This window comes from Moschus berezovskii, chromosome 6, assembly GCF_049115385.1.
Source record: "Moschus berezovskii isolate FMDL1 chromosome 6, NW_MosBer_1.0, whole genome shotgun sequence".
Classification (NCBI taxonomy): domain Eukaryota; kingdom Metazoa; phylum Chordata; class Mammalia; order Artiodactyla; family Moschidae; genus Moschus; species Moschus berezovskii.
The window spans coordinates 21,600,637-21,672,725 of NC_142465.1; the positions used below are offsets into that span (position 1 = coordinate 21,600,637).

General features: G+C 38.6%; 1 pseudogene; it reads left to right on the top strand.

Annotated features, from left to right (window-relative positions):
• Positions 1 to 21,062: 21,062 nt before the first annotated feature.
• Positions 21,063 to 29,844, top strand: LOC129537189 (TAF5-like RNA polymerase II p300/CBP-associated factor-associated factor 65 kDa subunit 5L pseudogene; annotated as a pseudogene).
• The last annotated feature ends 42,245 nt before the right edge of the window (positions 29,845 to 72,089 follow it).

Sequence of the window (72,089 nt, forward strand, 5' to 3'; positions counted from 1 at the left end):
TTCTTAGGTAGAAAGCTCACAGAGGCTCACGGCCCACACCCCAGGCTCAAGAACAGTACCTCTTTTTTGTTGTTGTTTATACTTGCAATATCCTGGAATTGGTTTTTGGTTAGACCAGACTGACTTGGGTCATGTGATTTGCCTTTTCAATCATATTGCTTTGAGGAATTTAAAATTTGTTTGGTTATGCTTAGATCTCAAGGTAGAGCCAATTGCATCCAATTTCACTCAAAACACATAGATTGATAGTGGTAACCAGCTGTGTAAGGGCATTGTGTTAATTATAAAGGAGAAACAGGCTCCAAAATAGGTTTACATACCACACCAAAAAAAAAAAACCTTTCTTAACTTCAATATAGAAGATAGGGTACCACTGTCTTGGGCAAAACTGGATGGTTGATCACCAAAAATTTAGAAAAGAAATATGTATTTAGTTGAGCAAGAACTGCTTATGGGAAGTAAATACAGATATCTAGTAGGCTATTACAAAATCAAAAACTGACAAAAGAAATATGAGTCAGAAATACACATTTAGAAGTCACAGTTATACAAGTAGCAGCTGAAGTAATACAGCTGACACCAGTCATGAAAAACTGCATAAAATAACAGTAAGAATAAAGAGGAAAAGAAGAGGAACAGTAAGAGGACTAAATATAGAAATTTTAAAGAATGTCAATATTAAAGAAAATGTAGAAGAAAATTAGTTAGCAAAAAAGAGTATGAAGATACTTTCAAAGACATTGGAAGATGCTGAGTAGAATGCCTGAGACATCACTACAGGGAATCACGCCTGCAAAAAGGAGTGATGTCGAATAGCAAGAGCTGCAGAGAGGGTGCCATCGATTTCTATATTTAGAAGAGCATAAGTGAATTTAGTAAGAGATGAATTATTTGTGTGATATTTTATTTACAGTTTAATTTATGTATACCTGTACAATAGTGGTTTGAAAAATTAGTAAGAAGAGAAGAAAATGAGAACAATAAGAATATTCCAATACTGCAAATTAGCAAGTGATGAGCTGAATTCAGTCCCTAGGAATCATTTAACCAAACTTCAAAGTGTTCTGTTTTAGCTTTGATTTGGTTTAATTAGTCAGTAACATTTAGTGTTTAGGACTTATCAGTTAAAATCCAGATTTCCAAGGTCTCTTGGAAAAGAAGAAGCTCTGACATCTGAATCTTCACTTTTGCAAGGCAGCCATCAGCCCTGGCAGGGACTGACAGGCACCAACTCTGCAATTTTCCATTGTCTTCCCAGGCTTCACATATCTCATTTCCATCAACAGCTCAGTCTCTTCAGATATCTGAGTGTGAGGCCCATATATAACATGTAGAACTCTGAAAAGGAAAAAAGTATCTATGAAGGATAATTGGGTCCAGTGAAAGTTTTGGCTTTATTTTTCTCTTTAAATATGGGATTAGCTTGGGCCTGTTAATACGCTAATAATCAAGGGGATAATTATTAAAAAAAAAAAAAAAAACTCAAAATGTGAGAGGGGATGTGATGCAGAACAATGATGGTGAAATCAACCTTGGACCAGTGGTGGGATTCCTCCAGAGAACCTAGCTGTATATACAATAAAGCTATAATTCAAGAATATGACACTGAATATAAGACTGCAAGGAGATCAAACCAGTCAATCCTAAAGGAAATCAGTCCTGAATATTCATTGAAAGGACTGATGCTGAAGCTGAAGCTCCATTACTTTGGCCACTTGATGTAAAGAGCCGACACATCAGAAAAGACCCTGATACTGAAAAAGAGTGAAGGCAGGAGAAGGGGACAACAGAGGACAAGATGGTTGGATGGCATCACTGACTCCATGGACATGAGTTTGAGCAAGCTCCAGGAGATGGTGAAGGACAGGGAAGCCTGGTGTGCTGCAGTCCATGGCGTCACAAAGAGTTGGGCATGACTGAGCAACTTAACAACAAAACTCACTTGAGATGAGTAGTCACTAAAGCTTCATTCTAACCTTAATAAGATCACAAGTTGGCAGTTAAGAAAATAAAAAGCTCCAATATTTTGTTATACCAAGAAACTAATATTTAGGTTTCTAAGCGGTCCAAAGCACAGCTCATGCTTTTGTGTTTCTGGTGAATTATTCCCAGCAGTCCTTTGGTGCTACAGTGTGCTCTCATACGAAGAACTGGAGAAAACACGTTTATATAAATCCAGAGAGTGTGTAAATCAAGCCTGCTACAGCATAAAGTGAACCATTTTTTAGCCTTTCCAAGGAGTACTTTTTTAAACATACATATCCTTCTCATGAAGTGCAAATTCATTTTTACTCTAGTTGATGTACTGGGGCTGAGTGAAACTACAAAGTATATCACCTGAATTGCAATTTCACGTGAATTAGTTTTAAAAATTTAACAGTGGCATCACTCTAAAGAGTGGGTTAGAAACTGCAATGCCATAAACTAAATCTCTGATGGGTTTAGTATATCATCTAGACCCTCCAAATAAAAGTACACAGACTAGACCATACTAGATAGTTCACTGCTGCTAGAGAGTTAAGATGAAGTATGTCAATCTAACATCAAGATCATCCACAACATGGCTTGATTTATGTAAAGGAAAAAGTGAAAATTCAAGACAATCTATTATGGTCTTATCTTCTTTGACAGGTCAAATTGTTTTCTGGCTCATTCTGCTTGGTTTGGGGTACTTGTTCTTTTTCCATAATAATGCTGGGTTAAGTATTTCATTTGCCTTAATGTCTCCATTGGATCCACATTATGGCAACACCACATCATTATAAATCCAATCATTGCTATAATTGGGGTTTAGAAGTCTAAAAGCTTTCCCAAAGAAAACAATGTCAAAATGTAGGCATGACTAAAATACTATAATTCTCCCAACTTTAGAGAAACTATCCCTTCATATACATTACAAGTATATCTGAAAATGGAAATACATTATGACCATTAATACAACAATATTAAAAATGACTATATCCAAACTGCCAGTGTTCCATAGACTTTTAACCCCTGAACTGAAAGATTTTACAACAGAAAAGAAATATATATATATATACATATGGTGAAGTGTGCAACATGAAAATGAAAAAGGAGATTTTGAATCAATTATCCCCTACTACTCATTTTCAAGTGATTCTCTTCAGTCATATTGAAATCACGCAGGTCAGCCTAATGCAGTCTTAGCTAGCAATCTGCAAGGGACTAAAAAATTTTTCCATTTCTCTTGTACATAGGCCTCTGAAGTTTACTTAAAAAGATTTAGTGAAAGTTGGGGCACAGCACACATTTGTTCTTATTCCCTTTCAAACAGATTCACAACAAAGAATGCCAAACAGTCATCTATGACACACTGGGCACAGCAGGTCAGAGGGGCTGAGAAAAAAATGTGAGATCAGATGAAGCCCCTTGCTCTGTGCCTTTTAAATTTTTCTCTTATTTTAATTTGAACAGAATTTTGCTCTCATGTTCTTTTCTCAACACAGTAACATTTCTTAATGAAGGCACTGATTCTTCTCCAAAGACGAGAGAGCAAATGAGAAAGTGACTGAAATTGAAGAAGAGTTATGATTCAGTTATACCTTCCATGGATGGAGAAGCCTGATAGGCTACCGTCCACGGGGTCGCAAAGAGTCGGACACGACTGAGCAACTTTACTACTACTACTACTACACCTTCCTAGCCTATATACGTTTCATAATCCCCCAATCTGATATCCTAACTTGTAACCTCAAATGTGTTATAACTTTCTAGCCTTCGCAGAATTGACGGTATCAATAGTACTCTATCCATTTCCATCTCATGAGAACTGACTCAAAAAGAACCCAGTACTATTTATCTAACTCCCTTTCTGTTTAAATCTTTTTTGTCTGTTTTTATTGTTGTTCAATCGATAAGCCATATCCAACACTTTACAACCTCATGAACTGCAGCATGCCAGGCTTCCTTGTTCTTCACTGTCTCCCTGAATTTGCTCAAATTCACGTCCATTGAGTTGGTGATGCCATCCAACCATCTCATCCTCTGTTGTCCCCTTCTTCTCCTGCCATCAATCTTTCCCAGCATCAGGGTCTTTCCAGATGAGTCAGTTCTTCGATTCAGGTGCCCAAAGTATTGGAGTTTCAGCTTTAGCATCAGTCCTTCCAATGAATATTCAGGACTGATTTCCTTGAGGATGGACCAGTTGGATCTCCTTGCTGCCCCAGGGACTTTCAAGAGTCCTTTTCAACACCACAGTTCTAAAGCATCAATTCTTTGTCCTCAGCCTTCTTTATGGTCCAACTGTCACATTCACACATGACTACTGGAAAAACCATAGTTTTGACTCTATGGATCTTTGCTGGGAAAGTGATGCCTCTTCTTTTTAATACACTGTCTAGGTTTGTCATAGTTTTTCTTCGAAGGAGCAAGTATCTTTTAATTTCATGGCTTCAGTCATTGTCCACAGTGATTTTGAAACCCAAGAAAATAAAGTCTGTCACTGTTTCCATTATTTCCCCACCTATTTGTAATGAAGTTATGGGACTAGATGCCATGATCTCAGTTTTTTGAATGTTGAGTTTTAAGCCAGCTTTTTCACTCTCCTCGTTTACCTTCATCAAGAGGTTTTAATGTCAATGTAATTAGCCTCCAATTAAAATAAATTTTAAAAAATTTAAAAAAAATAAAGGTCAACTAAAAAAAAAAAAAAGAAATGAGGACAAAATTAGAGACCTCTAGGATTGGGAAGCCTGGTGGGCTTCCGTCTATGGGGTCACACAGAGTCGGACACGACTGAAGTGACTTAGCAGCAGCAGCAGCAGCAGGACAATGTTAAACGCTCCAACATTAGAATCATAGGAGTCCCAGAAGAAGAAGACAAAAAGAAAGACCATGAGAGAATATTTGAGGAGATAATAGTTGAAAACTTCCCTAAAATAGGGAAAGAAATAATCACCCAAGTCCAAGAAACCCAGAGAGTCCCCAACAGGATAAACCCAAGGCGAAATACTCCAAGACACATATTAATCAAATTAACAAAGATCAAACACAAAGAACAAATATGAAAAGCAGCAAGGGAAAAGCAGCAAATAACACATAAGGGGATTCCCATAAGGATAACAGCTGATCTTTCAGCAGAAACTCTTCAGGCCAGAAGGGAGTGGCAAGACATACTTAAAGTGATGAAAGAAAATACCCTACAGCCCAGATTACTATACCCAGCAAGGATCTCATTCAAATATGAAGGAGAAATCAAAAGCTTTACAGACAAGCAAAAGCTGAGGGAATTCAGCATCACCAAACCAGCTCTCCAACAAATGCTAAAGGAGCTTCTATAGACAGGAAACAGAGAAAGAGTGTATAAACTTGAACCCAAAGCAGTAAAGAAAATGGCTACGGGTCGTACTTATCAATAATTACCTTAAACGTAAATGGGTTTAAATTTTCAAAAAGGCTAGGAAACAATTCTCATAGCCATCAATAGTTCAGTGTTGAGTTCATGAATAGTTTTTAAAGTTTGGGACAAACTGTAGTATTTGCTATTTGAAGTACTATTTGTAATTGGCATATTACAATGTAACATTGGTCTTCATTTCCAACTTAAAACGCCTAAAAATGCCTCACAGGTTTTTAGATTTGTGAATTTTAGTTGAAATGTATTTTATGATGTTACTAAACCTGCAGAAATATTGAAATATTTCAGAGAACTTATTCACTGTACATTTATTTTATTTATAAAAGTTATGAACTGTAAAAAAAATAAATAAATAAAATAAAGTCTAATGTAGGATCTCCCTGAATAAAATCAAGGTGTCAGAAAGGATCCTTCTGAAAGTGCTAAAGGTATCTGTTTCCTTGCCTTTTCTGGCATGGACAGATCTGTAATCCTTGACTCATGACTCCCTTCAAATATCTTTAAAGCCAGAAAAGTTCTTATCAACCTGACATCACTATGACTTTGCTTTTATCATTCCTACATCTTGTCTTGACTCTGACTCTTATGTCTCCCACTTAAAAAAAAAAATGTATTTATTTTTGGCTCTATCAGGTCTTAGTTGCTTCATGTGGGATCTTTCTTTGCAGTGCACCAGCTTCCCTCTAGTTGTGGCATGTGGGCTCCAGAGTGCTTGAGCTTCGGTAGTTGCCCTCCCATATGTGGGATCTCTTAGCTGCAGGGTGGAACTAAGGGATCACAGAATCTTAACTACTGACCATCAAGGAAGTCTTCCCTCTTCCATGTTTAAGGACCCTTGTTATTTCTTTGAGCCCATAAGGAAAGTTCAAGATTACCTCCCTATTCTGGTATCAGTTGATTAGCAATCTTAATCCCATCATTTACTTTGATTGCCCTTTGCCATGCAACCTAACATATTCATAAATTTTGGAGATGAGAATGCAATCATCTTTGGGGACCATTATTCTACCTACCATAGTCTCTAGAAGTTCCTCCAGCATTCCCTCCTGAAAACGCATATAAAGGCAGCCTTTATTCTTCAAACAAGTTTTCATTTCATTCTTTCAAAACTTTCCCAAGATAGTAAGTTCCTGGCAGCATGCTACTGTGAAAAAGCATTGAGGGGGTTCAAAAACCTTGAATCCAAGTTCTAGTATATCACTAATTAGATCATATATTTAATGTTTGTGAACCTCAATTTCTTTTGGTTGTAAAACAAAAATAATAAATAGTTGACAACTTGACCAGCTCACAGAATGTTGTGACCAGATGAATTTTTGCAAGGTCCTTTAAAACAACTGAAGTGGACAAATGATAGGTCAAAGAACAGTAATATAAACTTAAGAGATACATTGACCTGTGTTGAAATCCTGGCTATTTCATGTGACTTTGGGCTATTTTCTTAAATTCTCCAAATGGATTTTGCTATCTATAAAACAGAGCTAACCCTCAGGGGCTTCCCTTGTGGTTCAACTGGTAAAGAATCTGCCTGCAATGCAGGAGACCTGGGTTCGATCCCTGGGTTGGGAAGATCCCCTGGAAAAGGGAACAGCTACCCATTCCAGTATTCTGGCCTGGAAAATTCCATGGACTGTATAGTCTATGGGGTTGCAAAGAGTCAGACATGACTGAGAGACTTTCAATTCACTTCACTTCAGGGGCATTAGGAAAATTAAATAAGACAAAGCATGTAATAGTGCTTAGAACTATGTTAAAGGGCATTCTAAGCTTTGTTTTGATAATTAATAAATGATCGTACTAATTAGACTATTGAGTTTTTCAAATTTTAAGGCAAGTGAGATATACCTTATTGTTCAACTCTTAGAATATTATTCCTCCTCCTGCTTAGTCGCTCAGTCATGCAACCCGTGGACTGTAGCCCACCAGGCTCCTCTGTGCATGAGATTTTTTCCAAGAATACTCAACTGGGTTGCCATTTTCTCCTCCAGGGGATCTTTCCAACTCAGGGGGCAAAGCTGTTGTCTCCTGAGTCTCCTGCACTGCAGGTGGATTCTTTACCACTTAGCCATCAGGGAAGTCCCTAGAAGGTGGTTAACACAGTTTATTTGTAAAATATCTCAAAATTTTATTGACTGCCTTTTCAATCAGTAAAAGTACCTGAGTTTTTTAAAAATCATTTTTATAATACATTAATGTAATTGTTGTTGATACTCTATTTGTCCCAAATTTGACCATGTAAGGTCCCTAAAGACTGTTCCTATTTTAATTTAAACAACGTTTCTTTCCATGTTCTTTTCTCAGTACAAAGTATTGATTTCTAGTTTTCTGGCACATCAAAATATTCTGGGTTCACATTATCACTTTTCTACCACCAACGTAGAATCACCTATTTCTCCACAGAACCTTGGTTTCTTTTAAGGTGAAATATTATTCAGAAACCAAGATCTAGGGACTAGTTGCTACATTGTCAATGATATATCATTAATCTGGCCCAGTTCTGTGAATGGAGTTAGGAAATGCATATATAGTACACATTTTCCTTTACCTGTGGATTTCATCTCCATTTTTCACACAAAAAGAACACTAATTCTCAACAATATCAATATATTAACTTATTTGTTTTATCCTTTAGAACACACAAAATAATTTCAGAACTGTTAAAGCAATGCCTCTATTAATAGCAAATCTATTAAGGGAAACACATATTTTTAAAGTTTTGCTTCTTTGTTTTACTTCTTTTAATCCTAAGTCTACTGCTCACTAAGGGTATTCAAAGAACTATGTCCAAAAGTTCCCTAAATAACTTCTTTTACTGGGTGATGACGTTATCTGTTTGGTATACATACAGGTTTTTTTCTAATATAACTAACTATAGAATTTTTATCTTTATATCAATTTTTAAAATATATAAATCATTCATATATTTCAAAAGGCAAGTCAAAATATATAATTATATATTACACATAAAACATATAATACATGAATACATAAATATGTATTACAAATGAAGATAACTTTCATTTCTATCTACTATACTTTCTAATCAATTCCAACGTAAATGGCATATATAGTTGTTTGTTTTTTTTTTCCTTTCTGTTCTCAGTGCTTTTTTTTTTTTTGAAAATAAGCCTACACACACATACACAGGTCTTATTTTCCTTACTGTTTTACAAAAAAGGCAAAGCTGTATCTACCTTGTACTCTGTTCTTCACTTTATATCCTAAAACTCATTTCGTATCTTTTTTAAAAGCAAATAAATGCTGTATCTTTTGCTATGTATTCACTACTGTTGAATATTCATTGTGAATTTCAGTCCTCAATATTATGAAATACCCATCTTTGTTACTATTTAATTTTTACCTGATATCTACTTTTCATATTAAAATTAAAACTACTGTCTTATCATTTGTAGTCACCTAATAATTATTTTTTTGGGCTCCAAAATCACTGCAGATGCTGATTGCAGCCATGAAATTAAAAGACGCTTACTCCTTGGAAGGAAAGTTATGACCAACCTAGACAGCATATTAAAAAGCAGAGATGTTACTTTGCCAACAAAAGTCCATCTAGTCAAGGCTATGGTTTTTCCCGTGGTCACGTATGGATGTGTGAGAGTTGGACTGTGAAGAAAGCTGATCGCCAAAGAATTGATGCTTTTGAACTGTGGTGTTGGAGAAGACTCTTGAGAGTCCCTCGTACTGCAAGGAGATCCAACCAGTCCATTCTAAAGGAGATCAATCCTGGGTGTTCATTGGAAGCACTGATGCTAAAGCTGAAACTGCAATACTTTGGCCACCTCATGCGACGAATCGACTCACTGGAAATGACTCTGATGCTGGGAAAGGCTGGGGGCGGGAGGAGAAGGGGACGACAGAGAATGAAATGGCTGGATGGCATCACCGACTCTGTGGACATGAGTTTGAGTGAACTCCGGGAGTTGGTGATGGACAGGGAGGCCTGGCGTGCTGTGATTCACGGGGTCGCGGAGAGTTGGACACGACTGAGCGACTGAACTGAACTGAATAAAACTGTGATAATAAACTAATCTGAGAATATTTTTCTTTTAGAAGTGACGTAAGACCTTTTATATTATATAACTCTCTGATATTATATAACTCTATTTAGTGTGTATTATGTAATACTTCAGTTCAGTTGTTCAGTCGTGTCTGACTCTCCGCGACCCCATGAATCACAGCACGCCAGGCCTCCCTGTCCATCACCAACTCCCGGAGTTCACTCAAACTCATGTCCACAGAGTCGGTGATGCCATCCAGCCATCTCATTGTCTGTCATCCCCTTCTCCTCCTGCTCCCAATCCCTCCCAGCATCAGGGTCTTTTCCAGTGAGTCAACTCTTCGCATGAGGTGGCCAAAGTATTGGAGCTTCAGCTTTAGCATCAGTCCTTCCAATGAACACCCAGGGCTAATCTCCTTTAGAATGGGCTGGTTGGACCTCCTTGCAATCCAAGGGACTCTCAAGAGTCTTCTCCAGCACCACAGTTCAAAAGCATCAATTCTTCGGCGATCAGCTTTCTTCACAATCCAACTCTCACATCCATACATGACCACTGGAAAAACCATAGCTTTCACTAGACGGACCTTGGTTGGCAAAGTAATATCTCTGCTTTTTAATATGCTATCTAGGTTGGTCATAACTTTCCTTCCAAGGAGTAAGCATCTTTTAATTTCATGCCTGCAATCACCATCTGCACTGATTTCGGAGCCCAAAAAAATAAAGTCTGACACTGCTTCCACTGTTTCCCCATCTATTTCCCATGAAGTGATGGAACCAGATGCCATGATCTTAGCTTTCTGAATGTTGAGCTTCAAGCCAACTTTTTCACTCTCCTCTTTCACTTTCATCAAGAGGCTTTTTGGTTCCTTTTCACTTTCTGCCATAAGGGTGGTATCATCTGCATATCTGAGGTTATTGATATTTCTCCCAGAAATCTTGATTCCAGCTCGTGCTTCTTCCAGTCCAGCGTTTCTCATGATGTACTCTGCATATAAGTTAAATAAGCAGAGTGACAATATACAGCCTTGACGTACTCCTTTTCCTATTTGGAACCAGTCTGTTGTTCCATGTCCAGTTCTAACTGTTGTTTCCTGACCTGCATATAGGTTTCTCAGGAGGCAGGTCAGGTGGTCTGATATTCCCATCTCTTTCAGAATTTTCCACAGTTTATTGTGATCCACACAGTCAAAGTCTTTGGCATAGTCAATAAAGCAGAAATAGATGTTTTTCTGGAACTCTCTTGCTTTTTCAATGATCCAGTGGGCTTTCCTGCCAGCTTAGTGGTAAAGAATCTGCCTACAATGCAGGTGACATAGCTTTGATCGCTGGGTCAGGAACATGCCCTGTGACTCAGCAAAAAGTTAGGACACTGAAATATGAACTCCCCAGGCCAGCAGGTGCCCAATATGCCACTGGAGATCAGTGGAGAAATAACTTCAGAAAGAATGAAGAATGCAGTCAAAGCAAAAATAACACGCAGTTGCAGATGTGACTAGTGATAGAAGCAAGAACCGATGCCATAAAGAGCAACAGTGAATAGGAACCTGGAATGTTAGGTCCATGAATCAAGGCAAATTGGAAGTGGTCAAACAGGAGATGGCAAAAGTGAACATCGAATTTTAGGAATCAACGAAATAAAATGGACTAGAATGGGTGAATTTAACTCAGAAGACTCTTAAAACTACTACTATGGGCAAGAATCCCTTAGAAGAAAAGAAGTAGCCATCATAGCCAACAAAAGAGTCTGAAATGCAGTACTTAGATGCAATCTCAAAAATGACAGAATGAACTCTGTTCGTTTTTAAGGCAAACCATTCAATATCACTGTAATCCAAGTCTATGACCCAACCAGTAATTCTGAAGAAGCTGAAGTTGAATGATTCTATGAAGACGTGTAAGACCTTTTAGAAAAAGTACCCAAAAAAGATGTCCTTTTCATTATAGGGGACTGGAATGCTAAAGTAGGAAGTCAAGAAACACATGGAGTAACAGGCAAATTTGGACTTGGAGTATGGAATGAAGCAGGGCAAAGGCTAATAGAGTTTTGCCAAGAGAACGCACTGGTCATAGCAAACACCCTCTTCCAACAACACAAGAGAAGACTCTAAAAACGGACATGACCAGATGGTCAACACCGAAATCATATTGATTATATTCTTTGCAGCCAAAGATGGAGAAGCTCTATACAGTCAGCAAAAACAAGACCAGGAGCTGACTGTGGCTCAGATCATGAACTCCTTATTGTCAAATTCAGACTCAAATGGAAAATGTAGGGAAAACCACTATACCATTCAGGTATGACCTAAATCAAATCCCTTACGATTATACAGTGGAAGTGAGAAATAGATTTAAGGGACTAGATCTGACAGACAGAGTGCCTGATAAACTGTGGATGGAGGTTTGTGACACTGTACTGGAGACAGTGATCAAGACCATCCCAAGAAAAAGAAATGCAAAAAAGCAGAATGGTTGTCTAAGGAGGCCTTACGAATAGCTGTGAAAAGAAGAGACGTTAAAGGCAAAGAAGAACAGGAAAGATATAACCATTTGAATGCAAAGTTCCAAAGAATAGCAAGGAGAGATAAGAAAGCCTTCCTCAATGACCAATGCAAAGAAAGAGAGGAAAACAATAAAATGGGAAAGACTACAGATCTCTTCAGGAAAATTAGAGTTACCAAGGGAACATTTCATGTGAAGACTGGCTCAAAAAAGGACAGAAAAGGTATGGACCTAACAGAAGCAGATGATATTAAGATGAGGCGGCAAGAATACACAGAAGAACTTTACAAAAAATATCTTCATGACCCAGATAACCATGATGGTATGATTACTCACCTAGAGCCAGACACCCTGGAATGCGAAGTGATGTGGGTCTTAGGAAGCATCACTAAGAACAAAGCTACTGGAGGTGACAGAATTCCAGTTGAGCTATTTCAAATCCTAAAAGATGATGCTTTGAAAGTGCTGCACTCAATATGCCAGTAAATCTGCAAAATTCAGCAGTGACAACAGGACTGGAAAAGTTCAGTTTTCATTCCAATCCCAAAAAAAGGCAATGCTAAAGAATGTTCAAACTACTGCACAATTGCACTCATTTCACACACTAGTAAAATAATGCTCAAAATTCACCAGGCCAGGTATCAAACAGTATGTGAACTGTGAACTTCAAGTTGTTCAAGTTGGTTTTCATAAAGGCAGAAGAACCAGATATCAAATTGTCAACATCCACTGGATCATCGAAAAAGCAAAAGACTTCCAGAAAAACATCTATTTCTGCTTTATTGACTATGCCAAAGCCTTAGACTGTGTGGATCACAACAAACTGTGGAAAATTCTTTAAGAGATGGGAATACCAGACTATCTGACCTGCCTCTTGGGAAATCTGTATGCAGGTCAGGAAGCAACAGTTAGAACTGGACATGGAACAACAGACTGGTTCCAAATAGGAAAAGGAGTACGTCAAGGCTGTATATTGTCACTCTGCTTATTTAACTTATACGCAGCGTACATCATGAGAAACGCTGGGCTGGAGGAAGCACAAACTGGAATCAAGATTGCCAGGAGAAATATCAATAACCTCAGATATGCAGATGACACCACCCTTATGGCAGAAAGTGAAGAAGACCTAAAGAGCCTCTAGATGAAGGTGAAAGAGGAGAGTGAAAAAGTTGGCTTAAAACTTAGCATTCAGAAAACTAATTCATGGTATCTGTTCCCATCACTTCATGGAAAATAGATGGGGAAACAGTGGAAACAGTGGCAGACTTTATTTTGGGGGACTCTAAAATCACAGCAGATGGTGACTGCAGCCATCAAATTAAAAGACACTTACTGGTGTTGGAGAAGACTCTTGAGAGTTCGTTGGACTGCAAGGAGATCCAACCAGTTCATCCTAAAGGAAATCAGTTCTGAATGTTCATTTGAAGGATTGATGCTGAAACTGAGACTCCAATACTTTGGTCACCTGATGTGAAAAGCTGACTCATTTGAAAAGACCCTGATTCTGGGAAAGATTGAGGGCAGGAGAAGAAGGGGACGATAGAGAAGGAGATGGTTGGATGGCATCACCGACTCAATGGACATGAGTCTGAGTAAACCCTGGGAGCTGGTGATGGACAGGGAGGCCTGGTGTGCTGCAGTCCATGGGGTCTCAAGGAGTTGGACACGACTGAGTAACTGAACTCAACTGAACTGAATGGTCATAAGGGTAAAGCCCTAATTCAGTAGAGATGATGGTGTCCTTTTAAAAAAAAAAAAGAAAATGGAACAATATCTCTCATTCTCCATAAACATACCCTGAGGAAATGCTGAGTACACAGTAAGAAAGGAGATGTCTTCAAGCCAGGAAAAGCGTTCTCACTGTAACTCACTCACACTGACACCTGAATCTCAGACTTTCAGCCTCCAAAACAGTGAGAAACAAATTTCTAAGTCAAGTCACCAGTCTATCGTATTTTATTATGGAAGTCTGATCTAATTCACCATTTTTATTTTATTCTTTTATTTCTTATTATAACTTTGTATGGATATTCTATGCAGCTTTCTATTATGTTCATTTAATATTTTCATACACAAAAGTAATTGGTTTACCTAACCAATGTTGGAATTTTGTGTTAATAGGATTTTTTTTGGGGGGGGGGCATGGAAACTACAGAATATTTATTTATTTATTTTAAATTTATTTAATTGGAGGCTAATTACATTATTGTATTGATTTTGCCATACATTGACAGGAATCCTCCCCGGGTGAACATATATTCCACATCTTGAACCCCCTCCTACCTCCCTCCCCATACCATCCCTCTGGTTCATCCCAGTACACCAGCCCCGAGCATCCTGTATCATGCATCGAACCTGGACTGGTGATTCGTTTCACATATGATAATATACATGTTTCAATGCCATTTTCCCAAATCATCCCACCCTCGCCCTCTCCCACAGAGTCCAAAAGACTGTTCTATACATCTGTGTCTCTTTTGCTGTCTCGTATGCAGGGTTATCGTTGTCATCTTTCTAAATTCCATATATATGCGTTAGTATACTGTATTGGTGTTTTTCTTTCTGGCTTACTTCACTCTGTATAATAGGCTCCAGTTTCATCCACCTCATTAGAACTGATTCAAATGTATTCTTTTTAATTGCTGAGTAATACTCCATTGTGTAAATGTACCACAGCTTTCTTATCCATTCGTCTGCAGATGGACATCTAGGTTGCTTCCACGTCCTGGCTATTATAAACAGTGCTGCAATGAACACTGGAGTACATGTGTCTCTTTCAATTCTTGTTTCCTTGGTGTGTATGCCCAGGAGTGTGATTGCTGGGTTAATAGGATTTTTAATTCAAGATTATCCTCCTCTGCCTTTTAATTTCTATAGGATCTCTAACGTCCACTCCTTGTTTCCTTTCTCTCACCAGTAAGACTCCAAGGATACTCCCCAGTCTGCTGCTGCTGCTGCTGCTAAGTCACCTCAGTCGTGTCCAACTCTGTGCGACCCCATAGACGGCAGCCCACCAAGCTCCCCCATCCCTGCGATTCTCCAGGCAAGAACACTGGAGTGGGTTGCCATTTCCTTCTCCAATGCATGAAAGTGAAAAGTGAAAGTGAAGTCACTCAGTTGTGTCCAACTCAGTGACCCCATTGACTGCAGCCTACCAGGGTCCCTCCATCCATGGTATTTTCCAGGCAAGAGTACTGGTGTGGGTTGCCATTGCCTTCTCTGACTCCCTAGCCTAAATCTCTCCAATTTACCCAAGAAGAGGAGCTCTTCAGAATATCCACCACTGGTTTCATGCACTTTCATGGCTCTTCTTTTCTATCCTCCAGTAACCAGAGCTGTGACCAATAAGATCTCTGACTTGTTCTCAGCATTTCTGCACTCAAGATGCTGATTCTTTCTGTGTGTAATTTTATCAGTATTTATCACTATTAGGTTCCTATCTACTTTTCCTATTTTCCGCTCAGTCTCCCACAGACTCCCTACACAGTCTTGTGTTCCGAGAATGAATCTGCTGAATTTGCATGTTTATTTTACTACCTACAAATAACTTGAAACTTGTAGTAATTCTGGTGTTCTCATTATCCCATTGATGTCAATTACAGGCAATTTTATTTGCTCTTCTCATTGACCTGCATGCATAGTTTTGGGGAAAATGTTTAGACATTCTGATTAGCTAACATTACCTTTAGGAAGCTGGAAGTCATAATCACCATATTTTATTCGTTGTAACTACTTGATATGACCCCTGGAGAAGGAAATGGCAACCCACTCCAGTATTCTTGCCTGGGAAATCCCATGGACAGAGGACTTTGGGGTGCTACAGTCCATGGGGTTGCAAAAAGTTGGACATGACTTAGCAACTAAACAACTTTATATGACAGATGTGAAAATATTAAGGAAAGCAATTCAGAGTCTAAAGATCTAGTTCTTCCCCAAGAAAATATCTATAACTGTAACATGCCTTATGGCTCTCATCTGTTGTACACTGGCGCAAAATTCATCCGTTACTGATTTCTTGGCCCATTTATTCAGGCCTTTAATTTGAAGTATTCTCTCAGCATTCTCTCTTGAATATATCTCCCCATCATGATCTTAATCAGAGTGGACTAATTTCACTTGTTCTTGAAGCTCTGTCACTCAGTTTACCTATCTTATTACTTGAGAGAGTCTACATACTCCTACAACATGTTTAATCCCTGTGTACTGCTTAGAAGCTTAAAAGTGTGAGTTGACATTATATAAGGGCTATTAAAGACAAAGTGCTTAGTAAAGGGAAGAGACTAATATTTCTATCATTAACCCCACTTTAATCTTAAAATAAATGTATTTAGTTATCAATTAATTCAAGGTGATACTTCAAGTTTATATGAATTTCTAATCTTTGGTTACTAATTCTTTTCATTTTATGCTTTACATATAGATATCTCCTTCATCTCACCTTAAGCATCAGCTGAAATACTGATTCCAAACACTAAGACTACCAGCTCTTGAATGCCTTTTCTGAGTTTTTATGTCTAAAAAATTTGAGTATATTTTCAATCTTCCCCAATGGGACCCATAATCACTCCATCTATTCCAGTCTCATTTGTACTCAATTTATTCTTGCGTCTACTTGTGTCTATTTTAATACCTGAGTTTTTTCCCACAATTTTTAAACAAGGATCTTCTTGTCAGCTTTTCCTATCTAGCTGATTTTAACTGCCAGCCTCAATTAGATGTATTTTCATGTGCTATAAAAGCTCTTGGAAGCACATTCGTAACTGGAGAAATTTACTTCTCATCCTTATTTTCCCTGTTTCTACACATTCCTCACACCCATCATGTCTCTCTTTAATTTCACCATAATTTTTTTCCATTCACTATTCCATGCTCATTTAAAAAAAAAATCGTAGGAATAAAAGTAAAATGAATAAAGAGGAATAGAAAGCCTTTAGACCAGTAAGTTTCTGTTCTCTAGTCCCTTCTATGCTCAGAAAATGTATTTAAGAGCAAGAAAAACTATGATTTCAACTCTTGGGGGTTTGGAATGAATTCTAACACCAGACTAATTTACTGTAAATAAGTCTTTTAGACTAACAGTAAGAAAGATGAGGGTTCCAAAACTACCAAATTAGAGAAGACATTAGGAGTACAATTCTACTTGGTACTTCTGATGTTAGTAAAAACTGGGGAATGATTATTTGGGGAAATGAAGAAGCATGTCTAGGTGCTATGATTACATTATTTTACTTAAGCATGTGGTGCCCTTAAACATTCTGGGAAAAGCATGAGAAGAAGCACGAGGAGTTTTCTAGTAGGCATTGGTACATGGGGACAACTTGTTTCCAGTTGACTCAAGTTCAGAATAATAATGGTCCTATGTAAGATAAAGTGAATTAACATTCTTCCAGCCTCTAATGGGGGGGCTAAAGCATTTAATATTCCTATGTTTTCCAACATAATGCACATTTGGCAGAGTTACTTAACTATAAAAATAACAGTCATTGTAAACTTTCAGCTTCTGTGTTCACCAATTGTACTAAGAGTTGGAGACATATTAGTCCAGTTCAGTTTCAATTATTCTGACTTCTCATTAGAGAAAGGATTGATAACTACACTTTTCTAATAACATGTAAAGCTTCCTGTGATCTAGATTTAATTTAGGCTAATTCCCAGCACAGTGTGAGCTACTGTATAGTCCATGGAATATGACAACCTAATTTTCTCACTTCATTCAATTAGCTAAGCCATGAGCCACTTACCATTTGCCATATCTTTAATGTGTAAATCTTAATTCACTGTTATCAGTTTTAAAAATAAAAATCTGCCTGTTTAGAGAGTCAAGTGCCCAAATTAGAAGAAGAAAAAATTAATAGTTCAAATATTTTTACTAATAGAGTAAGTATAATTTTTAATTTTATGCCTATTTTTCATCTATATCAAGTCTTTCTGTAAGTATAATCAATTAAATGTTTGAATATATTCCACTACATTGCATGTAAGGTAGTCTTTTCCAAAGGGAATTCCAAGGAACGTGTGTGCCTGCTAAGTCACTTTGGTCATGTCCAACTCTTTATGTCCCTGTGGACTTTAGCCTGCCAGGCTCCTCTGTCCATGGGATTCTCCAAGCAAGAATCCTGGAGTGGGTTGTTGTGCCCTCCTCCAGGGGATCTTCCCTACCCAGGGATCGAACCCACATTTCCTATGTCTCCTGCATTGGCATGCGGGTTCTTTACCACTAGTACCATCTGTGAAGCCTATCCCAAGGAGCACTTTTTCCATAATAGATTAGTGTATGAGGAAGTATTATCTTTTACATATGAACTCTGATGGCCTTCAAATTGATTCAAAATGTGTATATTAAATAATCTAGTAAGTGTTATGTGTAAGAGCTATCCAAGGCGAAAGGAGGGAGGTTGAGGCACTATCTAGAGAGGGTAATATATTCCTTAGCTAATGTTCTAGGTGGGATTCTTTTTTTTTTTTTTTTTTTTGATGAACACACACTGCCTAACAGAGGGCAAGATTATGAGAGATATAAAATTTGGGTATGTATCACTGGGAGTGGGATGACAGCAAATGAACTGAAGAATAAGGGAAAGATGCAGAGCATGGACCATTGTGTCAAGATATGAAACCCAACACAAGTTCGCAACTCAAGAATTCCTCTCAAGCATTGGCTGCAGAGTATAGCAAGGAACAACCACAGAAGAAAATATAGAACAACCTGCTAACTTCAGTTTTGTTTATGAGTAATCTTAAGAAACAGAAAACCATAATTCTCTTTCCTTATAAGTGCATTTGAAACACTACAGGCTTATTCAACATAGTCTTGGAGGTTCTAGTCATGGCAATCAGGGAAGAAAAAGAAACAAAAGGAATCCAAATTGGAAAGGAAGTAGTAAAATAGTCACTGTTTGAAGTTGACATGATACTATATTTTGAAAATCCTAAAAATGCTACCAGAAAACTACTAGAGCTCAATGAATTTGATAACGTTTCAGGATATAAAATTAACACACAGAAATTGCTTGCATCCTACATACTAACAACAAAAGATCAGAAAGAGAAATTAAGAAAATAATTCCATTTACTATTACACCAAAAAGAACAAAATACTTAGGAATAAATCAACTGAAGGAGATAAAAGACTTGTAGTAAGAAAACTGTAAGATATTGACAGGAGAAATCAAAGAGGACACACAGAGATCGAGGGATACGTTCTTGGATTGGAGTGACTGAACTGAACTGAACTATATTGTCAAAAATGACTATATTACCCAAAGCAATCCACAAATTCAATGCAATTCCTGTCAAATTACCAATGACACTTTTCACAGAATTAGAACAAAAAAATTTACAATTTGTATGGAAGCACAGGGCTTACCAGATGGCTCAGTGCTAAAGAATCTGCCTGTCAGTGCAAGAGATGCTGGTTCAATCCCTGGGTCAGGAAGATCCCCTGGAGAAGGAAATGGCAACCCACTCCAGTATTCTTGCCTGGGAAATCTCATGGACAGAGGAGCCTGGTGGGCTACAGAAAATGGGGTCACAAAAGAGTTGGACACAACTTAGCAACTAAACAACGACATGGAAACACAAAAGACTCCAAATAGCAAAAGCAATCTTGAGAAAGAAAAACATAGCTAAGAGGAACCAAGCTCCCTGACTTCAGACTATACTACAAAGCTACAGCAATCAGAGGAGTACGGTACTGGCACAAAAACAGAAATACAGATTAATGGAACAGGATAGAAAGTCAAAGATAAATTCATGCATCTACTCTTGAGAGTCCCTTGGACTGCAAGGAGATCCAACCAGTCCATTCTAAAGGAGATCAGTCCTGGGTGTTCACTGGAAGGACTGATGCTAAAGCTGAAACTCCAATACTTTGGGCACCTGATGCAAAGAGCTGATTCATTTGAAAAGACCCTGATGCTGGGAAAGATTGAGGGCAGGAGGAGAAGGGGACGCCAGAGGATGAGATGGCTGGATGGCATCACCAACTCGATGGACATGAGTTTGAGTGAACTCCGGGAGTTGGTGATGGACAGGGAGGCCTGGCGTGCTGTGATTCACGGGGTTGCAGAGTCGGACATGACTGAGTGACTGAACTGAACTGAATGGTCACCTAATCAGACAAAGGAACTCCCACCAGATTATAAACTGATTTGTCAACAAACTCTACAAGCTAGAAGGGAATGGCACAATATATTTAAAGTAAGGAAAGGGAAGAAACTACAACCAAGAATACTCTATCAAACAAGACTCTCATTCAGATTTGATGGAGAAATCAAAAGCTTCCCAGACAAGCAAAAGTAAAGACAACTCAGCTTTATAACCAAACCAGCTCTGTAACAACTGCTAAAGGAATTTCTTTAGGCAGGAAACAAGGCAAGGAAAAAACCTACAGAAAATAAGCCCAAGACAATTAAGAAAAAGGTAATAGGATTCACTGCAGTTTGTCCAAAAAAAAGAAAAAGGTAAGAGGATTCATTGGGAAAGTCCCTGATACTGGGAAAGATTGAGGCCAGAAGGAGAAGAGGTAGTCAGAGGACAAGATGGCTGGATGGCATCACCGATACAATGGACATGAACTTGAGCAAACTTTGGGAGATGGTGAGACCTGGGGTCACAAAGAGTCAGACACAACTGCACAACTGAACAACAACAACGATAGGATCATATATCAAGAATTACCTTCAATGATAATGGATTAAATGAGCCAACCAAAAGACATAGAGTGGTTAGGTGGGTGAAACATGTGCATGTTACCACATCACTCTGCTTGACCCCCCCAAACTGTATGTAATTATTTTATATTGTTAGGTTAATCATGTTTCCATTATGGCTTGCAATTGCAATTATTTTTTGTCTGACTATTAACTTGAAAACTGATAAACATCTTTACCTATTGTGATTATGTAACTATTACTCACTTAATACCATTGTATCATGATTGGTCAACAGAAAAATAATAGACTTCTATATCACTGAAACTACCATTTAAATAAAAAAAAAAAAAAACCTGCAGCCACTTTTTAAAATCCAGATGCAAATAAGAATTATCTTGGAACTTTTGGAAAAATACAATTACTCAGTTATTGCTTTTTTTCTCCAAAGCACCAGATATGTTTCTAATGAGCTGCTAAGTCGCTTCAGTCGTGTCCGACTCTGTGCGACCCCATAGACGGCAGCCCACCAGGCTCCCCTGTCCCTGGGATTCTCCAGGCAAGAGTACTGGAGTGGCTTGCCGTTGCCCAGCCATGCTTAAAAAACAATTGAACCAACAAAATAAAAAAATTAATAAATTTAAAAAAAAACAATTGGACTATATGAGGATCTTTTACTTTTATCTAGTTTTCTTCACTTTTTCTATGTCATATTCAATGCTCCCATTTCATTTAGCTTATGTTTTCCAATTTCTCCATCTTTTAGTTTTTCAATGTACTTTCTCAAGCTTTTATCAAATTTAATAGAAAATCCTTGGTGTATGTGTGTGTATATATATATATTATATATATATAATAGTATATATATCTTAGAAAATTTATGACGTTTCTTCCTAACTAAAAAATGTATGACATTTTGACCCTCCTAGTATGAACAGAATGCTCGATTTCTAATTTTAAAAAAATAGATATGCAACAAGCAACAGAGAGTTACTGTATAGCACAGGGAACTATAGTCAATATCTTATAATAATCTATAATGGAAAATAATCTGAAAAATAATATATGTGTATATGTATAACTGAATCACTTTGCTGTACACCTGAAACATTGTAAGTCAACTATACTTCAATAAAATATATGTATTAAGAAATTTTTTAAAAATCCAAAACATGGGCAGAAGATCTAAATAGACTTTTGTCCAAAAACACATACAGATGGCCAAAAAGCACATGAAAACATGTGCAAAATCGCTAATTATTAAAGAAATGACATATCACCTCACACTAGTCAGAACAGCATCATCAAAAAAAATCTGCAAACAATAAGTGTTGGAGAAGAGTATAAAGAAAAGATAACTTTCCTACACTGTTCATGGGAATACAAACTGGTACAGCCACTATGGAGAAGAGTATGGAGGGTTCCTTAAGACATTAAAAATAAAAGTACCATAAGACCCAGCAACCCCACTACTGTGCATATGCCTGGAGAAAATGATAATTCAAAAAGATACATGGATCCTATTGTTCGCTGCAGCACTATTTACAACAGCCATGACATGGAAGCAACCTAAATGCCCATTGATGGAGGAATGAATAAAGCAGATGTGGTACGTATATACAATGGACTATTACTCAGCCATAGAAAAGAATGAAACAATGCCATCTGCAGCAGCATAGATGCACTTAGAGACTGTCATGCTGAGTAAAGGAAGTGAGAGAAGGACAAATATCATATGATATCAGTTATACACGCAATCTAAAAATGGCACAAATGAACTTATCTACAAAACAGAAATACAATCACAGATGCACTGGGTTGGCCAAAAAGTTCATTGAGATTTTTCCATAACATCTTACAGAAAAACTCAAATGAACTTTTTTGCCAATTCAATGGAAAATAATCATGGTTACCAGGAGGTAAGGAAGGGGTAAAACTGGATAGCTACACATAGTTTTCCCAGGGATAAATTGGAAGATTGAAAGTGACATATACATACTACTATATATAAAATAAATGCCTAATAAGGACCTACTGTATAGTACAGGGAACTCTACTCAATACTCTGTAATGACCTATATGAGAAAAGAACCTAATAAAGAGTTTATATATGTATAACTGATTCACTCACCTGAAACATTGCAAATCAACTACGCTCCAATAAAAATTAAATAAGTAAATGAATAAAATACAAAGTTAAGGGCACCCACTGTTGCTCACTCTCCATCCTATCTCACCTCTCTGGATATACAATTTGGTTTATCATAGGTCTAGAAATCCAGAAGTAGGCTTCTAGAATATGACAGTAGAATATGGCTAATGAAACTTAGATGACTGCAGAGTAGCAGAGGTTACAGGTTACAGAAAACATCTAGGAATTGAACAATAAGCAAAACAAATAATATAATAATAATTTTATATTAGAATTAGCACATATAAAATTTACTACATAGCAGGAAATATTGTTCCAAAATATATATTAACTAATTTAACTCATAAGACAACTGTGAGATAAGTACCTTCATTACTCCTACTAAGGACAGAAAAACTGAGGCCCAGATAGGTCAAGTATATTTGCCGAAGTTGGAGACAGTATATGCATAAATAGAATTCAAGGCCAAATGTCTGAATCCAGATCCTCTGCTCTTAAATACAATCACCTTAAATTTTTCTGAAATTAAGTTTTAATTACCAGCAGTTGATATACCTAATAAAATTAATTTTCAAAATCTTAAATGAATTAGTAGGCATTTTTTTCATATAAGTCAACACATTATTTCTCCATTTTTGTAAACCTATTCTCAAATCAAAAGGCAATGCCCAAATGCTATATTTGCAGGTCTCTTAGAGAGTGAAGAACATTTTTTTTCTGTCAAGAAGAAGCTGAAATGCAAAGACAGGGAGAAAGAAGTCTGATTTGCTTTTTGTTTATCTCAGGAGCTCTCTGACAAACTGCTGAGCTGCTGTTTTATGCAGTGAGACTTTGCAGACCGTGTCAAGACAGCTTGAAGACAACTCATTTTTTATTTAGAAATGTGTGCTTAATGGCTTCAGTGTCTGATGTTTCCTTTGAATCAAATTTTGTAGCATGCTTGCTTTAGTTTCATTTCATTTGGAATTTGGCAGAAGAGGAGTTGTGAATGAAAACTCCTCTTGTTTGCGTACTTTTCTCTGTACACAGAAGAGATAGAATATGAATTAATTATGACTCCATGGGAAAGAGAATATGAATTAATTATGACTCCACAGGAAATCAATACCTTGGTGACTGAAATCTTGATGTGTTTTAATATACTATATTATGATACTATATATCTTGATTGTATTTTGCTGCCTTTATTTATAGAGCTATGACATAATTTGTATTGGTATAGTTTAATACTTGTACAAATGGTGATGTAAATAAGTTTATTATGCCAATAGTATTTTTTTAATGTTAGCACTGAAAATACATCTTTTACACACCCAGTGTGTTTCATATTCTTTTATTTTTACCACTATAAATTTTTGGTGTTCATTAAGTGAATAATCATGAATTACAGATATCATCTATTCAGTTCCTGCTAATTAAATACATACTGATGTCCACAATAATGTAAATTCTATATGGATAATATTTAGGTATAACTGCCCTGGAGATATTAGTAAGTCTATCTCTTATTTCTTCACAAGATTCTCAAATCTGCTTTTGAAGTGAGTGAATTCTGAACTACAAATCAGTTTTTAGAAATGTAACAATGGGTAAGAAAGAGTCCCTGGGGAAATTTGGTATTATTGATCACATCTTGTCATGATCATTCAATTATGTGGGTGAAATCCTACTTGTCAGAGGATATTTTCTTATCATAGTTGATGTGATTCTCTCACTGCAGGTTCAAGTTTTGAATGCCTGATATGAATGCTTTGATTTGTTTTCAAAGACAGGAAGACTCTTTTGTTCTATGCTATGCAGTTATAAGTAGAAAATGCAATGATTTTAGGAAATGGGTAATTAAGCTCTTTCATTACTTGACAACATAGCTACAATAATTGACCACATTATTTACGTTATCACTAAGGAATGTTTATTTTTCTATTATCTTTAGTACACAGAAAGTGACAATGTGATACTGTTTCACAGTTTATTCACCTTTGATCTAGAATATTAAATCACATTATCCTCAATTCACATCACACTGTTAATAATGTCAATATAAATTTGCATATTTTTAATAAAAATAAAGAATGTTCACTAACTAGTCCTGACACAGCTGAATGAGCTGGAGCTTGGAGGGTTATATGGAAGCCTGAAGCATCTGGCTCCTGGGAAAGTTATTAAAAAGAGGGGCTAGTACAAGCTATCAAAAGAGCTTAACTTTCCGTGGCCACTTTTGTTAGTTCATAATTAAACATATTGTGGTGGGACTAGCTGCTGTAGGTTAGGAGGAAAGACAGTTAGGGAGATTCTAGAAATGGAGTGGGCAAGAGCAAGGACAAGATTAATCCTCCACACATAACTGCAGCTTCTCACAATCTCTAACCCACAGCGACCTTCAGAACAGAGCTGCAGCTTCTCTTCTGCCTCTCAAATATAAAGTAACCTCACTTTCAGCCAATTCTTATCCAGTAGAACACAAGGAAGGAAATTCTAGGAAATATAACTTCTAATGTAACCATGTTAACAACAGGACAATCCCACACAGCGAGTTAAGCTTACTATGCAGACACTGTGTTAAATCATTTATATGTATTATTCATTTCATCTTCCTAACAACCTTATGAAATTAGCACTATATTTATCTTTATTTTTACCTGAAAAATATCAAGAACACAAAAATGCTGATTAAAAACCCAACACTTATAATTACAAACACAGAAAAGGGGGAAAAAAAATCCCCTCCTTCTCTGCACTCACATCTTTCACCTGTGCACTTCCATTCTCAAAGTAACTGCTATTAACCTTTTGCTGTGTATCCCTCCTCTTTTCTACAGTTGTGGAAGGATAAAGATATCTGGAGCAATTTTGATAGGTTGGTAATCAGAGACCTTTCCCACATTTTCTGGGAACCACATAAGCTCCCCAAATTGTTTTCTAATGTTCAGGGACAGAATGGGAAAGATAGGGAATATTATTGTTATAAATCCCTAGGTGGTAGAAAAACTCAGAGCCTAACATAGTTGAAAGAAATAAAAGAAATGTGCCATTTCATTCACACCCAAGTTTATAAAATAACCTTTATCCTGGTTACGTCTTCCCCTTATATATGGGGCTTCCCAGGTGACTCAGCAGTAAAGAATGCACCTGAATGTAAGGAGTCACAGGAGACATGGGTTCGGTCCCTGGGTCAGGAAGATTCCCTGGAGGAGCAAATGGCAATCCTCTCCGGTATTCTTGTGTAAAGAATCCTATATACAGAGGAGCCTGAAGAACTATAGTCCACAGGGTTGCAAAGTCAGACACAACTGAGCACTCACACACCAACATCCCCTTACACATATGTCAAGAATTACTCCAGTCTCTAAATCTGCATTCAGTAGGTGATTTACTGGATTCTGGGCCTAGTTAACACTTCAAATTTAGCTCCCTTGGAGAAGGAAATAGCAACCCACTCCAGTATTCTTGCCTAGAGAATCTCATGAACAGGGGAGCCTGGTGGGCTACTGATTATGGGGTCACATGACTGAGTGATTAAGCACATGGTCCTAGTCATCTGCTGTTTCTAAAAGACTGGGAAAGAAAAATCTAACATTTGTTCTATCATCATGATTAGAGCTGACTTTGTTACTGTTTCACAATTCTTCCTTCTCTATCCTTCCCATAATTTCTGTATAAGCAAAGTATACTTTTCCAACCCATTTGGACACGTGGTCTTATGCTCTGCTTTAACCAATGGAATGAGTAGAAGCCATACAATGTAGTTATGAGCAGAGAGCTGATCTTGACCTAGAGCCTGAAGAAAAGCTGCTCAGGCTGACTTCCTAAGCCCAGTATGCAAAATAAATCTCTGTATTGAAAATCATAAGGATTTTCAGTTGATTAATATACAGTACTATCAGAATAATAACTAGTCTTTCTAACTATTGATGTGGAAGTATAGAGGGTCCTCTCTCTAATGGGTGGGAATCTCAATACCAGGTGTATGTTAACATTCACAGAGAAAAATCCAATAATAAAGAGTCTACAGATTTCTCAAATAAAGTATTATTTGCCAAGTTCAGTTCTTGCTTGAATAGTAACTGATATGCTATCAAAAGGGTACGGTTGATGAATGGATAAAGATGTGGTACATATATACAATGGAATATCACTGTCATTAGAAAAAGAACAAATTTGAGTCAGTTCCAGTGAAGTAGATGAACCTGGAGCCTGTTATACACGGTAAAGTAAGTTAGAAAGAGAAAAAAAAAAGTATATTAACACATACATATGGAATCTAGAAAAATGATACCGATGCCCATTTGCAGGGAAGGAACAGAGACACAGACATAGAGAAAGGACTTGTGAACACAGTGGGAGGGAGAGAGTGGGACAAGCGGAGAAAGTAGCACCAACACATATACACTATTATGTGTCAGATGGCTAGCTGGTGAGAGGTTGCTGAAGAGCGCAGGGAGCCCAACCTGGTGTCTGTGACAGCCTGGAGGGGTGGGATGGCAGGAGGGGAAGAAGACTTAGGAGGGAGAGGATACATGTGTAATTATGGCTGATTCACTTTGCTGTATGGCAGAGACCAACACGACACTGTGAATATTGAAAAACAAAACAGCATACGCTTTATGGTCAAAGTTATACTAAAGGAAAATTTATAGAATACTTTCATTAGTAAATGAAACGAATGAAAGCATGTAGTAAAATGCTCAGCTCAAAAAGTTAGAAAAAGCATCACTGCATAAAGCCCAAGGAATAAAGATGAAAGCAAATATTAATTAAAATAGAAACAGAATAAAGAGTAAATCTAAGAGCCAGATTTTTTTCCGTTAAATGAGTCAACTTTTGAATAAGTCTAATAAATGGAAAGCATAAACATAGGCAAAAGCAATACAATATTGTAAAGTAAAATAAAATAAAATTTTAAAAAAATAAAAATAAATATAAAACTGATGAGAAATGAAGAAATATTGAATAAGATCCATTTTGACACATGATAGAGTTGAAGTACAGATCTTCCTCAACTTGTTATAGAGTTCAGTTCAGTTCAGTCGCTCAGTCGTGTCCGACTCTTTGCGACCCCATGAATCACAGCACACCAGGCCTCCCTGTCCATCACCAATTCCCGGAGTTCACTCAAACTCATGTCCATCCAGTCGGTGATGCCATCCAGCCATCTCATTCTCTGTCGTCCCCGTCTCCTCCCACCCCCCAATCCCTCCGAGCATCAGACTCTTTTCCAGTGAGTTACATCCTAATAAACTCAATCAAAAATGAAAATGGGGGAGGGGCGGCGTGGGGTCAGGGAGGGGAGGGGGTGGCCAAGCCTGCCGGGAGAGACGGAAGTGGTTGCGGGGCAACCCCGACAGCAGTTGCCGGCACAGGAAGCGGAAGCCGCCTGTGATTTTCAGTCATGGAACGGTTTCACTCCGAGCAGATGCAGACGGCCGTGTCCAGCTACCTCAAACGCCGGCAGTACCCGGGCGGCGACGGCCCACCGAAGCAAGGCCTGCGACTGTCACAGAGCGTACAGGATTTGGCTACCAGCCTCGCAGTCCAGTCAGAATCTGGCTGTGCCAACACAGTGTCTGCAGCCCCTTGCCAGGCAGACCCCCAGCAATATGAAGTACAGTTCGGACGGCTGCGGGATTTTCTCATGGGCTCTGACTCCCAGCACAGCCACGAAGTAATGCCTCTCCTCTACCCTCTCTTTGTCTACCTCCATCTCGACCTGGTCCAAAACAGTCCAAAGAGCACAGTGGAAAGCTTTTACAGCCGCTTCCATGGAATGTTTCTCCAGAATGCCAGCCAGAAGGACATCATCGAGCAGCTCCAGACCACCCAGACCATCCAGGACATCCAGTCTAACTTTAGGCTGCGGGCCTTCCTGGACAACAAGTACATGGTTCATCTGACAGAAGATGGCTACAACTACCTTCTCCGCTACCTCCAGAGTGACAACAACACCGCGCTGTGCAGAGTCCTCACCTGGCACATCCACCTGGACGTGCAGCCCACCAAAAGGATGGACTACCAGCTCTATGCCAGCGGTGGCTCCTCCAGAGGCGAGGGCGGCGGCCTGGAGCCCACCGACCTGCCTATGTACCTCCTGCAGAACAAGGAGGAGCTGGACATCCTTCAGGAGAGCATCAAGCGCGTCCAGGATGGCCCCCCATCCCTCACCACCATCTACTCCTATGCCTTCTACAACACTGAGCAGCAGCTGAACACGGCGGAGGCCTCCCCGGACTGCAAGCTGCTCGCCGCGGGCTTCGACAACTCCTGTATAAAACTGTGGAGTCTGACTTCCAAGTTTAAATCCAAGCCCCATGAAGGAGACGCGTCCTGCATCCACTTGGCTTATGATACTCGCGAGGACGACAAGGAGGACATGGCAGCCAAGGAGATGAAGGTTCTGCGGGGACACTGCGGGCCAGTGTATGCCACCAGGTTCCTCCCGGACAGCTCGGCACTGCTCTCCTGCTCTGAAGACACGTCCATCAGGTACTGGGACCTGGAGAGCATCACTAACACAGTGCTGTACCAGGGCCACGCCTACCCTGTGTGGGACCTGGACATCAGCCCGCACACCCTGTTCTTTGCCAGCGCGTCCTATGACCGCACAGCGCGGCTTTGGTCGTTTGATCGCACGCACCCACTGCGAATCTACGCCGGGCACCTGGCGGATGTGGACTGTGTCAAGTTCCACCCCAATTCAAACTATTTAGCCACGGGCTCGACAGACAAGACGGTGCGGCTGTGGAGTGCCCAGCAGGGGAACTCGCTGAGACTCTTCACAGGCCACTGCGGCCCCGTGCGTTGTCTGGCCTTTTCCCCCAATGGTCAGTACCTGGTGTCGGCGGGCGACGGCCAGCTGCTGAAGCTGTGGGACCTGACGTCTGGGACCCTCTACAAAGAGTTACGGGGCCACACGAATGACATCACCAGCGTCACCTTCAGCCCGGACAGCAGCCTGATCGCGTCAGCATCCATGGATAACTCCGTGCGTATCTGGAACATCAAGAGCAAGCACAGCAGCACGCCTGCCGATGGCTCGTCCAGTGAGCTCCTGGGCGTCTACACCAGCCAGATGAGCACTGTGATGAGTGTGCAGTTCATGGCCTGCAACCGCCTGCTGGTGACCGGAATCACAGAAGAAAATCAGGGACACTGATTTGTATCTTTGAGATTGTGGTAAAGAAATGAAAATACTTAGAAGTGAGAAGTCAAAAGACAGAAAACGTCAAATTTCCAAATGATTCCGAGGTGTGGCTCTTCCAACATCTTTTCCTCCTGAGATGGTACCGCCCACCTTCTGCTTTGCAATAGCAGTTTAATGAACAGTCTGTGAAACAAATCTTAGGTACTAACACATGCATCGAAAACTACGTTCTGGGGATGAAAAGACTTCTAATTTGTGGGAAAAAGATTAAATATTTCTGTTTTCTGAAAATAGTTATTTTGTATTTTGTTTTTTTATTAAAATATATTTAGTTACCAAAAAAGAACAGACTTTTGGGCTTTGGGAGAAGGCAAGGGTGGGATGATTTGAGAGAATAGCATTGAAACATGTATATTACCATATGTAAAATAGATAACCAGTGCAAGTTCAATGCATGAAGCAGGGCACTCAAAGCCAGTGCTCTGGGACAACCCAGAGGGATAGGGTAGGGAGGGAAGTGGGAGGGAGGTTCAGGATGGGGGGACACATATATACCTGTGGCCCATTCATGTCGATGTATGGCAAAAAGCATCACAATAATTAAAGCAATTATCCTCCAATTTTAAAAAAAATGAAAATATCATGTTGAAAATGTATTTAATACACTAACCTACCAAACACCATCGCTTAGCCTAGCCTATCTTAAACACACTCAGAATGCTTATAGTAGCCTACAGTTGGCCAAAATTATTAACATAAAGCCTACTTTATAATAAAGTGTTGAATATTGCATGGAATTTCTTGAATACCATACTGAAAGGAATAAACAGAATGACTACCAGGGTACAGAATGTATATTAAGTATATTAGTTGTTTACACTCATGATCATATGGCTGGTCAAGAGCTGTAGCTCACTGCCACTGCTCCGCATCATGAGAGTATTGAGAGAGTATCTACCACATATCACTGGCCCAGGAAAAGATCAAAATTCAAATATGGTTTCTACTGAATCACTTTCCCTTTACAATTTTAAAGTCAAACAACTGTAAAGTGAAACACAAGTCAGAATCTGTCAGTATTAAAAACAAATTTTCAAAAGCAACAAATTAGCGAAGTTCCAAAATTATTTTCTTAAAATGAAATCAACCTACAATATCATAATTAACAATAAACCATTACAGAAATGCCTATTAAAATCAGAAATAGTATAAGTTTAGCCAGTATCATCACTATCATATGAGATTATTCTGAAGCCCTTGTCCAATGAATAATATAAAGAATAAAATGAAAAGTCAATTATTTACTGATGTTATCTTCTCAATAAATGTAAAAAAATTTAGAAAAAAATTATAAAATTAATAAATTAGTTAATAAAGAGGCATACACTAAATTAAGCAAACAAATACCATTAGTACTATATAACTCATGAAGAATAACAACATTTATTAGGAAAAATATCTAATTCACAACTGCTAACAAAGTACATAAACTTCATTAAAAAATAACAAAAATATGCTAGACATATATGAAAAAAACTACTAAATTTTATTGAGAATCTTAAAACTGAAACCATTGGACAATCACACTAAGCACCAAGCTGAAAAGACACTGAATGTCTTCTCTGCTTTGTAGATTTAATTCTCTTTATATTATACCCCATAAAAGATGTTGTGATACACATAAACAATAGAATATTACTCAGTCATTATAAATAATGAAATATGCCATTTGCAGAAATATGGTGGACTAGAAATTTTCATGCTAAGTGAAGTCAGAGAAAGAAATACCATATGACCACTCATATGCAGAACCTTAAAAAAATACAAATGAACTTATTTACAAAACAAACAGACTCACAGACTTAGCAAACAAATTTATGGTTACTAGTCGGGAAGGGTAGGGGGAGGGAAAGATTGAGAATTTGGGATTGACATGTACACACTGCTATATTTAAAAATACATTTCCATTTAAAAAGATGTAAACTGTTTATCATTTTGTGAAAATAAGGCTAAATAATCATATTTTAAAAATTGTGGTTTCAATATATACTTTCATATATATTATATCACTTATTATATGTTAAATTTTATATTAACTAGTATTATTGAATAAAAAATAATATCCCAGTGATTGTTATTGGAAGTTGACAGAATGAGTTCCAAAGTTTATCAAGAAGAGTGAATGGGTTAAAAGATCCAAGTAAACTTTTAAGTAAAATAAAGATTTGCTACGACCAATACTAAAATTAATTAAAATCACAAAAGTTGTAATTAGATTATTATGTAAGAATTGACAAATGGATAATTTGTCCAGAAATAGACTAACATGATGTTACGTGACAATGAAGGTGGCGTCATAATTCTGTCTAGGGAGGGAGGACAGAGAAAGAGAAAAATTTCTTCAATAAATAGTGCTGGGATAACTGATTACCTCTTTGTGGGGGGTGGGAATATCATATGCTCACCTAACATCATACAAAACAATTCTAAGTTAAATAATTAACTGCAAATAAAATCATAAGAGAAAATACTTGGTAAATGTCAGATCTCAAAATAGAAAAATACCTTTTTGTACTCAATGTCCTCTTAATCTTTTTAATTTTGAAAATCTATAAACATACAAAAAGGAATGATAATAGCACGAATTCCTGTGTTTTCATTATCCAGCTTCAACAATTACCTTCTGCAACCTTCTATGACAATGATGAACCAAGTTACACATGAAAAAAGCCTACATGTTTGACTATGTAAATTCATGTAAAAAAGAAAGACAAAATTAAAATCCAAATGATATATTTTTCAGAAAGTCTTTAAAAAGTAATTATTCTACATGAAACCCAATAATACCAAAAACACAGCTTCTTCCTTGCTAAAGGAAAAAACCTACAAACCTTAATTTAAAATTAAGAAAAAGATTTGCCAAATACTGTGCACTTTGAAACAAACAGGGAGATGCAACCTTCCACACTTTGGAGAAGATTATTCAAGGAGGAAGTGGTGCAGCTCTGTAAGGTCTCAGCATCATTTCCTTAGACTGCTAAGAGTTATTGGCATGGGCCAGTAACAAAAGGAATAAACAAGATCCCCATGTAGACCCAGTTCCACACTGCAGAACAGCAAACTGCCATTCTGAAAGTCAGTGCATTTGGAAAGAGAAACCAGAAATAAAAATTGTGAGAAGGAAAAGAAAAAAATGTTATGTGCTGTTTGCAGTAGATATGACTATATATTTAGAAAACACAAAAGAACAAACTGGGGAGAAAAGTTACTGGAAACAATCTAAACAGTGAATCAAGAGACATTACAAAATCAAAATATAAAAGCAAAAGCTTTTCAATACATAAACCAAAGTGAGTTAGAAAAGTTAAAGGTAAATCAATCTTCTTTTAAATAGGAATAAAAAAAGATAAAACATTTAGGAAGAAACTTAACAGTTGCATAGGACTTATACAGAGAAAACCTTAAAGCTCTAGTGAGGCATATTAAAAGCCTTGAATAAATGGAAACACGTAACTTTGTGGAAAACAAAATGTCACAATGTTAAGATGCTAATTCTCTCTAAATTAATCCATTGAATCAATATGATCTGCAATGAAGTAATTTGAAAGTAAAATTTTAACTTTGATCTGTTAAAATAACAAGGAAGGAAATTAAGAAAACAGGGAGAAGCACTACAGAATATTAAAGTATAATAGAGTTACATAAATTAGAGTAGCTTGATATCAGTGAAGTTATAGAACCCTGGCTCTAAAATAATGCAGAAGAATCACCTAGGATGCATTTCAACTCTCCAACTTCCCTATGAGTCAAACACTAAAAATTCTGATTTTCTAGGTCAAGGCTACAGCATAAAAATATGCCTTTCTTATAACAAGATTCCCAGATGATAACAACACAAGTGAAGTACAATTATCCTTCCTAAACTAATCTACCAATTTAACTGATGAACTCTGTTTCCACTATGAAACATATCTGATGCCCTCTGCATACTGAAAACAGAGTCAATGGACCACATTCTGTTGCATTCACACTCTGTTCCCACAGGTGAGTCCATTGATTCCTTTCTTAGAAGCAAAACTAAAACTCAGAACTGTCTATACCTATATATACCAAATAATCACCTAATTTAATTAAATACTATGTAAACCCACAAAATACAAGTTCTGAAAGAAGACTGTTTCTATTAAAACTAAGTTAAATGTTTTAGAAAGATACAACAGTAAATTGCCGAAAAAATATTTTTAATTAGTGTGGATGAGAAAATGCCAACAGACTAAGGTACAAATCAAAAAAAGCTAGAAGGATTCTCACTCAGATTACTCATAAAAGTCTTCCTCTAAGACTTGTCCCACTTTTTTAAAAGGTATAAGAGCATCATTAAATGCAAAATTGATGACGCAAAAATTAACAGTAGAACCATAAATGCCTGAGATCTAATTCAAGAGACTGGCAAACATGCAGTCATTCATTGTAAATTAAAATATTTATGGTATGATATATTTTTATGATTTTCTGCTCTAACCAGTTATTATTATTAATATTAGTTGTTGTTGTTTATTATTAGATGTTGTTGTTTATTATAAACTGCTATTTATAACCAGTTATTATTATTATTAGATGTTGTTGTTTATTAATAAGTCACATCCAACTCTTTTGAGATCCCATTGACCATGGCCTGCCAGACTCCTCTGTTCATGGGATGTCCCATGCAAGAACACTAGAGTGGGTTGCCGTTTCCTCCTCCAGGAAAACTTCCCCACCCAGGGATCAAACCCTCCTCTCCTCCATCATAGGTGAATTATTTACCACTGAACCACCAGGGGAGCCACCAGTGTTTTTTTTTATTATTATTATTATTGTTAAATGAGAAAATACTAATGCCAATCACATTGTCTAAAGGGACATCTTCTCTAATGAACAACTATTTGAGAAACATAATAGACAAGTAGGTCAATTAAATAGTGTTCAGAGATGGATTAAATAGGACATTTCGAAAATATGTATTCCAAATAGATGGGAAGAAGATAGATAAACCAATTAAGGATGCTGAGAATATCAACTATTCATTTAGAAAACTATTACACAACTGTATCCTTTGTGGAGGGCTCCCCTGGTGGCTCAGTGGTAAAGAATCCGCCTGCCAATGTAGGAGACGCAGGTTTGCTCCCTGGGTCAGGAAGATCTACTGAAGAGGGTAATGGCAACCCATTTCAGTATTCTTGCCTGGGAAATCTCATGGACAGAGGAGCCTGATGTGCTATAGTCCATTGGGTCGCAAAGAGTCGGACACAACTTAGGGACTAAGCAACAACAATCCTTTTTGTATTCTTACCAAAAAGTTTGAAAATAAAAACAAATACATAACATATGAAGGTAAAGTATTCAAGAAAGCACTAAATATTTAATTTAATTCACAATTATCATGAAGAAGACTTTTGAAGCATGACATTACATTTAATCATAAAGTATTAAAAGCAAGACAACGGGTCCAAGATGGAGTTGCTAATGCTAATCCCCACATCGCCAAACAGACACTCACCATTTTGGCTCTCCCAGAAAGACAATTTTAAACTAGTCAGTCAGGGACCGCCTGATCAGCATTAGCAGGGTCATCTGCCTGATAGACCGGTGCCATTTCTGAAGGAAAGCAACTTTACATCCACCAACCTCTTCCTGGCCTAGGTTGTATTTTTTGTTGTTGTTTGTTTTTTCCCTCTTTCCTGCTCCCTTCTCCTTTAAAAAGTCTTTCATTTTGAACAGTTCCCCAGAGCTCCTCCTTTCCATCTTCTAGACCAGATGCTGCCCGATTCAAATTAATTTTTGCTCAAATAAACTCTTAAAATGTTTAGCACACTTCACTTTACCTTTTTAAACTGTTCCGTTAGTAACAGGAAGAGGCAGAAACCGAACGAGACGAACAAGCAGCAACCAGACAGATGCCTGTAGAGCTCCGAGCTCGTGGCGTCTCCTGCCTGAGGAGCTGCCGGGCCGGTCCGTCGGTCCCTCCCGGAGCCTTCGGGCTTCGTTTGAAGGTTTCTTGCTCCAGACCCGCTCTGGAAACCGGTCGCTGTCGAACTGAGGGGCTGACTCAGAAACTCGTTGGGAGTGGGATCACAGAACTGCTTCCGGGTCAGACTGGGTCCACTCAAGCAGGATTGGGCCCAGCGTGAGGGGTCAGGTGAATAAAACTTTAAGTCCAAACAAGCAGGTATCCTTACCCAGGGTACTCCTGCTTTACAGCGGCTGCATCTGGGAACATTTAACTCGGGGACGCTTAGCTGTTTAGGAGGTACCTTAGTGAAAAAGGGGTCTCGGGCCAGCACTCACTGTAAAGCTTAGAGGAAAAACTCTTCCCCTCCTCCTCAGGTTTTCCTGGCCAGGATGAGACCCCTGGGACACCCCACTGGCTCCAGAACCTGCAGAATCCTGGGGAAACTGGCAAAAGCCGGCAGAGGGTAGGAATTCTCTAAGGCGGCTCTCCTAGATCGTGGTGACTGGCGGAGGGAGGAAGGGAAAACTTCACTTTGTTCCTTTCTTTCCAGATTCCACTGGCAGGCAAATACATTTGTAAGACTTGGTCCGAATAGAATGGTGACTTGTGAATTTGCTGTCAGGTACCCACTGGTTGTTGACCTGTTCTCTCTCAGGGACAGCCATGGGCTTCTTGTCTCCTTTTGTGTCCTGAGAACTCGGCTTTCTGCTAACTGGGGTATGTGGGTTCTTGAATTCTTGTGTGTGCAGGCAGCTCCACTGTCAGGTTGGGAGCCCCCCAAAATAGGGCCAGACAGAAATGTGGGTTGCACTCCATTGGCAGACAGGGTGGTACTGACTGTTGCCATCTCAGGGGTCCTGGCATGATGCATACAAGTGGAGGGTTCCCAAGTGCCAGCTCATGCACCTAGAATCAAACCAAGACCCAGGTACCCAGAGCTCCCCACCCTTCACCTCACCTTACCCTACCGATATCTTTCTCTTTTTTTGATCTCCCTGTGTCTAGCTGTCTCTCAGAATTAAGAGTTCTCCACTTGTGTCCTATTTATTAATCTTAGACAACAATGTGTTTATATACCTATTAATGTTTACAAAATTACATTACCACTGACAGAACTGGCCTCAAAAAAGCTGAATTTTAGATTCACCTACAGGTAACTGAAGCATTATAACAAGAATAAAAATCAGTTGCCCTTTGGAAAAGATGACTTGGTGAGAATTCAGAAGGATGTCTAATGATCTGGGGTGGCCACCGCATAATTGAGCAGCTTATGTGAAAATTATACAACCTTATTAAGTATGAACTCAATAACCAAGACTTTATTGATTAAAAATTATTCTAAAGAGTGTCTTTAAAAAGTATTATTACATATTTGTTATAGTTTCTACTTTAATTTTTAAATAATGAGAATTTAAATACACTTTACTTATATTTAACTCAGAAATGTTAATATTTGACAGTTTAGAAATAAATACAGAGAAGAGATTTAGCAAAGGTTTTAAAGAAAAACCATATAATATAAACATGAATTGTATCTTTTACTTAGTATTCTGGCTAACAGTAAAATCTACATCTATGCTTACATGGTGGCTTTTAGGAAATTTCAGAATATGGTACATAATAAGTTGACCAGTGTTTGCTTTTAAAGAAAAAATTGCTTGTACTTTTTTTTAAACTGCTGAGTTTCAAATATTAGAAATCTCATTGGTGAGAATCTGAGGATGAAGATAGGCATATTTCATTTGTATCCCCCAAAAGGATGGTAGTTCTAGAACGTTGTGTTGGGTAGGGATTAGAAATAGTTTCTTAGTGAAAGGACTGTTTAGTGAGTTGGGGCCCAGGGGGTATATACCAAAATCATGAAAAGAATTTCTAAGATCTCTGTGAAATATGATTTACTGAACAGAAAAGGATGCAAGTCAGTTGAAGAGAATCAGAAATTTCAGTGAAACTGGGAGTCTTCCTAATAGTTGTTTTTCTATCTCCTATGAAATTAGCCATTTTCTGTGTTTGCAGTAGATTTTTCTTTTCCTAAAGTCTCAAAAAAAAAAAATAAGATGAATGGGACAGCATCACTGAAAGGCTCTTTGGGGATTTTTCTAATAATAATTCATTCTGAGAAGGATCTCTGCACTCCTGTGGCATAGCTTTGCACTTGCAACGTAGTATAGTTTTATGCTCGCAGATAACCAATGGTTTCTGTCTATGATATGAGGGCTTTAGTGTCTTAATATACATGAGAAATACCTGGGATTAAATTTAGTGCTATATTTAGCAAAAGTGAATGCTTCTTTATACTAAAACAAAAAATATTTATTCAGGAAAAAATGGCTGCCTCTCAACACACACACACACTATTCCTACCCTACACACTTTTTGATCCAGGCACACACAGACACACACACACACACATGCTATTCCTACCCTACACACTTTTTGACCCAGGCCAGAACACACACACACACACACACACACATGTTATTCCTACCCTACACACTTTTTGACCCAGGCCAGAACACACACACACACACACACACACACACACACACACTATTCCTACCCTACACACTTTTTGACCCAGGCCAGAATACTGGTGTGGGTAGCCGTTCCCTTCTCCAGAGGATCTTCCCAATCCAGGGATCGAACCCAGGTCTCCCACATTGAGGGCAGATTCTTTACCAGCTGAGCCACCAGGGATGCCCAAGAATACTGGAGTGGGTAGCCTATCCCTTTTCCAGCAGATCTTCTTACCCAGGAATCGAACTGGGGTCTCCTGCATTGCAGGCGGATTCTTTGAGCTTCTACAAGCTCCAGCACTTTGACCACCTGATGCGAAGAACTGACTCACTGGAAAAGACCCTGACACTGGGAAAGATTGAAGGCAGGAGGAGAAGGGGATGACAGAGGATGAGATAGTTGGATGGCATCACCAACTCGATGAACGTGAGTCTGAGCAAGCTCTGGGAGTTGCTGATGGACAGGGAAGTCTGGCATGCTACAGTCCCTGGGGTTGCAAAATCAGACACAACTGAACGACTGAACTGAACTGAACTGAACCCTATCTACACACACCCATACTGACACACAAATTTTCAGGGCTTATCATGTGCCAAACATGATATTCTGTACCTTGGTGGCACAGAACTAACAAGTGATATTATACTACTGCACCAGAGAGTCATAAATGTGGACAAATCACAAAGTTTTAGTGGTGTGAAAGGAGAGGACTTTCTCAGTACACAGTGACAATTGTCACTTAGATGTGTCTCCTGCCCAACCCTCTCATTTCATGAAGGAATGAAATTGCAATCATAAGTAAACAATAAAACACCTTTTTAAAAAAATTGCAAAAATTGTAGGCCAAACCTCACAGCTTTAATACACTGAGGGAAACATACAGGCTTGCGGAAAGGTGTTCTCTTCCCTCCTGCTCAGAGTATAGAAGGATGTTCAGCCTTCAGGAGTTTCAGAGAAATCGGTTCTGCTGGGGCACCATGGAGGAAGGAGGGGGGTTTGTTGTAGGCATGCAGTGCAGTATGCAATAACAGTATCTAGGAGAAGTGATAATAATAGACAACATGAAAAGGCTGCTAGAAATAAGGGAAGGAAGCAAGCTGTGGATGCCACGCTGTACACTACAGGACTTATGTCTGAGTAGACAGGAGAATCTGCCTAGAGTGCAGTTGGGGGGGAAATGGCAATATATGGCTTGGAATACATACAATGTGATGCTGTGTTGAAAGTAAACAGTGTGTGTCTAAAACACATCATAAATAGAGAAGTACAGATAGAATCCATGTGTAGACAAATATGGTAAGTGTTAAGATCTGTTAACACTGGGTGGTTGGATATCTGCAACTTGAATATTCTTTATATAATTTTCTGTTTTCCATGTTTCCTGTGATTGGAAAGTATGCTTTATAAGACGGAGTACTTTATAATAAGAACAGTTAACAATGTTAAGATGATTTTCATCTTTACTCTTATTTGGGCAGTAAAAATCATGAAAACAAATTGGTGCATTATGAAAATTCTCTAGATAGACATCTAGCTTTAGAAATTACAAAGTTAATGAATTGTTCTATTTGAATTAGCACTTTAAATATAAGGTTCATTGTTATGTTTAGCTTTATCTTAAAAGTATAGAATAATAGTCTATAAAATCTTTTATTATTTTTGTTGGAGCACATATTTACCTACCAATTGAACTTAGTTTTTAAAAAAGGAAAAGCCATTTATTCTTTCAAGGATGAAATTATAAAAATTTCCTTTTAAATCATATTATTTTATTAAATTATACAAATAACTACTTCCTAGTTGAATTTTATCCTTTATTTACCATCCAGATGCAATGGAGAAAAAATTAAAAAATGAAATTCTAGACTATATAAAAATACTGCTAACATAACATTTATTCTCCATTTAAATAGCAGTGCAGGCACACTGCAGAGGAGCTATTTCCATATGGCATGCATAAACACCCTGGTTAGTGATCCCTTAAGAATTTCTGTGCTGTAATATGTTTGAATACTGGGGAAATATTTCTGTAGCATTTTCCACATTTTTGTACTTTTTCTTGTAAGTTTTTCATGTTTAGTTTAAATCATATGTCTTTATTACTACTATTTTTGTATAAAGTACTCTTAACAACTGTCAAATTTGTTGAATATCTTTGGTTAATGTGTTCTACTTTCCTTTGAAGATAGAAAACTGATTTATAAGGAAAACCAAAAATATATCTATGTAATGTATGCATGTATACCTTTGTATATAGGTGTATATATACACATGTGTATATATACATGCAAACATCTGTACATACCATAGACAAAGGAGTCTGATGGTTAAAGTCCATGGGTTCGCAAAAGACTCAGACATCTCTTAGCAAGTAAACCACCACATATACATACAGGACATCATGGGATTTATGCTTGAAAAATAAATTATAGCAGACCAAGTACCTGGTAGGAAGAGATGTGACAGACAGAAAGGGGTTTTCCATTCTGTGTCAATTCTCCCTCAAGGGACAACTGACACCAAATTCAGGGAAAACAAATAAGGTTGCTTTAATCCCCTTCTCCTTTCCATTTTTTAGATATATCTCTGTTAATACGTTTCCCATTGTGTTTCTCAGAAGTTTAATCCCTGGAAATAGTACTGGAAAAAATATCATGTTCAAGAAATATGGGAGAAAGCTACACAGTAATATTTCTTTCTGTAAGAACATTAGAATATTAAAGGCTCTAAGAAATCCTATGATAAATAAATCTGTCCAATTTTTCCCAAATATCTACTGCAATGAAGATGTATTTAAAATAATATTAAATAGCACCATTCAACACATTATCCAATCTGTATCTGTCATTATCACCCTTACCTTTTAGACAGTAAATTCATACATGTTCTAAATTTTAACATTTTTCTGAGTCTTCTTCCTTTTCTTTTTTAATTCTTGCATCTTTCCACTATTGTACTCCCACTTGCTCTCAAACTTTTAACTATTTCATTTGTTTAGTTACTAATGTTTATTTAAAACACCTGCACTGTTTGCTGCATTAGGTTCATTTAAGTGTTTCTCATTCCCCTTCCTTCCTCTCTTTGTTACTAAGTACCCTTTTCTGTGAAGAAGGCTGATCGCTGAAGAATTGATGCTTTTGAACTGTGTTGTTGGAGAAGACTCTTGAGAATCCCTTGGACTGCAAGGAGATCCAACCAGTCCATCCTAGAGGAGATCAATCCTGGGTGTTCATTGGAAGGACTGATGCTAAAGCTGAAACTCCAATACTTTGGCCACCTCATGTGATGAGTTGACTCACTGGAAAAGACTCTGATGCTGGGAGGGATTGGGGGCAGGAGGAGAAGGGGATGACAGAGAATGAGATGGCTGGATGGCATCACCAACTCGATGGACATGAGTTTGGATAAACTCCGGGAGTTGGTGATGGACAGGGAGGCCTGGCATGCTGTGATTCATGGGGTCGCAAAGAGTCGGACACGACTGAGCGACTGAACTGAACTGAACTGAACCCTTTTCAAAACCCTTGAGTATTTGCATGGACCCTTCCTTCTGTTTCAACTATTTTCCTCCAACTTGCAAATTTGTATTTATACCCCTTCTGCCACCCCTACACACAAATGCAGAGGACTGGGTATGTTCACTACATGCTGCCTTAGTTCTGGGTGTTTTCATTATCACAGCACACTTATGTAATTGGCCTTGCATTTATCTCTCAGGCTACACACTCTGAGAGGTAGAAACATTTCTGTCCTCTCTACTGTTATTCTCCGAATCTACCATAATGTGCAGAGTATATACACGTTTGTTAAATTAATGGATGGATAATACTGCTAACACACTTGTATTCTTCAAAGATTCCTGAATATGTTTATACAAAGAGTATGTTATTATAAGTATTTCATTGTTTGAGTGCAGTTGCTGTTGTAAAAGCTTACATCATTGAGTAAATTGGTATTTTTCATGATTGAATGATGATTTGTTTATGCAGCATTGATTCCATGGAGACAGGTAACAGCACCTTGTAGTCTAAGTTTAACAGTTCTTTACAAATACTAATCTGAACCAATCAATTTTTGAAAAGTGACTTTGTACTTATAGACATACCTAGTCAGAACAGCAAAAACATCCTCTGTTTGGTTAAAAATACATATAGTTTTGCTTGTTAATAAAGACTATCAGACTCCCCCAGATCCCAAACAAAGATACATTTAAAGTCATCTACATTTGAATGAAAAGTATATGGTGATTAACTGTATTATATGCTTGGTTTGTTTAAAACATGATATGATATGAAGACCAAAAAATTCTCTTTACTGAAAGTGGATTATATCTAATTGCAGTACAGCACGCTGGAAATTTAAACACAGAGAAGGATAATATGATGAAAAAAACTTCAAGAAATGCATCACTTCATGCCAAGAAAATATTAAATATGAATTATGGCCTTATAGGTTGATTCATTGGCTTATCAATAATTAATCAGTCTGAAAGCTCCAGATAATTGATAAATATCAAAGACTTCTAATAATTGCTTCACAAACCCTAAGTACCATAGAATCTACAGACTTCATATATCAATGGAAATGAACAAAAGTTAAAAAGATGGGTGCTTTAAAATGAATAAACTAAGTCTAAAAGGTTCATATTCTGAAATGGTTGTATTTATAAAGAAATGAGTGTGATGACAGGAAGGTAAAAACAATACCATCTCTAGGAATAGTTAGATCATCTGCATGAACAAAAGCCAACAGAGCAAGCTTGCTGCCAGTTGCTCTTTTGAAAATATTAGATATGCATCCAACTCACAATCAGTCTGGGCAGAGGAGGAAGAAATAATTTACACAAATGAAATCGACAGATTATTACTTCAGCTATTTGTATTAATTCTATTCTCCAAATATATAAGAAAAGTTAGAATTAACCATGTTGAATTTCCTTTATGTTTCATAACTCAAAAAATCAACTCCTTTATGTTTCTCTTCCAATTGTAATAACAACAGTTTTGAGAACTATAATAATAATGATTGATATTTTACTTTCTCACAGTCCCTGTTATTAATGTGTGTAGCTTAATGTCTGTGATGCCAGAGTCAATTCTATGGGCAGGAATCTTATCTGTTTTCTTTATCACTATGTGCCCCATGGAGTAAAACAGCTCCTGGCATTTAGCAGGCATACAGCAGGTATCCCACACAATCCTTAGTGAAATGGAGTAATATTTTCTACTCAACATTCAGAAAACGAAGATCATGGCATCTGGTCCCATTACTTCATGGGAAATAGATGGGGAAACAGTGGAAACAGTGTCAGACTTTAGTTTTTTGGGCTCCAAAATCACTGCGGATGCTGATTGCAGCCAGGAAATTAAAAGACGCTTACTTCTTGGAAGGAAAGTTATGACCAGCCTAGATAGTATATTAAAAAGCAGAGACATTACTTTGCCAACAAAGGTCCATCTAGTCAAGGCTATGGTTTTTCCCGTGGTCATGTATGGATGTGAGAGTTGGACTGTGAAGAAAGCTGATCACCGAAGAAGTGATGCTTTTGAACTGTGGTGCTGGAGAAGACTCTTGAGAGTCCCTTGGACTGCAAGGAAATCCAACCAGTCCATTCTAAAGGAGATCAATCCTGGGTGTTCATTGGAAGGACTGATGCTAAATCTGAAGCTCCAATACTTTGGCCACCTCATGCAACGAGTTGACTCACTGGAAAAGAGTCTGATGCTGGGAGGCATTGGGGGTAGGAGGAGACGGGGACGACAGAGAATGAGATGGCTGGATGGCATCACCGACTCAATGGACATGTGTTTGAGTGAGCTCCAGGAGTTGGTGATGGACAGGGAGGCCTGGCGTGCTGTGGTTCATGGGGTCGCAAAGAGTCGGACACGACTGAGCGACTGAACTGAACTGAACTGAACTAAGAATGAATGAATATTCAGTATGTGAGATAGGCAAAGAAGGAGAGCCCTTGGACAAACACAGAGATTCTTGTAAGACTTCTTAGAAGAGACATTGCCTTCAGTCTTTTATTCTATATACTCATAATTTCAGGTGCTTCTAAACCTTCTTCTAATAATATAGTTTCTAGATCTTACCGGTTTCACAATCCAAATAACTGTTTATTTGACAAATCCCAGTTGTAAATTTCTTAAAATTTTTGATTTTTGATTCAAAAAATATTGATCCAAAACTGAATACTGTAATGCCAAAAGAGTCTGTCTGGCACAGAGAATAGAATAGTCAGATGTGTACTTCTTATGATTTATTCCTCGCATTTCTATTACCAAACTAAGAATAGGTCCCTCCCTGTGTCCTGCATCATTTGAGTGACAAGTGGATTGACAGCTTTAGGTTATATAGCTTTTCTCCTAGTGTGCAGGTGCTTACCCATAAGTGTCCAAGCAAAATCCATGGTGGAAAGCAAAAACCACAATGCTAATTAATTATAATCATGGCATGATGTACCCCAGGAACCTTTGAGTCATCTTTTACATCTTGGTGCACCTGTGCCAACCTGTGCTGGTAGTTTTATCTTGCTTTGTCACAATGATGTGGCTGGAAACCTAGTAGTGGTCCTTGACCACAAGAGGGAAGATTGCTAGATGTATTTTGATTACCATTGTCCAAGAAGGGGAGGGAAAGATGACCACATCCAGGATGGGGTGCGGCCCACTCATGTTTGACTAACATCACCAAACAATCTGCTAAACCTCTGTCTACAGAGTGACAATTCATAAATAACAAAATACTGACGTTTACTTTTATCCCATAAAATTGCATCTTATTTATCTCAGCCTGTATTCTAAACTATTGAGATCAGTTCTTCTTTTCTTATTGAGATATAATTGATCTTAACTATATTAGTTTTAACAGTACAGCATTATGATTTTATATATGTATATATGGTAAAGTGATTACTACAGTAAGTTTACTTAACATCCATCATCACATATGGTTAAAAATATTTTTTTCTTGTGATGAAAGCTTTTAATATCTACTCTCCTTGGTTGTTGCATGTGTGCTCAGTTATGTCTGAGTTTTTGCAACCCCATGGACTCTAGCCTGCCAGGAATTTACCAGGCAAAAATACTGGAGGGGGTTGCTATTCTACTCCAGGGGATCTTCCCCACTTAGGGATCAAACCAGTGTCTCTTGTGTCTCCTGCATTGGCAGGCAGATTAGTAACTTTCAAATTTATAATACAGTATTGCTAACTAGAGTTACTAGCTTTGCATTACATCCCTAGGACTTACAGAAAGTTTGTACCTTTTGACCAGCTTCACCTATTTCAGCTGAGATTATTTTGAACATTCTTTTTATCATCCATCATATTAGTTACTTCACTTAGCTTTTTGTCAGCAACAAACTTTAGTAACATGGTTTCTCTGTCATCCTCCAAGTTATTGATTAAAACGTGGATGATTAAGCAATATTTTTCTACTACTAAACCAGTTCTAAATTGATCTTTGATTTGACTGCTGTATCTATTTTTCTTCAGTGATAATGAAAGAGATTTTGTCATGTTCCTCACATATCAACAACTTCAATTTTTTTAAAAAGGTTTCTCTACTATTTTCAAGATGGAGGTTTTTAATTGATAGAAAAAATAGAAAGCAAGAAAGTTGAAGCATACATATTAACATAAAGAGTAACAGATTTTAACACTTAAATTCATTTCTTATAACTAGAAAAAATAACATTTAACTTTATTTTGATCCAAATAAATACTAATTTTTATATTTAGAAGTTAATGTTTCAAATCCAGTTGTTAATTTTGTCTTTCACATATTTTTCTGTGCAAATAAAAATAAAGATTTTTTAAGAAATATTCTTGGCGTGTAACTGATTTATAATGTTGTGTTAATTTCAGGTGTGCAACAAAATCAGTTACATATATAATATATCCGCTCTTTTTTAGATTCTTTACCCATACAGCCATTACAGGAGTATTGAGTAGAGTTCCCTGTGCTATACAGTAGGTTCTTATTAATTATCATTTTATATATAGTAGTGTGTATATGTCAATCCCAATCTCCCAATTTATCCCTCCCTGCCCCCAGCCTGGTAACCATAAATTTGTTTTCTACAGGACATTTTTTAAAATTTGAGATAGAGCACAGAGGTTACAAGTAACTAATTTGAACTAATTTTGTTAGTAAATATGAAAATCTGAAATAATAATTTTCTGGAAAATAAGCTTATCAAAAGTGACAATAAAAAATAGTCTAAAAAGAACCTCCCAAAAAAAGCAATTTTAAAACTATCAAACAGATACTCTGCTCTCCAAAAATATTGTTACTCCCAGTTGACTTCACAAGGAAAATTATATGTAATTTAATCTACCCAGGAGGAAAAGGAGTAAAACTTTTTAGTATTTTTCCTCGGTCATATTAGAAAACAATTTTGATTTTGCATACAAAGAACAACCATTATGAATTATTAATAGGATAAAATGTCAGCAAACATGATTAAATCCCTAGGAATAATTTTAACAAGAAGGTTATGTTTCAGTAATAAATACTCCAAATGTCTTTGGTTTACTAGAAGAAATGTTTGTTCCTCATTTATATTCCACATCTGTGGAGAGTTGCCTGTTTCTGTTTTCATGTTTTCTTTTATTTGGGGATGAAGCCTGAAAGAGCACCATCTACCAAGGACATGTTGACCTCATGGCAAAGGGAAAGGCTGTTAGTCCTTAAACTTTCTATCAATAAGTAACATATCTCACAACTGCTCATGTGTTCAGAGCAAGTAATGTGGCCAAATTGATGATAGTTGAATGAGGAGTTATAATCTTTCACAAGGATTCAAGGTTAACAATTAGTACAAACAACAACAACAAAAGCTACTTCCTGAATTAATTGTAACCTCGATAACAAACCTGATTTAAAAAGAAATGCACGGTTGTATCTCACTTATGAATGTCGATGGAAATGATCAGTAAGATGAATGAAAGTTTATTACTTCACAAACTGGATTCATTCCATGTATTCAAACAAAATAATTTACCAGTAGGAAAACTTAATAACTATCTTGTTAACACATCTAGGGAAAAGTGTGATCAATTTCATAGACACTGAAAAAGCATTCAACAAAAATTTAACACTCATTTTTATTCTAAAAATCCTCATTAAAATAAGAACTGATTGGTACCTTCTTATAACAGTATGCCAGCATTATATTTAATGGGACCACGCTGCAGGCATTTAAACAAAATGATACTGCAAACAGGTTCTCTGACAGCATTGTAATAATATTCTACTAAATGTATTAGGCAATGAATTGAGATAATAAAAGAATATTAAAGACATTAAAAATTAAAAATAGAAAAGATTATAACTACTTTCAGCTGTAATTGTGTATGTGGAAACAGAAAAGAATCTATAAAAGTTCTACAAAAACAAAAAAATTTAGTACCTTGGTATCCAGAAAACAATTTCCTCCATTTTATACAAAGAATTAGGGAACAAAGCTGTAAAGTAAATATTGCAATTATCATAGCAGCAAAATGACAAAATACCTAGGAATAAACTTAAGAAATAAACAAGACCTATATGAGAAAAACGGAAAGGCCATAAAAGTAGGTTTAAACAAATGGTAAGATTTTCCATATTTTAAATTAGGAAAACAATTTTATAATGACATCAAATCTCTTTATGTATATAAATGTAATATTATCCCTATAAAATTACTAACACATTTTAGTGAAACTGTACAACTGAAAGTTTTAAAAGAAAAAAGCTAAAAAGCAAGAGTAGCACTTCTGAAAAAAGGAGGGCAGCAAGGTGGGAACAGCCCTATTTGTTATTAAAGTATAAAGCCTCAAAGTTTAAACAGAAGGTCTAGAAATGTACCCAGATGTATTAATGGACTTAAGATATTAATGAATGTTACTGGGCAATTGTGTAGTCATCTTGAAAAAGGCAAAGTTGGATCTTTACTTCATATTATACTCCAGAATAAACTAAATCAAAGATTTGAGAATAAGCATAAAATCATGAGAACCTCATCATAAAATCTAGAGAACCTCAGATGGTAAAGAATCTGCCTGCAATGCAGGAGACATGGGTTTGATCCCTGGGTCAGGATGATCTCCTGGAGAAGAGAATGGCTGCCCACTCCATCTTGCCTTGAGAATTCCATGGACAGAGGAGCCTGGCGGGCTACAGTCCATGGTGTCGAAAAGAGTTGGACATGACTGATTGACTAACACTTTCAGTTTTACTCTAGAGAACAGAGGGACAAAAAAAGACTAATACTTGACAAAATCCTCTTGAATGATTGGGTTATGGAGACAGTTACTTTTCAATTTAGTGGCTTGGAGGTCACAGTAGTCTGTAGTACCAGGGAAAGAGAAGCCGGATAGCTAAGTAGATAGATAGGCAGATTTAATTCAAGGAATTGGTTTAGATTATTATGGAATATAGGGGTGGGGGTGGGGCTGGCTAGGCAAGACCAACATCTGGAGTACAGACCATCAGGAAGGACAGGCTGCAAATATGCATGGAGGCACTGATGCTGCAGTCAACAGGTGAAATTTCTTCTTCCTCTCAGAGACACCATTTCTGCTCTTAAGTTCTTTCCACTGGTTATTTCAAGCCTATCCAGATTACTGAGGATACTCTGCTGCTGCTGCTGCTGCTAAATCACTTCAGTCGTGTCCGACTCTGCATGACCCCATCCATAGACGGCAGCCCATCAGGCTCCCCCATCCCTGGGATTCTCCAGGCAAGAACACTACTGTACCTATTAGATGCCTTCACAGCAACACCTTTTTAGCATTTCATTGAATAAACCAGGGGACTGTAGCCTCTCCAAGCTGACACAAAAACCTGTCCATCCCATGGGAAAAAAAAAACATTCTCAAGGGAGGGCTATGTTCTATTTCAGTGTCCAAGAGACATCATATTAAAGTTATTTTAAAAAATTAAGAAATGCTCTTTTCCTACCTTTCAATATGTTGTAAGTTTTTTCTCGAGAAATGTGTAGGATAAAAGCGAAAGAATCAATAATCATAATGAAAGTGAAAGTCGCTCAGGCGTGTCCATCTCTTTGCGAACCCCTGGACTATACCGTCTATGGAATTCTCCAGTCCAGAATACTGGAGTGGGTAGCCTTTCCCTCCTCCAGGGGATCTTCCCAACCCAGGGACTGAACCCAGGTCTCCCACATTGCAGGCGGATTCTTTACCAGCTGAGCCACCAGGGAAGTCTGAGATAAGCATAAATGGTTTCCAATTCAACACAACAGACTAAGCACATGCAGTTGTCTCCCTTTCCTCCCAAGTGGACCAAAATTGCAAATTAAAGAATGAAAGTAGTAACTCCAAGAATCTATTAAGAAATCAGAAAAAACACTAGGTATTTCAAGCACAAAGGGAATTAATACAGAAGAAAAAATGGGAGTTTACAGAAAAATTGGAAAAGCTTGAAGAAAAAATATAAGGAATAAATAGTTACTAATTCTTTAGATCACAAAGTAACAAACTGCAATCAAGGTCAGAAAACCACTGCTGCTGCTGCTGCTAAGTCACTTCAGTCGTGTCCGACTCTGTGTGACCCCATAAAAACCACTACACAAGTTCAAAAGGCCCATTTGCTCTCAACCCCCAAGTCAATGACTGGCGGTGGAACATGGGGACTAGCTGGATGCTGCAGAAACACACATCTGCTCAAGCTTAATGCAACTGTGAGAGGAAGAATGGTTTTTGCTTCTCTTCTTCTTTCCAAATCTTCTGTGAGTGCCTCTTATTCAGTTCAGTTCAGTTCAGTCGCTAGTCGTGTCCGACTCCTTGCGACCCCATGAATCACACCACGCTAGGCCTCCCTGTCCATCACCAACTCCTGGAGTTCACTCAAACTCATGTCCATCGAGTCAGTGATGCCATCCAGCCATCTCATTCTCTGTTGTCCCCTTCTCCTCCTGCCCCCAATCCTTCCCAGCATCAGAACATAAATTGCATCATAATTGTTAAACCAATGTATTCTAGAAATGTAATTTACAGACTTTCAGTCCCCTGTAATAGAGTAGAAAGTATAGAAAAGAGTGGAAATGAATCTCACAACCAACAAAGATTTCAGAGACAACTCAGCATCAAGAAATTGCAACATATTTCATGAAGACATAAACCAGATGGAAGGGTTCTGATAAAGAAACAAAGTGGATAAGGCAGCAGACTAGAATATGCAAATGATCAAGCTGCAGTGAATGAGGTAGCCCATTCTTGCAGTGTAATTATGAACAGGCATAGCCTCAGGGTGAACAGGTATAGAAGATAAAAAAAAGGTGAATATATGGATAAAGATTAACTAAAGATCTTTTTATTAACAACTGTGCCAATTGCTCCCATCTCTACAATCTTATGGAGAGGGCAATGGCACCCCACTCCAGTACTCTTGCCTGGAAAATCCTACGGATGGAGGAGCCTGGTAGGCTGCAGTCCATGGGGTTGCTAAGAGTCAGACACAACTGGGCGGCTTCACTTTCACTCTTCATTTTCATGCATTGGAGGAGGAAATGGCAACCCACTCCAGTGTTCTTGCCTGGAGAATCCCAGGGATGGGGAAGCCTGGTGGGCTGCCATCTCTGGGATCGCACAGAGTTGGACATGACTGAACAGACTGAGCAGCAGCAGCTACAATCTTATGCACAATCAGAAACAGTTTAAATTGACCAAAATTAATTTATTTTCTCTAAATACTTGTGGGGGAGAAGGCAATGGCAAGCCACTCCAGTACTCTTGCCTGGAAAATCCCATGGATGGAGGAGCCTGGCAGGCTACAGTCCGTGGGATCGCTAAGGGTTGGACATGACTGAGTGACTTCACTTTCACTCTTCACTTTCACACATTGGAGAAGAAAATGGCAACCCACTCCAGTGTTCTTGCCTGGAGAATCCCAGGGACGGGGGAGCCTGGTGGGCTTCCATCTACGGGGTCGCACAGAGTCGGACACGACTGAAGTGACTTAGCAGCAGCAGCAAATACTTGTGGGAAGGTAAATAAGGGTAACTCACATAAGCATTAACACCCAATGCATATCCCTCATCGTGTTATTTGTGAGGCAACTGACCTTTTGTACGTTGAAAACAAGGCTATATTTTGCAGCTCCTCCTTTTTGAGAAGTAGAATCTCTTTTCCAATCCCTGGAATCTGGACTGATCCTTGTGACTTGTTTTGAATAATAGAATGTGGCAAAAATGACCCTATGTGAGTTCTGAAAACTCATGTCCTCATCCACTTGAAATCCCAGCATGGATGACCACATAAAGAAGCCTGCCTCCCTGTCTGGCCTAGCCTTCTGAGCCTCAAAATTGAGATCATCAATCTCAGCCAAACTTCCAACTAAATGAACCCACGTGAAGTGAAGTTGCTCAGTTTTTTCCGACTCTTTGCGACCCCATGGACTGTAGCCTATCAGGCTCCTCCATCCATGGGATTCTCCAGGCAAGAATACTGGAGTGGGTTGCCACTTCCTTCTCTAGGTGATCTTCCTGACCCAGGGATTGAACCCAGGTCTCCTGCATTGCAGGCAGATTCTTTACCCTCTGGGCCACCAGGGAAATCCTGATGGATATCCCATGTGAGTTAACCCAAATGAAACAAGCAGAAGAGGATGAGAAGTACTTTGTGGTGGTGGTGGTTAGCCACAGAATTTGGGGGTGTTTTGTCTACAAAAAAAGGCTAACTTTAATGTTGCTCAATACACAGATGTATAGAACAGTCTTTGGGACTCTGTGGGAGAGGGTGAGGGTGGGATGATTTGGGAGAATGGCATTGAAACACGTATGTTGTCATATGTGAAACGAATCACTAGTTCAGGGTCGATGCATGTTATAGGATGCTCGGGGCTGGCATGCGGGGATGACCCAGAGGGAGGATAAAGGGAGGAGGGAGGGGGGAGGGGGGTTCAGGAGGGGGAACTTATGTAAACCTGGGGCGAATTCATGTCAATGTATGGCAAAACCAACCAATATAATATTGTAAAATAATTTGCCTCCAATAAAAAATAAATTAATTACCAAAAAAAAGAAAAAAAAATAATGTTGCTCAAGCCTAAGTTCCCTGCACACTCAATACAATTAAAATTTGTCCTATCCACAAACTCACCATTCCTTCCCTTTCTTCGGTTTTAACTTGTTCAAATACTGCATAATCAAGGAGGTCTTTTCTAACTGCCTTATATTAAATTATAACCACAATCAGCACCACGCTCTTATACTCCATCTCTGCTTCTAGGAGACAGAGATTTCTGTTTGTGTCATTCACTACAATTTACGGAGTAGTCTCCCAAGTCTCCTGCATTGCAGATAGATTTTTTACCCACTGGGGCTTTCCTGGTGGCTCAGATTATAAAGAATCTGCTTGCAATGCAGGAGACATGGTTCAGTCTGGGTTGGGAAGATCCCTTGGAGAAGGGAGTGGCTACCTCTTGCTGTATTCTTGCCTGGATAATCCCGTGGATAGAGGAGACTGGCAGGCTACAGTCCATGGGGTGGCAAAGAGTTGCACATGACTGAAAGTGAAATACTTTCACTTTTTTCTTTGCTTACTGAGCCATTCAGCCATACCCTGAATTACTAGGGTATGAGCAGTAAAATATCAATTCTAAGAATATTCACCTTTGAATGAAAGAGGGATCATTACTTTGGGCCTATAAAGATGGAAATGTAATTTTCTAGCATCCCCTAAGGGATCAATAGGGAATAAGATTTGCTTTATGACCATAATGTGAATTCTATTTACTGGTTTTCATATTTTAAAATTTATAGATAAATTATACAAGACCATTATAAAATAAAACATAAATGTTATTAATCTCAACAACAAAAAAATGAAAGCCTCCATAACAGATGTTAGAAAAATAAGTGGGTAAGAAATAGGGCTATAATAACTCTATTGTACATAATGGGGAGAGAAAAATAAAAGCTTTATCTAAAGTCAGTGAAACAAGAATTAGGTGCTTAGTCTAGTACTAAATCATAAGGATGACTTGTGGGAAAAGGGAAAATAATGACTATCAAAGCCTGGGAAGATAGCAAAAATCAGTTTGTAGTAGGCAAATGACTGAGTATAGATTAGATTTTCTTATTTTTCAGAGAGAAGTTACTAGTAAGGTAGCATAAACACACTGTTTAGATGTTCAAATGTAGCCACCAAAAAAATCAAAACAAAAATGGTTAAAAGAATTTACCTCTGAGATATGAGCCTGGAATAACAAGGGTAACTGTTGTTTTTCCTATAAAGTCAATGGTAAAATTTTTTAACCATATGCACAATTTTTCTATTTTTAGAAATAGTAATAACAAAATGAATGGATAACATTTACTTAAATATAAAACAAAAATGAAGTGTTCACCTTGAAGAAAGTGAAAATGATTGAACTTTTCTAGACATTCTCTTTTAGACCAGAAACAAGTCTTCATAGTCAACGTAAAATGAAAGAGAAACTCATGAGGTACTAAAACTATGTAATGTACAAGGAACTTCGGAAAATTAAGGGCAGCAGTGTCACTCAATGTCTTGTTCACTCTTATGGTGTTCACAGATGTCAGAAGACTAAAGCAATGCAAGGAATCCTGTATAAGTTTGCAGTGCTCCGGCTTACCTGTTTCACCAGGACCTCTCTGTAACTCTGACTGTGTAATTCTTTAAGTTATTTCAGTTTGATTTCCTATAAACAGGAGTTCAGTCTCTGTCAACACTATGTATTTGTAGGTCAGGGAGCAATACAATCAATTTTTCTTCTAACTTAGAAGTACAAAATATTTTCTGAAATTTTTGGGGAAAAGTAAATTGGGTCTTAGGATATTCAAATGTCTTATGAACTTAAGAAAAGTTCATTATATTCTCTCCTCCTAATGTATTCTTTATTGACTCTGTGTTCAAAACGACATCCTGAAACTCAGCAGAGTTGTAAACTTATTGAGTGGTTCAGTTCAGTTCAGTTCAGTTCAGTCGCTCAGTCGTGTCCGACTCTCCGCGACCCCATGAATTACAGCACGCCAGGCCTCCCTGTCCATCACCAACTCCCGGAGTACACTCAAACTCATGTCCACAGAGTCGGTGATGCCTTCCAGCCATCTCATTCTCTGTCGTCCCCTTCTCTTCCCGCCCCCAACCTTTCCCAGCATCAGAGTCTTTTCCACTGAGTCAACTCGTCGCATGAGGTGGCCAAAGTATTGCAGTTTCAGCTTTAGCATCAGTCCTTCCAACGAACACCCAGGATTGATCTCCTTTAGAATGGACTGGTTGGATCTCCTTGCAGTATAAGAGACTCTCAAGAGTCTTCTCCAACACCACAGTTCAAAAGCATCGATTCTTTGGCGATCAGCTTTCTTCACAGTCCAACTCTCACATCCATACATGACCACGGGAAAAACCATAGCCTTGACTAGACGGACCTTGGTTGGCAAAGTAATGTCTCTGCTTTTTAATATACTATCAAGGTTGGTCATAACTTTCCTTCCAAGGAACAAGCGTCTTTTAATTTCATGGCTGCAATCAGCATCTGCAGTGATTTTGGAGCCCAAAAAAATAAAGTCTGACACTGTTTCCACTGTTTTTCCATCTATTTCCCATGAATTGATGGGACCAGATGCCATGATCTTTGTTTTCTGAATGCTGAGCTTCAAGCCGTTCAATAGACATAAAAAATCTTTTTAAAATCACAGTACTTAAAAAAAATAGGAAGGGGGAAAAGCAAGAAAACTGTGTAATCTCTATAGTCAAAACATTTGGTTTAAAATTAAGAAAATCACAAAACTGATGCACCACTAAATGCAGTGTAGTATCCTAAATTGAATTCTGGAATAGGGAAAGGACATGAGTGCAAAAATTGGTGAAATCCTAATATCGTCAGAAATTTAGTAAATAGTAATATACCAGTGTCAACCTTAGTTTTAGCAAATGAACCATATTTATGTGAAATGTTAACATCAGGAGAAACTGGGTAAAGCTGAAACTGTCTACTATCATTGTCAATACCTGGGATGGAAGAGTAGGGCAGGAACAAAGTATTACTGTGACTTTGTAAAGAAATATTTGACACAAGAGCAAAATGTTTAGCCTGTTCCCTCTGACAGAAGCAAGAAATACAGAATGTCTTGACTCAGCCAAACATTTACATCCGTCCCACCTAGTGTCCATTCAGGTTGCTATAACTGATACCATAGACTGGATGGCTTACAAAAAAAAAAAAAAATTGTTTTTCATGCCTCTGAAGCCTGCAGAGCCGAAAAGATCAAGACCCTTTTAAATTCAGTGTCTGGTGAGAAGCCACCTCCTAGTTCACAGATTGCTGCCTTCTTGCAACGGCTTCCCGCAACGTCTTCCCATGGTAAAAGAGTTGAGGGAGCTCTCTAGGGCCTCTTTTTCAAGGGCACTAACCCCGCTCAGGTGGAGAAGGAAATGGCAACCCACTCCAGTATTCTTGCCTCAAGAATCCCAGGGATGGGGGAGCCTGGTGGGCTTCCATCTATGGGGTCACACAGAGTCGGACACTACTGAAGTGACTTAGCAGCAGCAGTAGCAACCCCGCTCAGGAGGGCTTCACCGTCATGTTCTAATCACCAATAAAAGGCCCTAACTCCGGGGCTTCCCTGGTGGCTCAGTGGTAAAGAATCCACCTGCCAGTGCAGGAGATATGGGTTAGATCCCCTGTCCTGGAAGATCCCACATGCTCCTGGTTGAAGAGCAATTGAGCCCATGCACCACAACTATTGAACCTGTGCTCTGAAGCCCATGAGCCATAACTAATGAGCTCATGTGCCGCAACTACTGAAGCCTGTGCCCTAAAACAAGACAAGTCACCGTAGTAAGGAGCCCAGCACCACAAGTAGAGAAAGGCCCCCTCCTGCTGCCCATGCAGCAACAAAGGCCTAACACAGTCAAAAACAAATGAATATAATTAATTAATTAATTAAAAATTTTAAAAGGCCCTACCGCCAAATACTATCACATTGGGAATTAAGTTTCAACACATGAATTTGACAGGTACACAATATGTGAACCATGAACTTCCAGATGTTCAAGCTGGTTTTAGAAAAGGCAGAGGAACCAGGGATCAAATTGCCAAAATCTGCTGGATCATGAAAAAAGCAAGAGAGTTCCAGAAAAACATCTATTTCTGCTTTATTAACTATGCCAAAGGCTTTGACTGTGTGGATCACAATAAACTGTGGAGAATTCTGAAAGAGATGGGAATACCAGACCATCTGACCTGCCTCTTGAGAAACCTGTATGCAGGTCAGGAAGCAACAGTCAGAACTGTACATGGAACAACAGACTGGTTCCAAATAGGAAAAGGAGTACATCAAGGCTGTATATTGTCATCCTGCTTATTTAACTTATATGCAGAGTACATCATGAGGAACGCTGGGCTGGAAGAAGCACAAGCTGGAATCAAGATTGCCGGGAGAAATATCAATAACCTCAAATATGCAGATGATACCACCCTTATGGCAGAAAGTGGAGAGGAACTAAAAAAACTCTTGATGAAAATGAAACAGGAGAGTGAAAAAGTTGGCTTGAAGCTCAACTTTCAGAAAACTAAGATCATGGCATCTGGTCCCATCACTTCATAGGAAATAGATGGGGAAACAGTGAAAACAGTGTCAGACTTTATTTTTGGGGGCTCCAAAATCACTGCAGATGCTGATTGAAGCCAGGAAATTAAAAGACGCTTACTCCTTGAAAGGAAAGTTATGACCAACCTAGATAGCATATTAAAAAGCAGAGACATTACTTTGCCAAGCAAGGTCCATCTAGTCAAGGCTATGGTTTTTCCAGTGGTCATGTATGGATGTGAGAGTTGGACTGTGAAGAAAGCTAATGCTTTTGAACTGTGGTGTTGGAGAAGACTCTTGAGAGTCCCTTGTACTGCAAGGAGATCCAACCAGTCCATTCTAAAGGAGATCAGTCCTGGGTATTCATTGGAAGGACTGATGCTAAAGCTGAAACTCCAATACTTTGGCCACCTCATGCAAAGGGTTTACTCACTGGAAAAGACTCTGATGCTGGGAGGGATTGGGGGCAATGGAAGAAGGGAACGACAGAGAATGAGATGCCTGGATGTCATCACCAACTCAATGAACATGAGTTTGAGTGAACTCTGGGAGTTGGTGATGGACAGGGAGGCCTGGCGTGCTGCGATTCATAGGGTCGCAAAGAGTCGGACATGACTGAGCAACTGAAATGAACTAAGCTGACACAAACATTTCATCTATGTGTGTGTTATTTGTTCAGTCATTTCTGACTCTTTGTGACCCCATGGACCATAGTCCACCAGCTTCCTCTATCCACAGAATTCTCTAGGCAAGAATACTGGAGTGGGTTGCCATTTCTTTCTCCAGGAATCTTTCCTGAAGAAGGAATCAAACCGAGGTCTCCTGCATTGCAGGTGGATGATTTACTGTCTCAGCTACTAGAAAAGCCTACACCCATTTATTATATACAATAAAACTTGTGAAAAGAAAATATCTTATGTAGAAACATTCATTTATTTTCCCATAGGTGATAAGCTCCATAAAGCTCTACGTCATGCTCATAGTTACATCCCTGGTATTGGAAACATAGTAAGAATTCAGTTAATTTTTGAATAATGAATAAATAATTTCTCATTAAATATTGCCTTTGTGTTCATGACATAGTAAACTTTGAACATACCACAATTACTCAGAATGGATTGATTAAATGGAATTAGACTGTTTCTTATTCATACAGTCATATCACGGCAACCAAGTTAGTTATTATGCATTACAATTATTAGTAAATTTGTATCTAGATAGGGTGGATTGTTAGGGTTGTTAATGATAACGATAAGAATATATACAGAAAAATATTTTGCTGTAGTCATACAGTTGCTGCTTCCTCCATGAAAAATCAGTAGCAAAAAGAGCCTATGTAGCTTAGAAAAATTCTTATTATAGTAAATAAATATCAATAAATTTTAGGTATGAAAGGATTTAGCTTTGTACCTTACATTCATTACTTGTGACTTTATATTAACATATCTCTGAAAAGTAACTGAACATGTTACTACCAAAGATAATGTATCTATGATTTGATAACTTTGGTTAAGAAAGCTGACTCTGGATTCTGGAAAATTATTTCCCTGTTAGGATTAGACATTCATATAGTTAAAGCTACAGCATTTAATTTAGCCTATCTATTTAGAAAAATAACAGAAAATATCTAACTCTGTAACCATTAGAACAGTTTAATTATTCAGAAGATTTTTAACAGCAGAATTTACTTCAGTGAGATGGAGATTATTAAATGTTTTAATGGAGTCATTCATTTGAAAGAAAGACTTTCATCTTACAATTAATTTTCCAATTACCAAAATGTTAATTGTTCATAATTTTTCATATAATTAATAATGTAACTATCACAAAGCCCAATGCCTAATGTATTTTCTTTTGCATGTCTTATTTTCTGATTGGACTAAAAATATATAGCTATGTTCAAGAATTCAAATTCATTCAATATACTGCTCACTGGAGAGTGAGGATCATACTAGGGCGATCACATATTTTCCTGACTTTGAGTAAGTCATCTGTCACAATATTTATGCTCACTTTTTATTTATTGCTGTCTTTGTATATGATACTACAAATTATTTTAACGTGTTGCTACCACCTGGTATTTCCAAAGTCTGGAACCAAAATTTAAATAGCACATGAAAGTTTTTGATAAGCATTTTAAGAATATTTCTTTTCATTTCTTTCTTCTAAGGAGAATAGTATCTTTTTTCTAAAGTAAATTCTACGTTTGGTAAATTACCTCTAGACAACACCATAAGTGTTGATTTTTACCCGATAACTAATTTTGATGGTCTGCATATTTATCCACTAAAAATACTTAAATAAGATTCTTCCTAGTTTTTTCTAAATGTATAAACAGAATGAAGCTCTGCTTTAAACACTGGATGTCATTATCATCATTACACACTTAGTGGTCCAAAAGTTAAAAAACTCATCAGAGTACCGCATTGTTTTTAGGAATCTTTCAGTATATTTTGTAGAACCTAAAGACATGTATAGATTTTATTGGATAAAATATGTGAATAAAATTGCCTAGGGAGTTTAAATTATCAGCATTGATAAAAGGCAATAGCATATTTCAAATGCAGGATCCTTATTTAATCCTGAAAAATCAAAACTCTTTCAAATAAGATAAAGGTAAAGTATGAATATGAATGTTAAGAGTTTTCGAACTATCTTAGGGAAAAAGTAGTGAAGAAAATTTTAGAAGTGTGGGCCCTGTATTTCCTAGAGCTGCTGTCATAAATTTACACAAATTGGGTGGCTTCAAAAAACAATTTTACTTTCTCACAGTTCAGAGGATAGAAGGTCAAAATCAAGGTGTCACAAGGCCATCTCCCTCTTCTCACCTTTTCCTAGTTTCTGGTGGTGGCCAACAGTCCTTGACTGCATCTCTCTAATTTCTACCTCATGCATCCCTGCTCAGTTGCATGCGACTCTTTGAAACCCCCTGGACTGTAGCCTGCCATGCTTCTCTGCCCATGGAATTTTCCAGGCAAGATTACTGGATTGGGTTGCCATTTCCTCCTCCAAAGGATCTTCCCGAGCCAGGGATCGAATCTGCGTTTTTTGTGTCTCCTGCATTGGCAGGTGGATTCTTTACCACAGCACCACCTGCAATCTCTGCCTCAGACATGATCTTCTCCCTGAGTGTATTTGTGCCAGTTTCTCTCTGTCTCTCCTCTTATAAAAACATCAGTGACTGGATTTAGGCCCACCCTAATCCCATATGGTTTTATTTTCACTTGTATGGTGAATATATCTGCAAAGACCAAATCAGATTTCCAAATGAGATCCCATTCACTGACAGGACTTGAGTATGTCTTTCTGGAGGATACAGTTTAATCCCTGAATGAAGGAGCTTACAGGCCCTGAAAGGAAATGACATTGAAGGTGTTTTTCTTAAGAAAAATGTGGCATAACAAACAAATTTAAGAATGAGAACCAATCTGTTTGGCATGCATTTTGGTTGTTTAACTCAATGTGGGCATCAAGAAAGGAACTGCAAATATATGTCAGACCTAGGATCTCCAATGGACACCACTCCAGGTGTAACAGTCACAAACGCTATAAAAGGTGCTTCCAGGAGTTGTACCATGCATAGCCTATGCCTCAATTTCAGATCATTTACAGGAGCAGACTACTGGAATAAATCAAGTTGATTATAAGGCAACAATGGAGAGTATGAGAAACTGGAAAACACTGGAATTCCCTGCGTAAAGGCTCAATGTTACTCAACTAAATCCTACAGTGCCATGCAGGAATGCAGTCCCAGTGCAACTAGGAAACCCATTTTTCTAAGAAATGTGAACTTTAGTTTCAATATAAAATATCCAATATTTAAATAATATTGCTAAATTTTAAAATGTTAAAACTATATTACAGCTTTAAAAAAAAATCCATCTATAGGACTATTCTGGGCAGAATGTCACCAATTTGCAATTTCTCCAATTTGGACCCACCTGATTCAAGAACATCTCCCTTACATTATACACGGATTCTTAAATATTAAGCATTCCGATCCTGAAAGGAAAAAATTGTGAAGAATTTAATCCAAATGATCTCATAAACCATATACCTTCAACCTAAGCATAAGAATACACTAGTGATTTGCTTTTCATTTCACTCCAAAAATGGAAGGAATCACTAGAGGATTCTTCTAGTGCTTACTACAAAACTGCCAACATCTGTTCCTATTTCCTATTTCCTCTGCCTTATCTCCTATTACAATGGATAAATGATTCATGCTCCTCTCTTAAGGCCGATGCATACTTTCATTTGTGTCATCAATCTTTTCATATTCCTTTTTACTACTAAAAGCCATTGCCTTTGCAATGCAATGATGTTTCTCTCTGTCTGTCTGTCTCTAGTGATCCTCACATAGCACGATTCCTTAGGATTTTTCACATTCAACAGTCTCCACTGCCATCATCATGTTCTCACTTGAACATTCTCCATGAGGATTTTATCCCCCAAATTCCCTGAAAATATCAAAAGCCAAGGTTAGAAATGACCTCTACTTTGGCTCAGAGGTTAAAGCATCTGCCTGCAATGCGGGAGACCTGGGTTCGATCCCTGGGTTGGTAAGATTCCCCTGGAGAAGGAAATGGCAATCCACTCCAGTATTCTTGCATGGAAAATCCTGTGGACAGAGGAGCCTGGTGGGCTACAGTCCACAGGGTCGCAGAGAGTTGGACACGACTGAGTGACTTCACTTTCACTACTTTCCAAAGCTTTATTAATTCTTAGGCTTCGTTTTACTCAGTCTATCAATACATGTAACAAAGCTCACATTCCCTTTTTAAACACATTTTCACTTGACTTCTGAAATAAATATTCAGCCACGTCCTTGACTTGCCTGGAGCCTGCACATCCTATGGGTAAAAAACAAACACAGCCCTTATGAGGTGTAGGTAGGTTAAGAACTCGCTAATGGATGGAGGGCCCCAGTGAAAGCTTGTAGGGCAGGAGATTAAAAAGGGTGGAACTTCAAAAAGAAAAAAGTTACCTGAGTGAAGAACTCTGGCAGAATAGGTCGGTAACAAAAGCAAGAAATGGAATGCAGAGGGAAGAGTGAATCCGGGTCCAATATGAAATGCTACTTAGCTGAACTAACCAGCCCCTCCTGAAACACTCTCTCTACACTACAACCCCAGCAAGGAACAAGGGAGTTCTCATGTTCAGTTCATTCACTCAGTCGTGTCTGACTCTTTGTGACCCCATGGACTACAGCATGCCAGGCCTCCGTGTCATCACCAACTCCTGGAGTTCACTCAAACTCATGGTCATTGAGTCAGTGATACCATTCAACCATCTCATCATCTGTCATCCCCTCTCACCCCACCTTTAATCTTTCCCAGCATCATGGTCTTTTCAAACGAGTCAGTTCATCACATTGGGTGGCCAAAGTACTGGAGTTTCAGCATCAGATCCTTCTTTCCAATGAATATTCAGGACTAATTTCCTTCAGGATGGTCTGGTTGGATCTCCTTGCAGTCCAAGGGACTCACAAGAATCTTCTCCAACACCACAGTTCAAAAGCATCAATTCTTCGGTGCTCAAATTTCTTTATAGTCCAACTCTCACATCCATACATGACCACTGAAAAAACCATAACTATGACTAGACAGACCTTTGTTGGTGAAGTAATGTCTCTGCTTTTTAATAAGCTGACTAGGTTGGTCATAACTTTTTTTCTGAGCAGCAAGTGTTTTTTAATTTCATGGTGCAGTGTACTTCAGTTCAGTTCAGTCGCTCAGTCGTGTCCGACTCTCCGCGAACCCATGAATCACAGCACACCAGGCCTCCCTGTCCATCACCAACTCCCGGAGTTCACTCAAACTCATGTCCACAGAGTCAGTGATGCCATCCAGCCATCTCATTCTCGGTCATCCCCTTCTTCTCCCGCCCCCAACCTTTCCCAGCATCAGAGTCTTTTCCAGTGAGTCAACTCGTCGCATGAGGTGGCCAAAGTATTGGAGTTTCAGCTTTAGCATCAGTCCTTCCAATGAACACCCAGGATTGATCTCCCTCAGAATGGACTGGTTGGATCTCCTTGCAGTACAAGGGACTCTCAAGAGTCTTCTCCAACACCACAGTTCAAAAGCATCAATTCTTTGGCAATCAGCTTTCTTCACAGTCCAACTCTCACATCCATACATGACCACGGGAAAAACCATAGCCTTGACTAGACGGACCTTGGTTGGCAAAGTAATGTCTCTGCTTTTTAATATATTATCAAGGTTGGTCATAACTTTCCTTCCAAGGAGTAAGCATCTTTTAATTTCATGGCTGCAATCAGCATCTGCAGTGATTTTGGAGCCCAAATAAATAAAGTCTGACACTGTTTCCACTGTTTTTCCATCTATTTCCCATGAAGTGATGGGACCAGATGCCATGATCTTTGTTTTCTGAATGTTGAGCTTCAAGCCAACCTTTTCACTCTCCTCTTTCACTTTCATCAAGAGGCTTTTGAGTTCCTCTTCACTTTCTGCCATAAGGGTAGTGTCATCTGCATATCTGAGGTTATTGATATTTCTCCCAGCAATCTTGATTCCAGCTTGTGCTTCTTCCAGCCCAGCGTTCCTCGTGATGTACTCTGCATATAAGTTAAATAAGCAAGGTGACAATATGCAATCTTGACGCACTCCTTTTCCTATTTGGAACCAGTCTGTTGTTCCATGTACAGTTCTGACTGTTGCTTCCTGACCTGCATACAGGTTTCTCAAGAGGCAGTGTATTTGGAACCCCCAAAAATGAAGTCTTTCACTGTTTCCATTGTTTCCCATCTATTTGCCATGAAGGGATGGGACCAGATGTCATGATCTTAGTTTTCTGAATGTTGACCTTTAATCCAACATTTCCACTATCCTCTTTCGCTTTCATCAAGAGGTTCTTTAGTTCTTCACGTTCTGCCATAAGGGTGTTGTCAACTGCATATATGAGCTTATTGATGTTTCTCCCAGCAATCTAGATTCCAGCTTCTGCTTCATTCAGTCCTGCATTTCTCATGATGTACTCTGCATATAAGTTAAATAAGCAGGGTGACAATATAAAACATTGACATACTCCTTTTCCTGTTTGGAACAAGTCTGTTATTCCATGTCCAGTTCTAACTGTTGCTTCTTGACCTGCATACAGATTTCTCAAGAGGCCAGTCAAGTGGTCTGGTATTCCCATCTCTTTCAGAATTTTCCAAAGTTTATTGTGATCCATAGAGTCGAAGGCTTTTGCATAGTCAATAAAGCAAAAATAGATGTTTTTCTGGAATTGTCTTAATTTTTTCTATGATCCAAAGGATGTTGGTGATTTGATCTCTGGTACCTCTGCCTTTTCAAAATCCAACTTGAACGTCTGGAAGTTCACAGTTCACATACTGTTGTAGTCTGGTCTCTAAGATTTTGAGTATGATTTGCTACATGTGAGATGAGTGCAATTGTGCAGCAGTTTGAGCAGTCTTTAGTATTGCCTTTCTTTGGGATTAGAATGAACATTGACTTTTTCCAGTCCAGTGGCCACTGCTGAGTTTTCCAAATTTGCTGGCATATTGAGTGCAGCACTTTCCCAGCATCATCTTTTAGGATTTGAAATAGCTCAACTGGAATTCCACCACCTCCACTAGCTTTGTTCATAGTGATACTTTCTAAGGCCCACTTGACTTCACATTTCAGGATGTCTAGCTCTAGGTGAGTGATCACACCATTGTGGTTATCTGGATAATGAAGATCTTTTTGTATAGTTCTTCTGTGTATTCTTGCTACCTCATCTTAATATCTTCTGCTTCTGTTAGGTCCCTATAATTTCTGTCCTTTATCAAGCTCATCTTTGCATGAAATATTCCCTTGGCATCTCTAATTTTCTTGACGAGATCTCTAGTCTTTCCCATTCTATTGTTTTCCTCTATTTCTTTGCATTGATCACTGAGGAAGGCTTTCTTATCTCTCCTTGCTATTCTTTGGAACTCTGCTTTCAAATGGATATATCTTTCCTTTTCTCCTTTGACTTCAGCTTCTCTTCTTTTCACAGCTATTTATAAGGCCTCCTCAGACAACCATTTTGCCTTTTTGCATTGCTTTTTCTTGGGGATGATCTTGATCACTGCCTCCTGTATAATGTCACAAACCTCTCTGTCCATAGAAGTTGAGGTACTCTGTCTATCAGATCTAATCCCTTGAATTTATTTGTCACTTCCACTCTTTAATCTTAAGGTATTTGATTTAGGTCATACCTGAATGGTCTAGTGGTTTTCCCTACTTTCTTCAATTTGAGTCTGAATTTGACAGTAGGGAGTTAATGATCTGAGCCACAGTCAGCTCCTGGTCTTATTTTTGCTAACTGTATAGAGCTTCTTCATCTTTGGCTGCAAAGAATATAATCAGTCTGATTTTGGTGTTGACCATCTGGTGATGTCCATGTGTAGAGTCTTCTCTTGTGTTGTTGGAAGAGGGTATTTGCTATGACCAGTGCGTTCTCTTGGCAAAACTCTATGAGCCTTTGCCCTGCTTCACTCTGTACTCCAAGGCCAAATTTGCCTGTTACTCCAGGTGTTTCATGACTTCCTACTTTTGCATTCCAGTCCCCTATAATGAAAAGGACATCTTTTAGGGGTGTTAGTTCTAGAAGGTCTTGTAGGTCTTCAAAGAACTGTTCAACTTTAGCTTCTTCAGCATTACTGGTTGGGGCGTAGACTTGGATTACTCTTATATCGAATGGTCTCCGTTGGAAATGAACAGAGATTATTTTGTTGTTTTTGAGATTGCATCCAAGTACTGCATTTTGGACTCTCTTGTTGACTATGATGGCTACTCCATTTCTTCTAAGGGATTCCTGCCCACAGTAGTAGATATAATGGTCATCTGAGTTAAATTCACCCATTCCAGTCCATTTTAGTTCACTGATTTCTAGAATGTCTACATTCACTCTTGCCATCTCCTGTTTGACCACTTCCAATTTGCCTTGATACAGGGACTTAAAATTCCAGATTCCAATACAACATTGCTCCTTACAGCATTGGACTTTACTTCCATCACCAGTCACATGCACACTGTGTTTTGGTTTTGCTTTGGCTCCATCTCTCCATTCTTTCTGGATTTATTTCTCCACTGATCTCCAGTAGCATCTTGGGCACCTACTGACCTGGGGAGTTCATATTTAAGTGTCCTATCTTTTTGCCTTTTCATACCATTCATGGGGTTCTCAAGGGAAGAATACTGAAGTGGTTTGTCGTTGACTTCTCCAGCGGACCACATTTTGTCAGAACTCTCCACCATGACCTGTCTGTCTTCTGTTGCCCTACACATCCTGGCTCATAGTTTCATTGAGTTAGTTAAGGCTGTGGTCCATGTGATCAGATTTGTTAGTTTTTTCTGTGATTGTGGTTTTCAGTCTGTCTGACCTCTGATGGAGAAATATAAGAGGCTTATGGAAGCTTCCTGATGGAAGAGACTGACTGAGGGGAAAACTGGGTCTTGTTCTTATGGCCAGGACTAGGCTCAGTTCAGTTAAGTTCAGTTCCGTTGCTCAGTTGGATCTGATGCTTTGCGACCCTATGAATCACAGCACACCAGGCCTCCCTGTCCATCACCAACTCCCGGAGTTCACTCAGCCTCATGTCCATAGAGTCAGTGATGCCATCCAGCCATCTCATCCTCTGTCGTCCCTGTCTCCTCCTGCCTCCAGTCCCTCCCAGCATCAGAGTCTTTTCCAGTGAATCAACTCTTCGCATGAGGTGGCCAAAGTATTGTAGTTTCAGCTTTAGCATCAGTCCTTCCAACGAATACCCAGGACTGATCTCCTTTAGAATGGACTAGTTGGACCTCCTTGCAGTCCAAGGGACTCTCAAGAGTCTTCTCCAACACCACAGTTCAAAAGCATCAATTCTTTGGCTCTCAGCTTTCTTCACAGTCCAACTCTCACAACCATACATGACCACTGGAAAAACCATAGCCTTGACTAGACGGACCTTTGTTGGCAAAGTAATGTCTCTGCTTTTTAATATGCTATCAAGGTTGGTCATAACTTTCCTTCCAAGGGGTAAGCATCTTTTAATTTAATGGCTGCAGTCACCATCTCCAGTGATTTTGGAGCCCAGAAAAATAAAGTCTGACACTGTTTCCACTGTTTCCCTATCTATTTTCCATTAAGTGATGGGACCAGATGCCATGATCATAGTTTTCTGAATATTGAGCTTTAAGCCAACTTTTTCATTCTCCTCTTTCAATAAATCTTTAATCAAATTTTCTGTTGAAAGGCAGGTCTGTGTTCCCTCCCTGTTACTTGACCTGAGGCCAAACCATGGTGGAGGTAATGAAGATAATGTGACCTCCTTCAAAATATCACAGGCATGCACTGCTATACTCAGTGCCCTCAGCCCTGCATCAGAACACCACCAACCCACGCCTCCACCAGAGACTCCTGGACACTCATGGGCAAGTCTGGGTCAGTCTCTTGTGGGGTCATTGCTCCTTTCTCCTGCATCCTGGTGCACACAAGGTTCTATTTGTGACCTCCCAGAGTCTGTGTCCCCAGTCCTGTGTAAGTTCTGGTGGCTCTATTTTGGGGTTAATGGCAACCTCTTCCAAGGGGGCTTATGCCATACCCAGGTCTACTGCATCCAGAGCTCATGTTGAAAGAGTCAATTCCTTGGTAGGTTGATAAGAAGTCCAGGGTCCCTGAGGAGGAGAGCAAAGTAAGCAAACAAAGGAAAGTCACTCAGTCGTCTCTGAGTCTTTGCGACCCCGTGGACTGTAGCCCACCAGGCCCCTCCATCCATGGGATTCTGCAGGCGAGAATACTGGAGTGGGTTTCCTTTTGGAATTCTCAAGGAGGAGGAAAGGACAAACTTTTTTTCTACATGCCTTAGTAAGGATTACATAACAACAATGTATCCTGTTTGAGGACAGTTTTTCCTTCTTGAAAACCTTCTGACTAATCCTGTTATCTTAAATGTATATTATGGGAGTGGGTCTGGCAAGATCTTTCTATTGTTAATTCTAATTCTGTCATCTTAAAATGTAAATTGTGGAAATGGGTCTAGTATGATCTTTACAACCTTGAGACATTATTTTGATTTATTGTAATAACCAATTTAAAAAGTATGTAGCTCCCTTGCTAAGACTAGTGAGGGGGCACTCTCCACCCACTTCTGATGGCTATGTCAGAAGCCTTCTCTGTCCCTTTGTATACTTTAATAAAACTCTGCTACATAAAAGCTCTTGAGTGATCAATCATGGTCCCTGGTCCCGAACCTAATCTTTTCTTTGAAGATCAGGAATCTGAAATCACTATAAGTTATCAATGTGTAAGGGAGATAAAAGTGTACCTAGAGTCTGAACAGTTCTCCCAATGGAAAACCCTCTAAATAAGCTGAGCAAAGACTTTGACTGTGTGGATCACAATAAACTGTGGAAAATTCTGAAAGAGATGGGAATACCAGACCACCTGACCTGCCTCCTGAGAAACCTGTATGCAGGTCAGGAAGCAACAGTCAGAACTGTACATGGAACAACAGACTGGTTTCAAATAGGAAAAGGAGTACGTCAAGGCTTTATATTGTCACCTTGCTTATTTAACTTCTATGCAGAGTACATCATGAGGAACGCTGGGCTGGAAGAAGCACAAGCTGGAATCAAGATTGCTGGGAGAAATGTCAATAACCTCAGATATGCAGATGACACTACCCTTATTTCAGAAAGTGAAGAGAACTAAAAAAACCTCTTGATGAAAGTGAAAGAGGAGAGTGAAACGGCTGGCTTGAAGCTCAACATTCAGAAAACAAAGATCATGGCATCTGGTCCCATCACTTCATGGGAAATAGATGGAAAAACAGTGGAAACAGTGTCAGACTTTATATTTTTGGGCTCCAAAATCACTGTAGATGCTGATTGAAGCCATGAAATAAAAAGACGCTTACCCCTTGGAAGGAAAGTTATGACCAACCTTGATAGTATATTAAAAAGCAGAGACATTATTTTGCCAACAAAGGTCTGTCTAGTCAAGGCTATGGTTTTCCCATGGTCATGTATGGATGTGAGAGTTGGACTGTGAAGAAGGCTGATCGCCGAAGAATTGATGCTTTTGAACTGTGGTGTTGGAGAAGACTCTTGAGAGTCCCTTGTACTGCAAGGAGATCCAACCAGTCCATTCTAAAGGAGATCAGTCCTGGGTGTTCATTGGAAGGACTGATGCTAAAGCTGAAACTGCAATACTTTGGCCACCTTATGCGACGAGTTGACTCACTGGAAAAGACTCTGATGCTGGGAGGGATTGGGGGCGGGAGAAGAAGGGGACGACAGAGAATGAGATGGCTGGATGGCATCACCAACTCGATGGACATGGGTTTGAGTGAACTCCGGGAGTTGGTGATGGACAGGGAGGCCTGGCGTGCTGTGATTCATGGGGTCGCGGAGAGTCAGACACGACTGAGCGACTGAACTGAACTGAACTGAACTGAAGCTGAGCAAGTTTCAAGAAGCTGAAGGAACTTGATAGTCAAAAGCCATGGCGGTCAGGGGTTTAGAGGAAGTTGGTGACATGAGGGCATCAGTACAGGCAAGTACCATAGGAGAGAAGGCAGCAACTGCCACGGAGCAGAAGAGCCAGAGAGGCGGACACTGGAGAGGAGTGGCCGAGCAAAGAGGACCAGCTGTGACTCGTGCACGACTTTCCCAAGGTGTAGGTAGAGTTGGGGGGACAGCGTGAGACCAAGCCCGAATTTCCTGTTAGTCTTCTATGTCTCATTTCTATCCCCACATTACATTTGGTTTTAAACCTCATACATGTTTTTTGATTCCTTTTTTAAAATTTTGTGAAAACAGACTTTCATTTAGAGTGATTGTATTCAAGTCTCCCTCAATTTGGGATGTTTAAACACAGCTTTCCAGCATCACCCCTGCCCCTCACCTTCTTGCCCTCAATCTAAGAAAGTCAGTGAAAGAGTCAAGTCGAAAGTGCTCCTTGTCTTGATGTCAGCCGGAAGTGAAAGCTCACAAACTTGGAGCCCTGCCAGGAACCCTCCCTGTGGCCCCACCCCTTAACCACAGTGAAAACCCAAGGCTTCATTTATCCCTTTGGGCAGGCCATCTCAGACTGGTTTCGGTGTCTGCCCTGTTAACCCAGGAAAGTCTCATCATATGAGTCATAAACCTCTCCACACTGTCTTTGTGCATGTGTGGTGTCCCCAGTCTCCATATCAAAACCAACTTTGATTTTATAGGAACTCAGCCTATGCCCTCCACAGGCAATAACAAAACAGCAATATTATGATAGAAGATAATAAAAAGCCTTGTAAGACATAATATCCAGAAAGAACATTGAAAGGAAAAAAAAAAAAAGTGGAAGGAAATTTTGAACTGTTTGGCAGAAAGTGGAATATAAGGGTCAATCTCCTATCATTCTCAAGGGTGTCATAAGTTGTACCTCACTTATTAGTATTAATCCGTACCTCAGTCATGTCTGACTCTTTTGACCCCATGGACTGCAGCACACCAGGCTTCCTTGTCTTCACAGTCTCCCAGAGTTTGCTCAAACTCATGTCCATTGAATTGAGGATCCCATCCAAACATCTCACCCTCTGTCACCCCCTTCTCCTCATGCCCTTAGTCTTTCTAGCATCAGGGTTTTTTCCGATGATTCAGCTCTTCACATCAGCTCTTCATATCACTTCAAAGTATTGGAGCTTCAGCTTTAACACCAGTCCTTCCAAGGAATATTCAGGATTTATTTCCTTTAATATTAAGTTATAAATCAACCCTTGGAAATATTTCCAGTGAGCCATTACAAACACACAAGACACCCCTCAGAATTCATGGAATATTTTCAGAGGACTTCAAAGTTCATGATACACGTATTTTAAAATATGTAAATAAACGAACACTTTGCAAAGACATTTTATTGCCTTAAGAAGCATTTTCCTCTCATCTCCAACATCTAATTATGTTTCAGGTGCTATTCAACATAAAACTCCAATTTCTGCAAATGTTCACAGACATTTCGTATATAATCACAATCTATTTGTGCTAACTGACAATTGTCGCTGAAATCTTGCTCTTTGTACGGAGGGTAGAGAAACCATTGAAAAAAAGCAAATCTGATTAAAGGCTCCTTGCCTAAGGAAAGAGAGAAATCCATCGACAAATCCTTAGGGATCATTGATTTTTAGGTGAAAAACAAAAAAGAAAATAAGAAGGCAAAAGAAAATTAAAGCCTGAAAACAGGTATTGAACATTGTTTGCAAGTAGAAAATACTTGTTTATATTCAGAAGATCCACCTCTTCGGGCTAAAATGTCACTGATTTTGGATGAATTCTTAGACCAAAAGTTCAGCATTCTTCTTGCCATGATCTACATTCTGAATTGTATTGACTATTTTAAAGGTTTGACATGGTTTTCAACTTTAATTATTTAAATGTTAAAATAGAATTCTGAGTAAACAGGATAAAATTCACATTTTAACCTTTGCAACTGAGTTCAATTTTGTTAAAATATCAATTCTAGGGCAAAAGAGCTTTAATGATAGTCCATTGGTTAAAAGCATCTTTAAGGCTGTGGCAGGATAATTACACTGTGTCTTGCACACAGAAAATAAGGGACATAATTCCCCCAGAATGTTCATTCTGCACAATTGGAGAATTCTGAGGACTAGTGGACTTGTTTGAGATGGCATTTCACTCCTACAGCACTAAAAGTGTTTACAGTGCCTTACTTTGGTCATGACTGGGGCACTCAAGTGCCTTATATTTAATTAGGATAATTTTGATTGCAGCCATGAAATTAAAAGATGCTTACTCCTTGGAATGAAAGTTATGACCAACCTCAATAGCATATTAAGAAGCAGAGACATTACTTTGCCAACCAAGGTCCATCTAGTCAAGGCTATGGTTTTTCCCGTGGTTATATATGGATGTGAGAGTTAGACTGTGAAGAAAGCTGATCGCCGAAGAATTGATGCTTTTAAACTGTGGTGTTGGAGAAGACTCTTGAGAGTCCCTTGGACTGCAAGGAAATCCAACCAATCAATTCTAGAGGAGATCAATCCTGGGTATTCATTGGAAGTACTGATGCTAAAGCTGAAACTCCAATACTTTGGCCACCTCATGCGACAAGTTGACTCACTGGAAAAGACTCTGATGCTAGGAGGGAGTGGGTGTGGGAGGAGACGGGGACGACAGAGAATGAGGTGGCTGGATGGCATCACCGACTCGATGG